The 60,948-nt window shown below is 41.3% G+C and overlaps 6 protein-coding genes across 10 annotated transcripts in view; 1 reads left to right on the plus strand and 5 right to left on the minus strand.

Annotated features, from left to right (window-relative positions):
• LOC129108176 (transmembrane and coiled-coil domain protein 3-like) overlaps nt 1–7,251 on the minus strand; it is a 12,404-nt gene extending 5,153 nt beyond the window's left edge. The window contains exon 1 of one of the 2 annotated variants that reach the window (XM_054619873.1): nt 6,919–7,251. In XM_054619873.1, the coding sequence (XP_054475848.1) occupies nt 6,919–6,984 (66 nt within the window). In that variant the 5' untranslated portion in view covers nt 6,985–7,251. Of the gene's footprint in view, nt 1–6,907 lie in introns of both variants that reach the window. The other variant, XM_054619874.1, reaches the window with a different exon arrangement.
• A 2,300-nt stretch (nt 7,252–9,551) lies between these two features.
• nr2c1 (nuclear receptor subfamily 2, group C, member 1) lies at nt 9,552–17,215 on the minus strand. 3 transcript variants are annotated; one of them, XM_054619676.1, is made up of 14 exons: nt 17,105–17,215; nt 14,384–14,518; nt 14,043–14,276; nt 13,807–13,885; nt 13,529–13,708; nt 13,284–13,434; nt 12,738–12,834; nt 12,266–12,450; nt 11,733–11,886; nt 11,463–11,584; nt 11,155–11,297; nt 10,816–10,953; nt 10,552–10,657; nt 9,552–10,450 (listed from the first exon to the last, which is right to left on the minus strand). In XM_054619676.1, exons 2-14 carry the CDS (start codon nt 14,453–14,455, stop codon nt 10,279–10,281), a joined length of 1,833 nt encoding a protein of 610 aa, XP_054475651.1. In that variant the 5' UTR covers nt 14,456–14,518; nt 17,105–17,215; the 3' UTR covers nt 9,552–10,278. The 3 variants fall into 3 exon arrangements, with proteins under 3 accessions (XP_054475651.1, XP_054475652.1, XP_054475650.1); XM_054619677.1 differs by lacking the exon at nt 17,105–17,215 and adding an exon at nt 16,905–17,098 and having other exon boundaries at nt 12,266–12,447; XM_054619675.1 differs by lacking the exon at nt 17,105–17,215 and adding an exon at nt 16,905–17,098.
• A 1,244-nt stretch (nt 17,216–18,459) lies between these two features.
• On the minus strand, nt 18,460–33,382 carry LOC129108099 (FYVE, RhoGEF and PH domain-containing protein 6-like). 2 transcript variants are annotated; one of them, XM_054619760.1, is made up of 21 exons: nt 33,180–33,382; nt 30,128–32,129; nt 27,927–28,062; nt 27,713–27,780; nt 27,411–27,441; nt 24,700–24,851; nt 23,873–24,029; nt 23,642–23,729; nt 23,073–23,123; nt 22,895–22,953; nt 22,731–22,802; nt 21,900–21,968; nt 21,321–21,404; nt 21,123–21,202; nt 20,882–20,984; nt 20,606–20,746; nt 20,341–20,446; nt 19,756–19,850; nt 19,542–19,670; nt 19,291–19,430; nt 18,460–19,205 (listed from the first exon to the last, which is right to left on the minus strand). In XM_054619760.1, the coding sequence occupies exons 1-21, from the start codon at nt 33,190–33,192 to the stop codon at nt 19,169–19,171; spliced, it is 3,813 nt and encodes a 1,270-aa protein (XP_054475735.1). In that variant the 5' UTR covers nt 33,193–33,382; the 3' UTR covers nt 18,460–19,168. The 2 variants fall into 2 exon arrangements, with proteins under 2 accessions (XP_054475735.1, XP_054475734.1); XM_054619759.1 differs by having other exon boundaries at nt 27,927–28,065.
• Nucleotides 33,383–33,912: 530 nt separating this feature from the next.
• Nucleotides 33,913–42,171, minus strand: LOC129107976 (uncharacterized protein C3orf20-like). The gene is made up of 18 exons (XM_054619592.1): nt 42,115–42,171; nt 41,861–41,926; nt 41,687–41,781; nt 41,089–41,591; nt 40,355–40,411; nt 40,172–40,271; nt 39,345–39,557; nt 39,075–39,224; nt 38,658–38,778; nt 38,046–38,171; nt 37,845–37,949; nt 37,477–37,618; nt 36,958–37,174; nt 36,186–36,552; nt 35,713–35,829; nt 35,218–35,360; nt 34,475–34,591; nt 33,913–34,344 (listed from the first exon to the last, which is right to left on the minus strand). The coding sequence occupies exons 1-18, from the start codon at nt 42,160–42,162 to the stop codon at nt 34,242–34,244; spliced, it is 2,790 nt and encodes a 929-aa protein (XP_054475567.1). The 5' UTR covers nt 42,163–42,171; the 3' UTR covers nt 33,913–34,241.
• A 445-nt stretch (nt 42,172–42,616) lies between these two features.
• Nucleotides 42,617–48,872, plus strand: LOC129108705 (methionine aminopeptidase 2-like). Its single transcript, XM_054620606.1, has 11 exons — nt 42,617–42,791; nt 43,607–43,720; nt 43,947–44,009; nt 44,582–44,684; nt 44,981–45,142; nt 45,416–45,597; nt 45,840–45,934; nt 46,749–46,845; nt 46,930–47,033; nt 48,107–48,222; nt 48,440–48,872. Exons 1-11 carry the CDS (start codon nt 42,617–42,619, stop codon nt 48,690–48,692), a joined length of 1,464 nt encoding a protein of 487 aa, XP_054476581.1. The 3' UTR covers nt 48,693–48,872.
• Nucleotides 48,873–49,260: 388 nt separating this feature from the next.
• LOC129108303 (netrin-4-like) lies at nt 49,261–59,169 on the minus strand. Its single transcript, XM_054620054.1, has 10 exons — nt 58,853–59,169; nt 58,026–58,582; nt 55,273–55,545; nt 54,192–54,318; nt 53,744–53,932; nt 52,716–52,923; nt 52,463–52,575; nt 52,243–52,311; nt 51,388–51,561; nt 49,261–50,982 (listed from the first exon to the last, which is right to left on the minus strand). Exons 1-10 carry the CDS (start codon nt 58,911–58,913, stop codon nt 50,840–50,842), a joined length of 1,914 nt encoding a protein of 637 aa, XP_054476029.1. The 5' UTR covers nt 58,914–59,169; the 3' UTR covers nt 49,261–50,839.
• Between the last annotated feature and the right edge of the window lie 1,779 nt (nt 59,170–60,948).

Consider the following 60,948-nt stretch of genomic DNA (forward strand, 5'->3'; position numbering starts at 1 on the left):
TTAACTATGACACACATAGTGTGCACACATGAAGTAACACATCCACCTCCTCTTTAAAACCAGATAGATTTAATTAGTCTGATTGTAAATTACCATTGACTTGCTGTTGTTACTGTGAGTTACCTTACACTACATCAACTAGTCAAACTTGTTAAGCAAGAATTTGGTGAATCATCTCGTACATAAACATAGAATGTGGTTTCACTATGTTGTGCAAGACAGAAACTGCATTATACTTTTTGTTAGTCATGCGAACAGACACATCTGTCTGTCTGTTTGTTTGTTTGTTTTTCTGTCCGCCCACAACTTCGGTCATTTTACAATGGATTGAAATTTGGCCGAGAAATCACATTCCCCTGAGGATGAATCCTATCAACCTCAATGATCATCTTACTTTTCCTGTAACAACAACATCAGTTGATCAAAATTGAAATTGCTCCAATATTTGCAAAACTAATGTCATTCATTTCATCATCAGATGAATTTACTGTTCGGTTTAAAAGTGTGCTGCAGGAATGAGTCCTAAAATGTGAGTTAGCAGTTTTGCACTTACAGTTCCCTCAACAAAATGTCCCAGGTTTTGTAGTCCCATTTAGCCACTTGTTAGAAACTGACATTTTAATGACACGTACAAGCTTTAAAATGAATAGATCAAATATTTATTGACGTATTTTTTGGCGTAGAACAAGGCGTTAATCTTTTAATCTTACCACAGACCTCATTACAGACATCTCACCAATAACCTATTTTAAAAATATATATATATTTGTGACGAAGGCAATGCTAACTTCCGGGATCTACAAAAATACCTCATCCCTGCACATATTAGCAAATGTTAGCATGTTAACACGCTAAACTAAGATGGCAAACATGTTAAACAATACATGTGCTAAACAGCATGTTACCATGCTAGCATTAACATTTGCTTCAAAGCAAGTTCAGCTTTAACAAACTGCTAGCATGACTGTAAATTCTCTGTTTTTAAATGTATATAAAAATTTTATTATTATTACGGTGCCCATAATTATACTGTATATACATATTACATACTTATTTATGTTTAGTGTGTAACCAGAGAATGCCATGCTTCTTTCTACAAGTATGCCTTGGGTATTTGAGCCTCTGTCCTCATCCCACTCTCTCCCCCTCTCTGGCATCTGTCCTTCTTGAACACAAGACTCTTTGTCTGAGGAGAAAAAAGCACACTTTGTCATGTCCTACCTCTGCTCTGTCCAGGACTCTGATGAGCCAGCTACTGCTTATGGATTCATTGGCCTGACGTATAGCTCGAGGAGACCAATCCCGCTACTTCCAGAGTGCATGCAATATCTCGTGTCAAAACAATTTGTTTCAAACAACAGGCTGTCCTTTTGTCAAACCTGTTTGTCACACAAAAGAAAGCTGAGCCTAATATCCTCCTGCTTGGAGGAAATGTACGGCAAGCTTGTGTGTACGTTGCTCATATTACTCTGTCTTTTTAACAAACACAAAGAGCTGCCTGTTCGACTAGACAGCTTAGACTGTAAAGATTTATGCAGAACTGGAACAGAGCTAGCTCCTCAGGCGTTCTTGCACCAGCAACCTTAACTTTATTTAACATTCAAAACTCTCTCAAGCAATAAAACACAGGGACGGTTATTGCCTCAAGGTGCTGTGATATCATAGATAAAGGATGAGCTTAAACTAGATCACATTGTGACCTGGCAGCATTTGATGGATTACTGCTGAGGCTTGAAGCAAAAGCACATTGAGTAGTAAATGTCAAGCGAAAAACTGTATTACATAGCTGGAATGAGGGGCGTACGCTTTTTCTTATAAAAGCAAGATGGCTTTTGGCAGGATGAAGCCTGATTCATGGGATCAGCTCAGATAACATGCATAACACAACCCAGATGCTTCACATACACTCAAACCGCAAAACAAGTACGACATCCAACTATTTTTTATAAGAAATTTAATAAGCCGATTTCTTCCCTCGCTGCTGCTCCTCAAGATTTCTACCCATTGCTGTCCAACTACTGAATAAATCTGAGGGTGTCTCTGGATGAGTGGCCCGGCTAAATAAATTAGACTCATGCTGATGAAAATGTCCTCCTAAATCTGCTGAGGAGCTGCCCTACTTTTCACACCCAGAAAAGACAGGAGTTCTCCAGGGGTTGTTGAGCGTGACACAAGGTGAGGACTGGAGGTCTTTGGGGATGGCTGGAGACGACGGGAATGTTGAAAGGTAACCAGGAGGAAAATGCTGGTACAACACATAGCAGATGGCAGCTGTTAAGTCTGACAGTTAAGTGGGCAGACCTTCACTGAGAGGTCACATATTTAGTTTGATGAAATGCAGTTTCCATCTCCAGCCTGAGCGACCTGCATGGTCGTCCATGAGCAACACGATTAACTCCTACTGTGATTTTCCTTCCGATATATATATAAGCAGCATTGTGTGAGAGACCCATCTGTCAGATCATATGCTTAAAATCTGGTGTATCACTATCAATCACTGAAAATGTTATCTTTGAAATGAAAAGAGCCAGGAGTACACCCACTGCTGTTTGACTCACACAATAATATTAGTGTGTCAGTAGAGCAGAAGACGAGAGACAGACGGAAAGAGGGAGCCAAAGAGAGAGAGGCCGCAGCATAAACCGAACCATATAAGAGGACAGTGATCGAACAAAGGGGGGATGCTCCCAAACACAGCACAGCAGGACACATCATCCCAACAATCAGCATCATCTCCATCATCATCTCCAGCAACAGGATCTACAGGAGGCCCTGTGTGCCCCCGGGGCTCCTCCCTCACACCACCTCAGCCCTGTTCAAACCCTCTGTGTCCCCCACGCTGCCCTACATAGCACACAGCGTCTGTCCAACACCATGACCCGTTTAATACGATCTGACCTCGCTTGACAGCATACCATAAAGATCTGACTGCATTAGCCTCAATCTTAGGCCAACAAGAGAGAGCTGTGTGTTGTTCTTCTAATCCATCCAAATCTTAGCAGCATTTTGGGGGCTAAAACAAGGGGGGGGTTGGAGGATAGAGTAAAACTGCAGATGCTGCTTATCTTGCACTGCAGTGTGCTCTCTCTCTCTCTCTTGGATCAATGATATATTTAGTGATTCCATTTTTCATGCAAAAACAGACCTAACGCTCATCGGCCCACTGCGGTATCAGTGAAAAAAATATTAGTTCAGATTCGCAGAAAACCGAGCCCGTTTCTTGCTTAACTCGCCATCCCTCCCTGTGAAAGCGAGGCGTTATTAACACCACAAACATTGTCTTATGCAAACAGGAAGACATTGTCCTTGTTACGCGGAAGTAATGTTTGCAAGTGCGATACACGATCGCAGCTGTAATCTGGTAGAACGATCAGTAGTGAAACTACGAACACAAGGTGTTTGCAGTCATCTGAGGAAGTTTCTTAAAAATGATGAGGCTTTGGTGTGTGGTACATAGGGCGGCTCTTATTCTCTCTGCCATTGCCCCTGTGCACACACACACACACACACACCACACACACACACAGAGGCCAATAGAGCTGGCACACTCATTGAGATGGAACAAAACCGTCCCTTCAGCAGAGAACAGAGCCACAGAGGGGAAGAAGCCTGCGGTGCTTATTGGTATTCCCTCCAGCTGATCCTCATGGATACAGACACTCTCCCACTCAGAGCTCACACAGGGAGACAGGAAGAAAATCAGAGAGGGAAAGCGACAGGGAGCACATCTTTGATTGTAGTCCGAAAGCTGACCCAACTCCACCTCCTCCTCCTCCTCCTCCTCCTCCTCCTCCTCTCATCTGCATCCCACAGCTGCCTTTGAAGCCAAACTTTGATTGCAAAACTCCTCTTTAGAGACCAAAGAGTATGCCTCCTCAAAATAACCGAGGAAATAAAATCCGCAGTTTGAAGTCTTGAGTTTCCTGAATGACTAATCCCTTTGTATTCAGTGGAAAGAATTGCTTAAGACGTATTTCACTATTATCTCATCGACACGCTGGTCCAGGACTAAATCAATAGCCCATTAACACGCCCAGCCTCTACTTGCCCCCGTGGACTGGGAAAGTATTGAATGGGATTCAATTAAGATAAATATGCAGCTTTATTCAATGCACTCATTCAAAGTGAGGGAGTGAATAGATCCAATGACGAGGCAGGGTTGGTCCAGAGTCAAGCAACTCATTAGCCATGAAAAACATAACAGACCTTAAAAAATGAGAGAACAAAAAAAAAGGGGGAAATATTTTACCAGATAATCATTCACAACATACGGAACATGGCATATTAAAAGGTTAGTATTTATACTGATGTGATGACTGATTTGTGAGCCTTTTGTGTGGTGACTTTAAGCTTAGAGAACCACTACAGGTCAAGCATAAGGCTGAGGAAAGACTGAGAAACGGCACAAAAATCCTTACAGAGCCACCGTCCAGTGAGGGTTAAAGACTCAAACTCACACTGAGGGGTTGCATCATCTTTGGCCTCTAACCCACTATATCTGCTGCACAATGGCTTTTTTTTTTTTAGGAACAAAACTGGAATGTCATTCGCAGCGAACAAAAGGAGGAAAAGCATAATCACACAGTCGAGTGGTAATAAACAAGCCAAACCGTCGGTTATGTTGTTCCATTATGTTGTTTTGGGGGTTTAAGTAACTGTTTACTTGAATTATTTGTGTGTGAATCTTTCAAGCTCCACTCCAGAGGACAAGCTATTTATTTCCTTCATTTAAAAGTGTTAGCTTTTGATTGTTTTATTATCTCAAGTATCTGCAATCGTCACATGGCAGCAGGAGAGTTTTATTAAAAAGCAAAACAGGAAAAGCTGCCAGAGCTCCCTTTACCTTTGAAGACAGGTAACAGGAGTGGCAGGCCTGATGGCTCATGCATATACCAGGAAGAGAACCAACCTGCTGCTCGATACCCGGCTGACTTTCCGGTTGCACAAGACTCACACCTGACGGAGCATTCCTCTCCTCGGTGTCACTGTGCCTGAAAGCACCTGGCTTTAAATACATATTAGGGGATCTTTTTCTGAACATCATACATTGAGAATGAAAAATGGTTTGATGGTTTCCCCCCAAAACCTGTTGATGTAGCGGTGTAGGTGTTCTGGAGGTTGTTTTGTCAGTCAATGGTTTATGGATAGAGGGATTGTATGCTTTACATATTTAAAATGAATTTCAGGCAATGTTGTGATTAAAAATGTATAGAATTTGTATGCAGCTAAGATAAGATAAGATAAGATAATCCTTTACTAGTCCCGCAGCGGGGAAATTTGCAATCATGGTGTATTAAGTGTACGAATCGTGTAGTAAAGGTTATATGATCACTATAATAAAATCTGTTATCTTTTCAGTTAAAGATTACATTATGTTTTATTTCAGAGAAGATCCCTCTACATCTGCTATGGTACCATGCGAGGATATACACCATGGTTAACATGAGCCACCACTATAATGTGGGGTCAGGCATTAAGTCATCGAATAAACACAAAACAACTGTAATAAGTACCTTGGTTTCTATTTTAATAAACTGTATTGTACCGGAAGTGAAAAGCTTTGTCCACCATATTTGGTTGGAAGACAAATTCATATTAGAAACACCTGCAGTGCAACACAACATCACCATAAAAGGTATTAGTTACCATATGGATGAAATAAAATCCATAAAAATCAACAGTTGTATTCTAAACACAAAAAGTATTAATTACAGGACCGGGTAAGGTCGTGGTTCAACAGTCCAATGGCAGCAAATGAAAATTAGAGCTAAAAGTGAACAGGACTTGATTGCACTGGTCAATATTTATTCTTTTTTCCCTGTTGGTCTACTTGGTATGCCGAGGAACTAAACGGTTCATATCATATATTTTCACATTCATGCGTTTTTATGAGTGTTGTTTTTAAGGGTTCACGGTGTCTGTTTGCTTGTCTTCTCTCTTTCTTTGCACTGGAATTATGCCGTACCATAACAAATACCACCAACACTGTTCTGTGTAAACATTAAGCTGATTAATCAAACACTCAATTGGCAGATAATCATGACAGAATGATAATTACTCTTTTTTTATTTTTATGGCCAAATATTATTAAGCTGATAATTTGTGACGGTTGAACAAAACAAGCAACTTGGCCTTTTGGGACTTGTGTTGGTCATTTTTTTAAAGATTTCATAGAACAATTAATCAAACAATCAATCAATATAATTACATTAATCGATATAGGAAATAATCTTTAGTTTCGATCCATGTATCGCTGTAAGGTTGCACAGAAAGAAGATTGTCTCGTCTGCATATCGACAAATATGTGCATAATCCACATTATGGCCCCGATCAGGGTTTTTTGTTTTTTTTGCACTGCGGGACAGATAATCATGACAGAATGATAATTACTCTTTTTTTTTTTTTATGGCCAAATATTATTAAGCTGATAATTTGTGACTGTCGGTTGAACAAAACAAGCAACTTGGCCTTTTGGGACTTGTGTTGGTCATTTTTTAAAGATTTCATAGAACAATTAATCAAACAATCAATCAATATAATTACATTAATCAATATAGGAAATAATCTTTAGTTTCGATCCATGTATCGCTGTAAGGTTGCACAGAAAGATGATTGTCTCGTCTGCATATCGACAAATATGTGCATAATCCACATTATGGCCCCGATCAGGGGTTTTTTGCACTGCGGGACACCCTTGTCACCTACCACATTAACATCTCCATACATAGATGGTGCTTTTCTACGTCATTGCCCTGAACGAACCACCGGGTTGAACGCTCTTTGTTAGGCTGGAGATGTGCAGCCTTTAACCGGCGCAGCTGTTGGTTTCACAACGCATGACGCGGAGATCCACAGATAACAACGCGTCCGCCGGTACAGTGAGGGAGCCCCGGATAAATACACTCACATGATACTCACCATCCGGCTGCTGAGGTATTTCTCCACTTCGGATAAACTTCGCACGGATACGTTGGCGCTGGGCATAATAATCCCGAGGTGGTGTTTAATTATGAGCTTGGTGGTTCTTCAAATGAACACCGGGGGCTGGTTAACAAGGTGTGATTAATCTTGTTTCCATGTTGAAGCCCCTTCTATCTATCTATCTATCTCTCACACACACTCTCACACACACACACACGCACAAAAACACTGTGACTGGCCTTATTCAACATACAAAAACTATGCGTGAACCCAAACTCCGCCTCTTTCTCTCTGCAGGGTGGCTGCGCGAGGAGGGGTTAACTCTTTCGACGCACGTGCCTCTCACTGGTAGATAAAAAAAGCGTCATAACTAATATTTGGGTGTGTTTATATAGATATTCACACAATGTCCTCAATGGTTTAAAGTGTGTGTTTTTTTTCTTTAAGGCGTCTTATAATAAATTACTTTCAAATAAAAAAAATTGGGAGTGAATATTTCATCAAAGCAAAAAGTCTGTTTCAATACTGTATAAAATGCAGGACATTTTACAAGTTAACTCACAGACTGTTAACTGTTAAACCGACTCTGTTACAAGAAAAATTACTGATGCATTAAATTCAGCAGCATTTTGATGGAGCTGGTCAACTACTGTATATACTGTTAGGTAATTCAGTCTGGAATAATGCACAATATGCTAATTGTTGATTATATGTTCTGCATGTGAACTCTAGCAAAGTTCTTTCAAACACATGTACAATATTTCCATCTTAATTGAGGGGGAGTAGAATTATAGTGTCATTAAATGGAAATGCCCACGTAAAGCACATTTGATATATGTGGGCATATAGACTTGTTGTGATAAGCTTCAGCCTACACCTTTTTAATATGTTTAAAATCCTATATTTTGTTCTATTGTGTGGTATATTCTACAGTGTTATTAAGCTGGAAATAATTGTTTTTTGTTGTTTTGGGGGGTAATTAATCACAATGTCCTTACTATAATGTATGTATGATTATCACATATAACTCTGGACAAAGCTGAGATGTTGTTTGCTGGGGTTTTGAATTCATCTTTAGAATGATATATATATATATATATCTGAAAGACTGAATTAAACATAAGAGACACCATGTTTTGCAGCACTTTCCCCAAAGCCCCAAGAGGCCATGGGAACAGTCCAACTGGCCATCTCACTCACATTCATTCAGCTTAGAATGAGCTAATCCACCTGGCTTTGAACACAAAAGCCCATGTTGCATCACAAATTGCTTAACCCCTTACAGTTACACACATCAAGTGTTTGCTTTTGTAGTTAAAAATTCTCCTGGCTGACCTCTTATGTGTGCACAGAGCATACAGTGAGTTCTCCATGCACTCACATGCACTGACGTCTGTGGTTCAACGATGGGGAGTCAAGTAATGTAGTGATGTTTTAGAGCTGTGGAGAATCACATTAAATAGCTACAGGATACACTGGACAATGAACTTCTAAGAACAGCAGCAGACAAGATCATTCATCAAGTTTTAATGGTCCTATCAGTGCCTTTAATTAGCCAGACACATCCACTGGGTAACTACAGCGTACAGGTGCTGTCCTCCGTTCACCCGTATCCGCAGAGCTCTAATTAACAATTGATGCAACAATAACACACACTGACAGTTTATTACTTCTGCGACATCTTCCACCTTCACGTCAGTTGACACACAAAACTCAACAATAAGTCAGTGGGGTAGGATATAGATTTTGCATTATTAATTCAGAAGGAACATGTAAACAATGTGCTTTCTTTACAGAAACAAGGGCAAGTTCCAAGAAGTTTGGTAACAGAGTTTTCTAACACGTTTCTCTAAACTCAGAGACTCATCAAGTCTGCAAAAAAGAGATATTGCAGGTTTCCTCTACAAAGTTGTCCCAATAACTCAGTAAACAAGCTTCTAGAAAACCCCTACTTGGGCTGATAAACACCTGCGAGCCAAAGTCGAATGGTGGATTAATACATTTTAGGGTACAAGATGTCTAAAATACTCCAGTGCTCTCCCCAAAATCTAGTGTTTGTGTCCATAGGGTCTGATTTCCTGGAACCAGTTTACTTAAAACCTACTAACACTAGCGACTCCCTATTCTCTCTTGGGGGAGACTCTGATTAACAAAGGTCAAAGGTCGATTGGATTGGTATAATTGTCAACCAAAGAATGTTTATTGCTTTTAATAGTTTGAATACTCCATTGATTGTCTGAGTGCTCAGCAAACTGATTACATGGCAACAAAGCCTGTTTTTGTATTTAAAGGATTGCATGACACGCATGACAAAAACACTGCTTCCTTTTTTTAATTAAGAGGCTAAATATGAAAGCCGACGAACGCAGACTGTTGACCTCCAAACTGATCCCAACATGACTAAGGATGGGTTCATATTTTATAGTTCTCAGTTTCTCTCCAAAATACTGAAACAAAAACAAATGTGTTAAAGAGCAGAGAGCCTGAAAAGCTTTTGCAAACCGTACACAAACAGAGAATATAAGTAAAGAATCTGGCGGGACTAATATCAGGAGTCAGCTCTGTCTATTCTATACTTATATCAAATCAAAATGAGAGGTTAAGTGTGTTAATAATAGAGAAACGTGGTTGAAAGGTGTGTTTTTTATTTTCAAATGACATGACCATTTTCCATCCACATTCATTTATCCAAAAGATGGAATTCACGCTTTACCAAGTGCTGCCCATTTTTAGCCTCCTTGGTGCATCCTATATACAAATCTATATACACAATGACTTCAAGCTGTCAAATATTTGACAAGTGATGCTGCCTGATCCTTTGGATGAGCAAACAAATAAGGAATAAAAGGTTATAACCTTTTTGCGATAACAACAACTCACAAATCATTCACATTATGACAAGTTTTTTTTTCCTCATAATTATTCGTAAAAATAAAAATAAAGCATGACCACGTATGAAAGCAGAGAAAAAACAAACCACCCTGATTCCTTTCAAAGTAGAAACAAAATCGGCAGAAAAAGGAAAGGCCTGGAGGCGATGAAGCATAAAATACTATGTACAATAAAAAGCGCAATCTACTATGCAGGTTACAAGGGTTCATTCCTGAATGGGCAGATACTGGCGACATTACTCGCCGCCGGAGTTGATTTGTTTGTCCTCTTCGTGGGTGGTGCTCTACTGACTGTTTACTGAGGAGTCAGAAGGAAGAGCAAGGTACGAGCGAGAATTCCCATCGGATGCTGTGTCATAAATACAGTATGTGGTGACCACTTCGTGTATGCTCTGCGGAGCACTCTGATTGGCTGGCTGTCCATTTTTAACAGTCCCAAAGTTGCAATGACAAATGGCACAACGTGTCAGACCCCAGAGACGGCCTGGCTATTATAATCAGTGGACTCCATTTTGAGGATGTAAGGGATGATGCTGTCGATCTGCACGTTACCAATGAGCCCGGCGAAAAACAGCTCCTCGGTGACAGCTGCACTTATCAGCCGGAGGGCAGGGAGACGCAGCAACAGCTTGGATAACCTGAGAGCAATGAGACGGAAGATTTAAAACATGTGTTCTGTAGCAAGTACATCTGTGGTATGATCACAAATCTGTCCTGTTTAGAGCTAAAGCCCACTGACCTATAGGAGTCTTCTGGGTAGGACGTGGTTACGTAGTCCTGCAGCTCCATGTAGGCCTTCTCCTGAAACCGCTCTATCTGTGGTGTGTTATCGATGCCTGGGTGATCTTTTACAAAAACAACACATGCACACAGTCAGATAAGAGTCCAAGTATATTTGGCCTTATGTACAACTTATGCTCAGGATTTTCCTCTAAGGATTTAGCCTCAACAGGAGGACAAATTAAAAAATGTAATTGTGTAAACTCGCTAGCTGTCCACGCACCAGGACTAAAGAGAACGATGGCTTTGAGGTAGGCATATTCATAAGAGTCTGGGCACAGCTTGGTCATGCTGTTACAGAACTCCTGCATCCTCCAGATGTGCTCCATTACTAGTTTTACTCGATCTGGGGACAGCTTATCTGAAGGAGAAAAAACAAAGAGGAGTCATTGATGTAAGGGTCAGGGCATCGGTTTAGTTTTTTTGCAAATTCAAGAAAGATTGTGCCACAAAAATAAACATGACAGATATCCATGTCTTCTTGGCATAAATGGTTTTCTGCTTCATCACACTGAACAAACATTGTTTGGGCTTCTTGTATTCATCAGCAGAGCACTCCTACCTTCCTGTAAGCTGGTCTGCAGATGGTTGATAATGGCACTTAGGATGGTACCAACATTCATGACGTTGGAGCACTGTGCCAGACCCAGAGCGAACAGCTCATTCCAGCAGGCTTTCATTAAGTTAATGTCGTTGTCTTGACCGCTGTAAAATAAAATAATAGTAATTCAATTTTGCTACAGAGAACTGTGTGGTGGTTTTAGGTAAAGCTCTCTTAGTTCTCATTTTATGAAATACATGTTAAAGTTCAATGCTTTATTTTTAAAAAGTTGTTATGAAACATTGAAAAATCTTGTGACGAAGGCTTACCCAAGGGTCTGAAAGGCAGGGATGGAGCGTGCCCAGTGCATAGAGAGAAAAAGTAGCCGGGATGCTGACTCACAGATGTAGTTGACATTGAGGTACTCTGGCACAGGCAAAGGCATCATAAGCTGTAGGAACAAATTGTAGAGTAAATAAAGAACTCATGACTTCAAGGTTTTTATGAAAAATGTATTCAAATGTGTAACTCAGTAAAACATAAGCAGGAGTTTTGGTCTCTGTTAGATTTTATCATTAGCGTAGAAGTCCATTGCTTACCTTGAAAGGGAAGTGGCTGTCAGAGAGTATGGGTCCCTCCAACTCTACCACCGGACCTGACTGGTCCCCTGACATCAGCTGCATTGTGGCCTCCAAGGAGTCTCCCGCTGGGCCATCACCAGGGTGCAGGACTTTGGCCAGGGTGTCAAAAGCTCTAATTGTACACAAAAATATGAACACTAAAAAGTTAACATTAAAAGAGCCATGTTTTGTGTTAGTCATCTATTATAATGGAGCTTACACAGAAACAGAAAAAATATGATATGACTCAAAGCAGCACTATAGTGCACCCTTGACATATGGTTATTTTTTGATTGACTATGGTTGGATCAAATTAAGTCCTTTAGAGTGGATACCGAAACCACATGGCCCTGCAGGAAATTCTATTAAAGGTTTGTGACGTACAAAAAAACAAAAAAAAAACAGCCTCTGGGTTTCTTTCTAGCGTCAATCCCTAGTATATGTATCAACTTCTTCAGAAACACTCCTGGTTAGTATCAAAGCCTCTTGATTCTTTATGACATCTCCCTCACCGAGTGATATCACTTGCACTTTGCTCATCTCCTTGCATGTCCGTCATCGAGCTGTCCCCGTTGCTAAGCGTTTCATCTCCCATCATGTCATTGCCGTCACTTGCCTCCCTGGCTTTGTTGAGGTGGGCGAGGGACGTCACTACATTAGCCAGCGTGCCGAGGTCGCCTTGAGAGGGGTCAACCTGCTGAACGGGTAGCAGTCATTAAGATGTTTTTTTTTTCTTTTGCAGTGCTCTGTCTAGTGTTGACAAAACATTTGTGCTCATCACTGAACTATTTCAAGGAAGAATAACAAAAACAGAAATGATGGGATACATGCAGCTTTAATGAACAAGCAGTTATTCCTTTCTTATTTATAAGTTACAAAGCTGATGTATTTATAAAAAAAAAAAATATGCTCAGGGGCTTTATTATTTAAGAATGGCTTGGTAGGATTTCAATTAAATGTGTCATTTGGCTGCATCAGTGTTACCTTGTCAGGGGATGCTGGTATCAAGATGGTGTTTTCCATCTTAGAGAAGGGTTGTTGGATGTTGAGCAACATGCTTGACTCAAGCAAACTTGTAGACCTGAAGGTAGAGATTTAACATTGCATTATTTAATATAGAACCATGCAATGTGATTAAGTCACTACTCAAACTCTTCAGTCAGTTTATAAATTACACATGTGCAATCTAAATTTGTTTCAACAAAACCCATCTTTCTTCCATTTTAATCTCATACTGATCAAATAAAGACAAGAATGTGTCAAAGAGGCTGATGTTGTATTGGACTACATTATGTTGAGGTGTTTCTAGTTTCCGTGGAGTACATAACTGGTGAGGAAAACAATATAAGAAACAAGTTTCAATATGATGCAGTCCAATAGAACACAGAAGAGTTTCTATAATTAAACAAAGATATAACACAAAGATATTGTTTACATCAGGGCTATTTATTGTGTAATATTAGACTGTACAGGTGCATCTTATAAACTGGTGAATTTGTGTATTATTTTTATTTTGTAAAGTGGCTGTACCTAGCAGTTTCTTTGTCAGACATAAAAGTGGGTGTGGCAGCCAGAGGACTACACAGGTTTTTGCGGATGTAGATTTTCTCAGTGGAGGCTGCACAGTTGACAGATTTCTCCCTTGTGGTCACTTCGACAGGTTTCCTCTCACACTGCACAGCTAGATAGGACAAAACAAAGGCATCAGTCCTCATGTAAGTGAGTCCTAAATGACACATCTACAACTGTATATATAGAATATCACACTCTCTTACAATCCTGTTTCATGCCCAGAGATATGCAGCGCTGCAGTCGACAGTACTGGCAGCGGTTTCGGTGGAGTTTGTTGATGGCACACTCTCCGGAGCCCCTGCATGTGTACACGAGGTTCTTTCTTATGCTGCGTTTGAAGAAGCCCTTACAGCCCTCACAGCTGACAGCTCCGTAATGACGCCCTGAGAGAGGAAAGAGAAAACAGGATCAGGTTAGCTAATGCTTGCTCAAATCTGTTACTTAAAAATAATGTTAAATCAAATTCAACTTAATTCAATACCTGAGGCCTTGTCCCCACAGACAACGCAGTATTCCACAACCGGCTTCCCAATGGACTGGTCTGACCCTTCAGTCACGAACTGAAAAACAACCCGAGACAATGGAATCACTTAATACAGCAAACACTGCAATAAGTTAAGACTGACACTAAACATGTTCATGCTTCGGTCATAAGACTTTTAAGTAATTTGCTTATAAAAGCGTCTGAAAGAGGGGACTAATATCCTCCGGTCATACCTGAATCTGCTGCCCAGACAGATCGTGGGAGGCAAACAACAGCTGGTTTACCCCAGAGCCGTCTGGACTGGTGAGGATGACCTTGTTGGGTGAACCTTCCTGCTTGGCCAGGATCACCTTCCCACCAGGGGAATAGTCGGCATTTGCTAGGATAAACTGCTGCTTTCCAGGGGAAGATGGCTCAAGTGCTGTGACGATCTGGATCTTCTGGCCAGTCTGCTGATCAGTTACAATCTAGTAGAAAAAAAGAAAAGAAAAAAACACGAGTTAGTGCTGACTGTATTCACACACAATTTAAAAAACAAGAGCATGTTCTAGTGGTGGACAGGATGTCACATCACCTGGATTCTGTGTCCTAATGCCATGTTGCTGTCTGCTGACACAAGTTGAATCCTTTGAGTCTGTCCATCCATTCTGATTTCCTACGCACCTTCTTATACTGGTCTTCACATTAGTGCCCCATGAGGCGTGCACACCTGTAGAGAGAGGATATGTTTTACTTTGAGTCTTATCATAGCAAACTTTAGGTCATGTATGGAAATACCATCAAGGATGAGGCTGACTGTACTCTGTCATTTTCTAACTGCCATCAAGTCTGATGTATAATACTTCTAAATACTTTCCAATCTCAACCAGGTCATTAATCATATCCCATTTTTTAAAGGATGCATAATTTCCTGCAACAGCTTGGCGCTGTAGCTTTTAGCAAATGTTTAACAGAAGTAAAGTGTGCTTTTTTGGGAGGTGATTTTATGCAGATGTGTACACATTAGATATTCTACTAAGTATTTACAGAAGCAGCTTGATGAATGTGAAATTGTCACAAAATAAACTACAGTGCCCCATGTTTAAGGTTAAGCAAAGACATGTCACCCAGTGCAACTGTGGGGCTTATGTATGCAACAGTGGAGGTCTATGATGTGGAGGAATAAGCTCCACACCTAAGTTTGTTTTGGTCTTTCATGGAAACTTGTTGACAATAAGAAAGCTATAGAATATAACCAGCCTAATCCTTTCATAAACGTTTGGGTTCAGTGTGTAATTTAGACCCCATAAAACAAATAATTTAACTTTTACCACGTTTAAATAGCATGATTTATAAACTCATGTATGTTGAGGTACCCGGAGGTCTGATTTTAATTATTTTACATTTGATACACTGTATCATAGCTCAGAGCTGTTATTAAGACATCCACTAAGCCCTTTTTGCTTTCTTGCTTTGCAGGTTTCCATGAATCGTTGTGGTACCTGGACAGTAGTCGTGCCTCCTGCTGTGAGCCGGCTGACACCCACTGCTACTTCGATTATTATTATTAGTCACATTACTATTACATAATTAGAATTCTACTATAATAATTGCTGCTGTTATTATAAGTAGTCTTAATTTTTTTTCCTCTGTTACTCTGCTTACTACTCTTATTATATGAATAATTTATGTCATATACATTGAATGCGTTGTATCCCGGTTATGTTGTTCATTCTGTACACATGACATGTATTGCATTCTGTCCATCCTGGGAGAAGGATCCCTCCTCTGTCGCTCTCCCAGAGGTTCCTTCCTTTTTTCTCCCTGTTAAAGGTTTTTTTTAGGGGAGTTTTTCCTGTGCCGATGTGAGGGTTCTGGGTCAGAGGATGTCGCCTGTGTACAGATTGTAAAGCCCTCTGAGGCAAATTTGTAATTCTGGGCTATACAAAATAAACTGAATTGAATTGAACTAAGAACAAGTTCGTTTTAGAAACACTTAGTTACAACTAACGCTCCTCGTATCCCTCATGTTTACTAATTGAACGGCACCTTTCCCTTTAGCTAAAAGAGATTCCTGGCCAAGACATGCTTGATATTTCTAAACGTGTTAACAGGTAATGTAGAACATCTGCTTCCTGAAAGAAGTGCTACCCCGAGCCTTCCACTTAGCACTTAATGTATTCATATTAGTCTGTTGCACTTATTGTATTCATATTAGTTCGTAGCACTTATTGTATTCATATTAGTTCGTTGCACTTATTGTATTCGTATTAGTTTGTTGCACTTATTGCATTTGTATTAGTTTGTTGCACTTATTGTATTCATATTAGTTTGTTTCTGTACTTTTGCTCTGGTTTATGCTTTTAGATGCTTGTTTAAAAAAGGAGATGTACTTATGACTTCTGGTGACTAGTAGTTCTCTTGAATACACTTATTGTAAGTCTCTTTGGATAAAAGCGTCTTCTAAATGACTGTAATGTACTGTAATGCACTGTAACTAGTTAGTCTGTGGCCTACACTAACCAACCCATCCGGCGCCACCTCGAAACTGTGCCTCTGGTAGCCTTAATATAAAAACACGGCTTAATATCTCTGTCGAGTCTCAACGGACGAGCTGTGAACCCTGCAGCAGCGACACACACGAGTTCCGGACGTCCAGCTGTTTCAAATCGATACGGAAGATAAAGGTATTTCTTTTCCTGTGGGTGAAAGGTCAACATTGAAGGGTTAAAGCACGCGAGGGTTCCGGGCCCACGCTGCCGACTCAAACGGCGGGACTTCGGCTCAGACAACGAGGCTAAAACCGACATTAAATACCGCTCTGAACCCTCCACAACTCAACAACACACACACGGACGAACCCACCCGACGAGCTGTGCTCTCACCCGGACTTCATGCAACGCCGTCGCGGTTTAATTCAGCGGAAGGCTAATTAGCAACGCTAGCTACGCAGCTAACATCGGCTAACGCGGCTAGGCTAGTCTGCTAACTAGCCTAGCTGCGTTAGCCGATTAGCTACATGCTAACATGCAATCTTTATTCTATTTACAATGCCAGCTGTGCCGTCGCATACACACACACACACACGCACGCACACACTTTGATTGCATACTTGCCTAATGTGTCTTCTAAACGCTGAGCTCCGGACGAGCTAGGCTAGCTGTTAGCTCTGTTAGCTCTGTTAGCTAGCGGGTAATGGCTGCTCCTCTGCCGTGGACGCACCGCTACTGAGCGCTCCCTCCCTTCCTGCGCTGCTCGCCACTCGTGTCTCGCTCGTTAGACCTCGTGTGCGTCCCCGTTAGTAAACACATCTTACCTGACAAGGAGCTGTAGAGCCAGCTAGTGTATAGTCTCCAATATATTAATATATTAAGTGTTTGTTTCAGATGGTGGGAGGGTCAGAGTTCGTGACCTTTTTTTTCATCAATAAACGATTTACGCGCATGCGCAGTTCGGCAGCCGTGGCTAGTAGCCTGCACCAGTGTGTGTGTGTGATCACAGAGAGTGTGTTATTGAGTTGTTTTATTGACAATTCTGCATATCACATTAGTCAGAGCAAACACACAATGTTGTGCTGAAGTGCAACTACTGGTACATAGTAATTCAAACTTATTCAGACTAATTAGATGATTTTTTACAAAGGATTTACTTTATTATTGGATTGTAAAGTTATGCATTTAGATTATTATTATTATTATATTCCTTTATTGATCCCCATGGGGGAAATTCGAGTGTTGCAGCAGCTCAACTACACAGACACAGACAATAAATACACATACTATACAAATATAGATGTCTGAGAAGTCATTTTATTGACAATTCTGCTTATAACATTAGTCAGAGCAAACACACAATGTTGTGCTGAAGTGCAACTACTGGTACATAACAGTTTACATAGTAATTCAAACTTATTCAGACTAATTAGATGATTTTTACAAAGGATTTACTTTATTATTGGATTGTAAAGTTATGCATTTAGATGTCTGAGAAGTCATTTTATTGACAATTCTGCATATCACATTAGTCAGAGCAAACACACAATGTTGTGCTGAAGTGCAACTACTGGTACATAACAGTTTACATAGTAATTAAACTTAAGACTAATTATTCAGACTAATTAGATGATTTTGTCTGAAAGGATTTACTTTATTATTGGATTGTAAAGTTATGCATTTAGATGTCTGAGAAGTCATTTTATTGACAATTCTGCATATAACATTAGTCAGAGCAAACACAATGTTGTGCTGAAGTGCAACTACTGGTACATAACAGTTTACAAAGTAATTAAAACTTTACAAAGGATTTACTTTATCATTGGATTGTAAAGTTATGCATTTAGATGTCTTCATTTTTTTAAGATCAACAATATAATAATAATAATAATAATAAAGCCTTTATTGGTCCCACAATGGGGAAATTACAATTCTCTGCATTTAACCCATCCCAGAGGAGCATGGGTTAATGAACATCAGCCTACACTCGAAATGCTTTTTAGTTCCAGTACAATGAGTATTTATGTAAATATGTTCCCGTTTGCGTACAATTGCGTTTCCTCCATTTAATATGCAGCCAATTTCTTTGTTCCCCTCCAGTTGGCCATAACAGAAAGAACAGTAAAACAACAATTTATTACAGTTACACAATTTAAATAATAAAAGAGAGATTCATGGTGATTAGATGACATTTAATTTACAATTTTCTTTATTTACAGAAGACACATGTGTAGGTACATAATATATACAACCGGTTGAGTTACTTAAGTGCAATACCCATAATTGTACGGTTAATGGTCCAAACAGTGGAAATCCCCTGAAAACTCTTAAAATAGACTCGGAGTCACAGAAAGAATAATAATGTCAGGTGAAAGTTTCTTACACAAGCATGATGCCTGAACATTGTTTGCTCTACAACAAGACACAAACTGGTGTGAAATAAAGGAATTCTCTCACAACAACAAACATTAAATATGATTTGTCTAAAAATTACTTGGTAAATGTCGAGCAAAATGTTATGACATTATCCATTATAAATCTATTGACGATAATCTTTTATTAACAAATCTATGCAAGGTGGTTACAAAAAAAAAAGAAAATGTAACTAAAAAAGTCAAATAGGTACAGATCATTGTGGCATATGATTTTAAAATTGCAGCCAAAACTAAGTGTAAATGGAAAAAAATGTGTAACATTCAAAACTAACACAGCTAATACCTGCTGTTTCAACTATCTAACAGGTAACTACACTGATAAAAGCAATACAACAATATATTTGGAATTTATTTCAGTGCAACTATTATTGTGTCTTCAGATGCTTTTTGCAGAATTCAGAGAGAACTGAGGTAAAACAGTATGTTGGAACAGCTACACACTGTAAACCAATATTAAAGCACCGTGGCATCTTTGAATGAGTCGATCCATCTGTTAAAAAAAGAGGAAGTATTATTTGCATTATCATTACTGTCACTATATGCAACAATAAGTAGCACCCTTCTTTGTAACGTACCTCTGTGCTGTTTGGAGATCATCAGCTTTAAAATTGTAGTAAAGTGTGTTTTTGTGGTAAAGCTTAAACTGTAACTTCTGTGATGAATCATCTTTCAACATAAACCCTAAGAGAGGCTGACTCTCTAAGGCTGCAACATCCTGCAGAAAGACACGATACAATACTGATGTTAGACGGACATGAAATCAATCCCGATTGGTTAAATGATATCATGACACTGGGCTTTCACTAATACAAGTAGGAGATCTTACCTCACTTGCAGCGTATGTATACAGGACCTTGTCTTTGATAACGAACCACAACCTCTTCCCCTGCTTCTTACTGCTCTTTGACCTCTGCAGGTACCCACTCATGGAGGAGTTGTCTGTACTTGCTGTGACCTGAAAAATAAAAAATAAACATCTGATGAGATATGAGGTCATTATCACCAGCAGTGCGTCTTGATTGCGGCGAAGCATTCATCACCTCCTTGAGTGCTGCGGGTATCTTCTTCTGCTTCCTGCTGAAAGCAAAGGTAGCTCTGTTTCCAGGGGATATGGCTGCTGTTTGGGCTCGTTCACCTGATGAACGCAAATGTGGAACATGCAGTTGTTTAATGCAGTGTTTCTAAAATGTGGTTCTGGTACCCCTAGTGGTGCTTTTAAGTACTGTACGGTGGTCAAAAAATATCAGTCATGCATGATTCCTTAAACAAATTTACTATTATAATCTCAATTTAAAAAACTGTAAATATACATTTGAGAAACCACATTTTATGTTCAATATTCCCTTTTTTAAATGCAAGTTTTAACTGCAGTAAACTGTTAACTGCCGCAACAAACATAATGACGTTTACAATTTTGTCTGTACAGTCATGGTTTGCCCAAATAACAAAATATCTCTTACGTTATTGAAAAAGGTTTGGGAACCACTGGTTGAATACATAGAAAAAACATACAACACGTGGATTACCTGAGTCAAATCTACATAGATGTTTCCGCCCACAACAGTATGAAATTGGGAGGATTTGGATCATATCAAAAAACAATGTTAGAAGGAAGTATGACTCACTTTTCTGCAGCTGCAGAACAGGGAAACACTGGTCACACACTCGTGCTATCTGGTTCTTTAGGTATTCAAGACAGCATTTGTTGGAGGAACATGACTGGCACACCACCTGATGGGACGATAAAGCATTAAATATGTTATTTTCCTCCTTATTTTACAACATGTGCAGTTTTAAAAAGCCATCTTATTTTGCATCTCTCATTTTTTCATGAAGATTTATTTCAGAAACTACATTTGTTTTTGATGGGAGAGACTGTTTCTTCCTTACCTTTCCACATGCACGGCAGTGATGCCTCCTCCATGTGAGGGTGAACTCACAGGTGCAGATCATACACATGGTGGTACGTGGGTCAGGGATCCATATAGGGGCTTTGGATCCCAAAGGAACACCATCATCTCTCAGCTCCACCTGAATATAAAAAAATAACAAAGGAGTCAACTCTCATCGCTCATATATACACTATAAAATAGACTTTGTATTCATCACTATAAGAGTATACAGTATACAGAGATGTATGAGGTTCACTTGAAATCGTTTTCTCACCTCTTCTGGAGGTTTGCCAGATATAAAGCTGATCTTCTTCTTGGTGTAGTCACTGATCGCCGTGGAGATGGCCTCAAGCCATTCATCTCGCTCTGTAGCTGAGCTGCAGAGAGAGAAAAACACAGTGTGACTACACACCTACGCAGTATTTACAGACCTATGCACTGCAAGGAAAAACACAGGATGACTCAACACATGTTCTTAAATTACCAATAGAATATATTTTGTTCCTGATCATTACCTCGCTGAGAGAATGAAGGAGCGCTCCACGCTCTCGATGTTCAGCTCATTCTGATAGGCCTCCTGGCTTGGTTTGCTAACCTGCAATTATTTCATTGTTAGCAGTGATGGCAGCGAAGAACATAACCTGAGATAATAATATATATATATTTATGTGAAAAGATAAAGAGTGCAAAAGAATAAACAGTGAAGCTCTCACCTTCATCCCAGCCAGAGACAACATGTTGTTGACCTTGTACTGGCCTGACTGGACAGGAGTGGTGTACAGCAGTGTGTCGTTAAACTAAAGGAGACATGACATGGAAACCTCATTTACCTTTTGCCATTTCTTTCTTTTTTTATACACTACAGAGGAGCTCACAGTAAGATTAAGAAAAAAACTGGTAAAACACAAATTGATTTAAGTATTTTTGGCTTTATTAGGCTCCATAATGCTTTGATAAGAACTGTTACAAAAGTTTGAGGTATCATCAAAGGGCTCAATCCTCTTGTGAGACTTAATCTCTGGACAGTCAAATAGTCTCTGATCTAAACTCCCTCAGGATCTTTAAAGCAGCAAAAGAGGACAGCAGTTCTGATAGATTCAAGAATGTATAAATATATATAACGCCTTACTTAGAAAATAAAGCCTTTGCTGAAAAGCTAAATCAGCTTCACAGAACACACTTTTTAACTGAAGATAGGAGAGCGTGCAGTAGATTGTCTCAATGAATCATTATCTTGATAATGTTGAATTCAAATTAAATAAGAGGAGGAAGAGGTGTGTGTTTGACCGTACCAGGAAGAACATTCTGGGCTGCATGCCCTTCCTTGACAGCTTATTCAGGCTGCCCTCTTTCAGGAAGATCTGGAGGATAAAAACGTCACAAGATTACATTAAGTCATGTTGGTTGTTTCATGCTTCATTTAATGGCTCTTTTCTGACTCTTAAAAATGTCTGTGTTAGAATGAAGCACTATATTACTAAAAATAAACCACACAAATAGTGTAGTAGCTTTGCTAATGTTATTTGCAGTTAATTATAGTAATTACTACAATATTGTATTTACTCAGCCCTACAAGCCCTACATTTTATGTCCTAAAATATAATAACTAAAAATATAATATTAGTGAACTTTCAATACACAACTGTCATTCATTCATACATTAATTTGATGAATTAGTGAAATTGATGAGTTTTGAGTAGATTTTAAACTTTTAGGTGAGATTTTGTTGTCAACTGCTACTTTTAAAGTCAAGCCTGAATTCTAGCTCTTAACTTTTAAGAATATATTTATTAAAATGACTTCAATGAGAAGAAAAAAAAATTAAAACATGTTCCGTTTAATTACAACTGGGCAAACTCCATCTGCTGAGGACGATCATTTGATACAGCCGAAAGCTCCAGAGCAACTGATAAATGGACCTTAAAGTGTGTTAACAACTTTATGTTAACTGAATACTTATGGATGAGGGCTTTGGTGATCCATGTAAATGAGTGGACGTTCAAAACACTTTAACCACCTTATTTATGTAACAAAATAATGTAGGTTAATCTACAAATGGTTAATATAGAAGAGAACAATACACCAAACAAAACAACTCCAAGAAAAAATATTTATGGCCTCACCCGTCCAGGTTGGACTATCTCATGGTGGCCGTTCAGTCTGCACTGCACCTGCATCAGCTTCTGGAAGTTATCCTGAGAGAAACAAAGTGGAAATCAGCAACTGGTGTAGAGCATTTTATCAACACAATAATAATAAATATGGCTAATTTCTTGTTGGTTCTCACCCCTTGTTTCATGATGTCGTTGGCATGATTGGCCACCTCCTTCACTATTTCAAGAGCAGCTGTGTGGATAGAAATTGAATTAGGTGTACATCACATACATGATAGCCAATGTTTTCATTCCACTGAAACCATGAGGTTTAGTTAACAGTATTAAGATGTTAAAAGACCATGGGTTTACCTTGTGTGTCTTTGTAATCAAGTGAGTCTTCAGACAGGTTTTTTAGATAGTCTGAAACACAATAAGAAACGTTTAAGAGCCAGGGTCAACAGTAAAAACTACTTTGTACAGTGGTTTACACGTGCTCTGTGTTGTACAGGAAATTCCTGGAACATAATCTGAAATTAAAATCCCGGATAAAAAGGTCTGCAGGTGCTTACATATCACAGTTATACAAGAGCGACGTGAGGAACATTCTTCACATTTAGCTCCCTGATCCATTAGACTCCTGAAACACTAAGCTCACTCATGTTAAAGCTCCTGTTATGTCACCAAATCTGATTTGGGCTGCACTTCAAAAATCTTATTATACAGGGGTTGAAGGAGCAAATTCCAGACATTTTTTGGTTTTTCTGGACACCAGAGGGCAGCAGAATGCCAATAATGAGACATAACAGGTTGGCCTGGCATGCTATGTTGAGGAATCCATGACTACAATGATGAAGTGATTTTGGAATGAAATGAAGCTCCATAATGACCTACATATACTATGAATGAACATGAGTAACGTTATGAAAATGCAGATGTACCTGTGAGCAACAGCCGATACTGAGGAATCCTCTGAACAGGCTTCAGTAGGTAATGCTTCAGAGCCAAGTTAGCACAGCGTGGACTGGCCTGTGACAGAAAAAATAAAAAAAAGACACATATTACAGATTGCACAAGTTCCAGGAACAACAACAAATACACTTGCATAAACAATGGAACCACAGTGACCCCTCCCCCCAGACAGGGAAAACAGGTCAGGCAAGCCTCGTTACCTCAAATTCCCGAACCACTGCGCCGAATGCCGGGTTCTTCTTACTCTGCTCTACCAGTAGAGCCACATTCTTGTCAAACTCGCGGATGTATGTGGAGTACATCTTCAGATAAGGCCCTTTCTTCAGGAAGATGTCTGCAAGCTGAGCATTCTCATCCCTTAAAATAGAATAAAGTAGATGAGATAAAACCAGATGCACTGACACTTCTCGTGAATGTTTCTGTAACTAAGCTGCATTCTTGTTATAATAATAATAATAATAATAATAATAATAGAGATAATATATGTACACATATACAGTATACATACACTAGAGCTAGGCAATATGCAGAAAATCAAATATCACAAATACCTCTGTAATGATATTGAAACGATATTGACAAAAAACTTTTACAAAATATTTACACTAGATTTTTGATAAATAATCAGTATTGTAGAAAGTAAAGTGGGTAAAGACAAATAACAAAACAGCTAAAACAGTCACTTGTAATGCAGGCTTTAAAACCAGGAAAAGACAATAATAATCCCATTTTACAATATCCAAAATCAAAGACGATATGTAGTCTCATATAGTAAAATCGATACATTTCAATATATCGCCCAGCCATATCTTTCTATCGAGTAAAATTAAGATTTCTCTTAAACAAAACTACGTCTACTAGCCCAAAGTATAAAAAACTACCCAAGGCCAAAAGTACACACAAATATGGGACAGGCGTTTCCATATACGTTTAGCCATATCCTGTAGCTGCATATGTTGCTCTTTAAACCAGTAACTGTGACCTATAAATACACACTTAAAAACACTTTTTCAGGATTGTGTTGTACCATTTGGCTACTCTCTGCTTCAGCTCTCTGAGCAGGTCTTGGTTGAGTTCGTAGAGCTGTGGGAGGTAGTACAGAATCTGGTTGAGAAGACGCTCCTCGATCACGGGCTTCCCACTCTGACGAGACGCTGTGGATGCGGCGTCACGGAAGTCCTGTGGATCAGATAGAGTCAGATAGTCAAATACAGGAACTCAGGCACACATGGGAAAACCCAGAGGTGAACTCAATGAAGTACTAAAGAATAGTTGGAACACAGAGGTTTTAAAATGATCTGCTGTACAAATCATGTAACATGCTCCAAAAAACTAATCAGATAATCTCAAGAAACCTTCAGGTTAAAAGATAAAATGCTGTCCCATGACCCACACACACCTGACTCGCATTATGCATTTTTAAATTTCCACCATATCATGAATCAGAACTAAAAAAAAAAGGAGAACAAGAGAGCCTGAGGGTGCTGTTTCTGCTTCCTTTTCTGATGATGTGGAGTTTTTTTGTGGTTTATGAGGACACAAGGCAAATAAAACTGCTTACAGACCGAGCACCCAGTGGAGAGCTCCTGTGGTTAACATGTGGGATCTGACAGCAAAGGAGGTGCGTCACGTGGAAAACGATTTGGCAGGGTATTTAAAAAAAACAGGGTAGAGAAGAAGCTGTGGTTATTCAGTTTGGTTAATTTGCATGTTTTTTTGCTTCATAAAGTTACACACTCCTTTGTGAATTAAAATGATTTGTTGTATTTAATTTATCAGGCACTTTGAAAGCTGATGATTCATCTTCATTGAGCTATAAATCGATGCTTTTCTTATCTTTCTGATGCTGGAGAGATGACACTTTCGACAGAGTGAAAGTACACAAGCATAGCACTTGCATTGCTGAAAATACAGCTCAGCTCATAAACTCAGATAAAAACACACAACAAAAAAGCACGGGGTGTTATCATCGATCAGTTTGTGAAAAGCTGGCTGAGTGCCTGGTGGAGATGGAGAATGAACAAATACTAAGTCACCGCTACATTCTTTTGAACTCGGTATGACTGATCCTCATTACTGGACTCCATTCCTCAGCAGTCTGCAGAGACCCGAGCACTTCCTGTCCGTGCTCTGCAGTGAGGAGTCATTGTTGTGACTCAGTCCCACTACAATCTCGTTTTGAGACCTTTGTCTCTCCAAACATCTGCGCACAATAATAACAATAAAGAGAATGAAAAATATCCAAAAGGCCTTTGAGGTTAACCAACACTGTGAACACAAGTTAAAAGGTGGGTCATATTAACATAAGGGGAAATTTTGACGATGACCTTCTCAGATATATTGAGCTAATTTACATAATTGAATTAATGGTGACTATATTTATATATTCTATTCTGTTCCTAAAGTTAGACAAGAAACAGCACCTTGCCTCAAATTTTAGTAATGATTCAGGTTGGCGGGGTGATATGATGAGGAGGTGATGCATCACGTTGGCTGTCAGTGTTCAGATGAACATTAAAGTGGACCAAGTTATCCTGTAGACACTATCCTCAAGTTCTTGCTTTACTAACTTTAATAAATACAAGTTTATTGTTAATGCAAAGAGTAACCAGCATTTCATGTGGTTGCACAATGGTTAGCAGTATGTTGGCACTCTATGTATTAGAAACTTCTAAACCCGTTGCTCACATAATAAAACTTGTGCTGGTTCCTCATTAGGCCTCTTTGTTTGATTTTTAAAGGTTTAATTGTCCTTCATTCATGGCTTACACGGCCCTCTATTGTGGTTGTTTTCATAGCTGTGATTTAATTGCATATGAGATCCAACATTTTAATAAACTGCCTTTGTTTTTTTTGTCTGAGAGAGTGAACCAGTTTATAAATGACATGTGGGATTGTGCTCCTTTAGATGTTTATATCATGTACATTTTATATCATATGCAAAGCAACTTGGTGGCTGACACAGTAGAGGGTTTCGATTGTGAGATTACAAGAGAGCAATGGTTTAAATGTGGTTAGAGTAACACTGATCTGACAATACAAACTTATATTTCTCAAAAATATTTTGAGGGAAGTACAGCACAGAAACCAGATTATCATATTGTTTTGGTGGCTTGGATCGGTGCAGATTAAATATCTTAAAACATCGCAAGGAAGCAACATGAATCCATTGAAGTGTATAATGTTACCGTCAGATCACACTAGCATCGAACAAACAGGGGGAAACCGGGAGGAATGTGAGCTGTGCGGTCGAGACTGAAGGGAGTCAAAGTCTGATCCTGCATGGGGTACGCCCCTGTGGCTCACATAATCAAACACATATGGAGAATGTGGGCTCACACAGTAGACCAGCACCAGATAAAACATATAGAAAGCCGATGTAAATCTTTGTCAACACAATGCCGTGGGCTCGCGTTTAGATAAAGTAGGTACATTTATTTTAAAAACATCATTGTTTGTTCAATATTAATGTTTTTTTATCTGCCTTTAATGAACATAATTCTGCATGTGGTCTATTTCTGTTCTCATATTAATAATTTTGAATTTAGCTGGCTGTGAAAATATATTTAAAAAATCTCTCACTATGTTTTTATTCACATGTAGGAAGTTTTAAATGTCTTTTGATGTATAATTTCAGTAAAGACAGAATTATCCTCCCACTTCACAGCTCTTTACCACCAGACTCTTGTTTTAGTGCGAAGCAAATAACACTAAAGGGTGATGTGTGGGTGTACTTACAACATGTAGCAGCTTCAGGACATCAACAAACCTAGAAAAACACAGAATGTGAAAGTTAAAGAAGTATGTAATGTTATGATTGATTATAGTTATTGAGGAAGAAAAGAGTCGCTTCTACAAAAGAGCAAAAAAACCCAACTTATCTAGTGGTGGCTGATCATTTGCCAAGTATTAAGTTATCTGTCTTTCCATAATAAAGTGGGGGTGAATGGAATATAATTTGGGGGGCTCATAGCTTTAATACAATTATACCATAGTTTGAGTGAACCTACGCTTAAAGAAAAACAAATTAAGACTCTTACACACTCTCAGAGCTCATGATTTCTGTGGCGATGTGGTGAATCTTGCTCTTCTTCTGTGAACTCTGCGTCTAACAAAAGGTGCAAAAACACAGACTTAGAATTACAATGCACTATAATAAATAATAGTGTAGCATCATAATATTGCATATTATTTTCCAGGAAGTATTTCTGAGTTCCTCCAAGGACTGAGTTTATACATCTGCCTGCTTCTCACCGGACTCTCCTCTGGCTGCTCGGGGTCTCCTTTACTCGAGATGGAGCTGTTATCGTCCTCGTCCTCTGAGGTGTTGGCCAAGATGTCCTCATCCGAGAGGAACTCATTCAGGGGCGTCACCTCCTCATCCACAGAGCTTCTGTCAACAAGGCATTTATTAAAAGCACTGAATGCATCCCATGATGACCACATCATTCACATGCAGCATGATTAGTCTAAAAAAAGTAGAAGACAGAGAGGATCATATATATAGAAGAAGGGGAAAGAGATGAGGTTGTAAGAAACAAACACCTGTTTCAGCACATAATCTGAAGGAGAGTGTCAGTCAAGTCAAACATTTCCTGCTCTGATCAAGTGGGAGTCATAAAACAAAGAGCACACAGGAAATAGGACCACTTGACGCAACCGGAAAAAAAAAACCATTTAATGATAACCATCAACAACACTTGTGTGAAGTTAGACTTGTCCAACAGAAACAGAACAACCGCAAACCACTAATCCTCACACATATAACACACATACAAATACAACATTTGAAAAGCTAACAGGGAGCTGCAGCAAAAAGAAACTACATATCTAAAATGCCACAATTCCCCGGGGAAGAACTGGATGTGAGAAGACGGCCCCTCCCTGAACTAAACTGCAGAGAGAGAAATAGGCCAAGGCTGAGCAGCAAACCCAGTAAGCCGGAGTCTGCGGGTCTTTCACACTGTGGTACGTTTACAATGTCTGCTGCATTGAGCCGGTCTTTGTGAGCCGCTCAACGTATTTTTTGACATGTGATTGTTGCACAGTTTGAGCTAAAGAGAGGCGAAACACTAAGAGTGCACAGTTACACAAACTGTAATCCTATTTTTTCCAACTGACTTCTGCTCACCGGTCATTGAAGACGGAAATATGAGTTCTCTGCATAAAGGGATAATTAGAAACATTACTACCAAGAATGTAAACATGCTAAGTTTAACTGAACTAATTGAGCATAAAGCTGGCTGTTCTAGCAAAACTTTTAAAGATTCGATTCACTCAAAAATATATTTTCTCACCTTCCAGAGAGCTCCTGTATTTCTGCACATGCAGATATTTTACTTTTTTATTTCTGGTTTTGAGCATTTATAAATCTTGTTAGGAAAGGAATAGAAGTGTCTTTATTCATTAATTTCAACGATATATAGTGACCGTTTCTTTGATTAAAAATGACTTTCAATTAAAACGGTTGGCAGTGGGCTCAGTGGATACTGCAAAGTAACATGAACATGGTTTCTAGAAAGACACACTACTTTGTGAATAAACTTTTCCATCGCTTTGAGCATCACAAATGGAATTCAATCACCTCCATTGTAATTGAGTGTAGGCAAAAATCCCAGCAAAAATATCCCTCAAAACCTGAGCAAACTAGAGTCCGTGGCTATGGCCCCTTCCCCACTTCCTACCCCCCCTTGCTGAGACAACACCCATCTTCAAGCTCAGTGTTCATTTTGTTCTCAACTTAACAACACTTAACAACGTTTTGTGGTTGCATCATGCATGGTTAAGACACTATGGCGTTGACAAAATCTGTCCACAGACAGACCTATAAACACATGCTCAAAGTTTCTCCCAGACCACATTTTGCCATGATGACACACACAGACTCACAGACTCACAAGGTGAAAACAATACCGTCACAATCAGTCCAAGCTGTAGATCAGTCACAGCTGATAACAAAAAACTGTCTGCATGGCTAGAAAACACTGAATATGTGCCCTAGGTGTCCTCTTAGCCTTAAATAAAAGAAAAACAACAACACTGCTTTTGAACTAAATACTCACACTCTTGCCCTCTAGGCCAAAAGTTGTGTTCGAGTTGAGCTTCCTCTATCTAATAATAATAAATGGCATGAAGTCTATATTAAAAAAGGTATGTGCAATCTTAATCATCAGTCTACCCAAAGTCCATCAACAGCTGACAGGCTGAGAACACGTGCCACTATACTCGTCCAACTCCCTTGACAGGAATCTGCAACAAAGGACACAATGTGTTGTGCTTCTCTGAGTCCTTCCTTTTTTACAAACTACACACAATCACTCACTGTAATTAACTAGATCTTGAACAGATGAATGTTGTTTTGAAGCCTACAGGTTTACCTGCATTCCTTTGAGAAGACGAGTAAAATCACAGACGTTAGGACAAGGAGACATGAAAGGAAAGCCATCGTAATCTACCTGTCACAGTCTGTAGGCGTCTGACACTGTTGCTGTCCAGTGTGTTTCTCAAAGGACATATACGGCTCCTGCTCCTCATAAATGCCTTCATCATTATACTGCCAGTCTGCAAGCTTTGAGACGGAGGTCCGAGGAGATGTAACCGCCCTTTCTACATGCACGTTCATGTAGTCTGATATCTCTTCATAGTGAGGCACGTTCTCATAGTAAACTTCTTGTTCTGGTCCAGGGGAAAGATCATCTCCGTCCACGCTTTGTTCTACTCCAATCAGCGGGAGGGAGAATTTACGTTGAGCCCCGGCGTCCCCGTGGAGGTTTTGACGCCCGTCTTGGTCCCTGTCCACATTTTGTTCATTGCCATTCGCCGTGCAGTCTGAGCTCTGGCCTCCTTTCGCTTTCAGCTTCGGAAGCATCTTCACAGTGAGCTTCAAGTCCAGCAGTCTCCGGAAAGAGTTCCTCTTCTGTCCGTCGGAGCGAAGTAGGTCGGCGCTAGAGAACGACTTGGCTCTCTGCTTGCCCAGGCTGGACCGAGAGGGCTTCATGATTCCAGCTGTTAAGATCTTTCTGCTCGTCTTCTCGACCGGAGGCAAAGGAAGCTCCTTCATCACTCTGTCCTTCAAAACATGATCCTGTAAAGGGGGTCCCTGTCTTTTCTCATCCTCTCCTAGTTTACACTCTTCTTTCTCCTCAGAAGATTCCTTCCTCTGCATCTGTGCCATCGGGCTGCTGTTTCTCTGGGGCTTGTTAGGAGGCACCTTGACCACCTGGTCCTCCGTTGCCACACTGACGGCAGGAGGCTGGTTCAGCTCCGGCTGATTGAGCGGACTGCTAGAAGGAGGACTATGTGTGAAGTCATTGTAGACTGCCTCCTCATCATGCGTTCCTTCCTTCTCCACCTCTTCATCCTCCTTGTCAACCGATACCTCCATCTCCTGGATGCTGGTGTCCCAACCCAGGTCTTCTTCCTCCACATCCGTTGGGGGAGTCGGTGGAGTCGGTGGAGCAGGGGTTTCTGCTTTCTCAGGTGCAGACAGTAAAGGCTTTTTCCTGGGCGGAGGAGCTGGCTGAGGGCAGGCTTTCCTGGCGGACAGAAACATAGGCAGCTTTTTCCCGACAGGTACACTGACAGACAGTGATGAGCCGCCTTTCCCCTCCGATGACACCGTCACCTCTTTGACGTTCGTTTCCCTCCCTTCCTGGCTTACAATCTCTCCACCCTCCTCCTTCACCTTTTCCTGACGGGCCAGCCCAGCCATCCTGGGTTTCCGTGGCACAGGGAGAGGGCTGGGCTTCCTAGAGGCTGCTGGGACTGGTTTGGGCTGGGGGACACAAGGTATCTGCTCTGAGCCAAGAGCATCTTCCTCTGGTCCACGCCCAGGTGGACTCTGAGGTATTACGTTACCGTTTGCCTCATCGCTCCATGTTCTGTGAGGAAGGGACGGCCTTACAGTCACCTCAGGACTGCAGCTGTTGATGTCAGCGTTGAGAGGTTTATCTAAAGTACATGATTCTTGATGAGGTTTATGGTTTGTGAGGCGAGTCTTAGTGGTTGTGTTCACCCCGTTGCATTTAGCATTGTCTGTTTTCTCTACGCTGTTGTCCACAGTTCCTCGAGATGATGTAGCAGGAAGCCTTCTGGTTGCTGATGTGTTCCTGATGCACATGCAGTGTTCCTGGCTACACAAACAAATAGGAATAATATAATCCCAATCCGGCTTTTTGTTCTCTTGCTGTATTCCATTTTGGGAGTTAAGAAGACCGTCGATGCGTGGGCTTTCTGTTACAGATGTTTGGAGCGGGCTCTTTGAAGCGAGTGGTTTGGATGCAGAGGCAGCGGTGAGTTTGGAGAGGCAGGGTTTGGGGGCCAGAACTGGTTTGACCCTCCTCGGAGTGCCGGGAGATGGGAGTGCGAGGCAGTCTCTTCTGGGGGTTGAGGGAGACGGGCTTGGCCTCTGGGTCTGAGCCAGCTTTGGTTTTGGGGCCAACGGTGGCTTTTGTATGCCTGAGGACAGAAAAACAAGAGATATGCACTTAGGATATTATCTAAAGTTTCCTTCTTTGAATGAAAGCCTCTTGTGTTTCAAATCTGAAACACATCAAAAAGATTATGGATTTAATCTGACACAATAAAAAAGCCCATTCTGAATATCCAGATGGTCTATTTGGTGCATTTTCAGTAGTCTGACAGATGTTGCCCTAATTACGGTCCACTCTTTAACTCTTCTGCTCCGTAACACTGAGCCTAACCTAGTGACAGCTTAGCATAAAACTGCTGTAAAGTACTAAAACACCTCTCCAGGGGGTTCAAATACCACATGGCTTATGTTTGCCACTCAAAACACACAACAGCACAGTAATCCGGCTAATGGTGCATGTCAACGGACAGAGAAGGAGGACGAGGAGGAGCAGATGGGAGAGGAAGAGTGGGAGAGAAATGGAGGAGGGGACGGACAACGAGTCATGCAACCTGGTACATCTGGCTCAACTTGTGTCCTTAAAACTTTCTGTGGTGGACAAAACAATAACACACTCAACTGTTGACATATTTCCTCATTCAACAAGCCACAGGTTAGACACAAAACACAAGTCCACGAAAAAAAACACTCAGGAATTTAGATTTGGGGATTTTGGGTCAAATCAACCAATGATTGACAGACAAATACTGTTAATATATTTCTAAAAATCACATGATTGCCAGTCACTAACCTGTCCAATACATATATACACATGCACACAGTCTGTCTTGTTGTTGTTTTTTACCATGAATACTTTATAACATTTGATTGCCTGTATCAAACTACATTAAACGAATAACAGGGGACACAGGTTTGAGATAGACGCCCTACAGTAAATAAAAAGCATTACTTCTGTTGTATCACTTTGCCCTGTCTAACAATTGATCTGTATTGCACCCTTATAAATAAATAAATAAACTAACATAAATAAATACATGGTTCTGTCCTCACTAAACGTCCTGATTGTTGATAGGTTTGGTCTGTAGTGATCGCGCAGTGTTTTGACCAGAGTAATAATCGAGTTTCGAGTCACTTACCTGAGTTTATCATCGCTTCTGTTTTTTTAATCAACTCTCATCAATCAGTTACCGTCGCTGGTGTCCCGATCCATCTCAATCCGTCGATGCCAAAAAAAAGTCATCCGTCAAAAATCAACATTTTCACCCATTTTCGCTAGAGCAACACATGTCGGTCCTGCTGCCTCACACAGTTCATTCTCACCGCAGCCGCACCGACTGGCTGCCAGCGACGTGAAACCAAAAGAGCTTCCTCTTTGTTTCCTTAAACGATCCACTAGGGGTCCTCGGGGGGCCACGGGCTGCCAGATCGATCCAAACACAAGGGTAGAGCTGTGAAGGAAGGTTGTTGTTCTGTACACTTCAATTTCTTCCATCCGATCAGCATTTCTACAAAATTGCATTAAGATTAGCTCATTATTACATCGGAATTTTTCCTCCCACACATCTTTCCACATACATCATCATCATTTCTAATATTATCCCCACTAGTATGCTTAATGGGCTAGAAATATGAGTGGGGGCCAGCTGATGCTTGGTGAGCTATATTGTATGTACAGTTGAGGAAGTAAAACTAAGAAAATGTTTTTTTTTTATGGTTGGTGCTTTCATCATGCTGTTCTTTTGTCACCAGGTTCATTAATCAGTCATTCTTAGAGGAAACAGCTCTGGGAGGGACATGCATGGTAGCTGGTCAAGATCCTGACACACAAGATAATGAAAAGAAAACACAGTTCTGGATAGTTTGGTGTTTTTATTAAATCTGCTCTTAAAATATTACAATAAATACAGATGTTTCCCATTGATGAAAAGCAAACTGAAACATCAGCTTTCACTGATTATCTTTGATTACAGATCTTTAGCCCCAATGCCTCCAAGAGTTGTAAAAGTTGAAAAACATTTTGCCTGTCAGGAGCAAATGAGACTAATCATTGACTCCAAGTTAGATTGTAAGCAAAAGAGGTATTTGGAGTTTGATTGCACATTAACTTAAAAGCATGAATCCACAGTTGATGCAGTTTGGAGACTTTTTAATCACTATAAGTGGACCGATATGGTCATAACCCCGTCCCTGGAGCATATTCAGTGCGTGATAACAGCAGATGTGAGTGCTGGAGTCTTGTGTGGTTTGATACAAAAGTCTCTTCGTCGTTGTCGTGATACACCAGGAAGTTGATAGTTATTTCTGTTCAGGAAAAACATATCAGGCAGGTGATTCATCTTTAACAATGTGTTGCAAACAAATCACATGAATAAAAGAAAATGTTCATGTGACATACCAGGAATTTCTAGAAAATATTAATTCAGTTACAAACCTTTCATTGGTCTTTTCTTTTTCCACTGAAGCAGTCCGTGTTGTGTCATCTCCTTTTTTTAGTGTTGCATCCTGTGAGTTGTTTGCATCTGTTGCTGCAGGTTTATTAACTGTATCACTGCAAGGAAATGACAGAAAACACTTGTGGTGGAACGTAAAACATACAATTTTGAGATACTTTGTACTTTACATAAGTTTTGAATATTTTAGGGTATTTTATACTTTACTAACAGAACTTGTGGACTTTGTCGGACAAGCTTACTTTAGATTACACTACCCAACCGTATATAAAGCAGATAAAATTAGCTCCCCCTCAACAAACTACAAAATTGAAGTACTGCTTGCTTATATTTATACATATTAATGACTGATCCAATAATAAAACACTGTCAAGGGCCATTCTGCCAAATGAGTCCTTTTACGTTTGATACTTTAAGAACATTTTCTTCCTAATACCTTCATATTTTTTATTCAGTAAAAATTTGAATGCTTTTACTTCTAATGGAGTAAATAACAGTGTGGTACCGCTGCTTCTTTCACCACGGATGAACACATCAGAAGAAGTAAACTCTTTATGACTGAAATGTATTTTAGTTAAATAATTCACCTTGAATGTGCTTTCAATTTCACAATGATCACTGACAACTGTTTTAAGTTTACTCCCCTTACATTCACCCTACATTACAGCGATGATTGAGGTACTTACAGTGCATCAGATTTACACTGGGTATGGTGTATAAGTACCTGTACTTGTAGTCTGAAGAGAGGCTTAGACCTAATCTGTAGTCTCCCCTGGTTCTGGAGATTTGCTTTTGAAGGTCCCTGACAGAGCAGCTGTGACCACTGAATATGTGGCCCACAAACAGCAGCTTCCCTCTGATGTACATCTATCACAAGAGAATTTACTTTAGATGTTTGGAAATGGGTATTTTTAGATTTCACAACAGAGGATCCTCCAGTGTGTGTATACAATTTGAGTAAGACTGGGTCATCAGCAAAAATCCCTTTTGTGATTAAGAATCCATGACTGCTTGTAAGCCTCCAGTGCTTTTATAATAAATGGCTGGGTTTCTTGAAAAAGAAAGCACCTTACTACCGTCTTCCTCCACCCCATCCCTTTCATGCTATCACCTCCTCTGCTTAAGGCGAGCACTGCTGCTGCCACCAAGTGGGAACCATGAAAACCTGCACTGAGCGGAGCCTGCAGCCTTCAGTCAAGCCTGCAGAGGGTTTACTGACCAGGACCATTCCAGGAGCAGCGTTGTGCCGCTGCTGCAGCAGCATGTTCTCCCCTCCACAGCTGGGCTCTCCGGTTGACATCTCATACCTCACCAGGCGAAATGAATCCATCTGGCACTAGATTTAAAAAAAAAAAAAAAAAAAAAAAAAAACCTGTTACTAAATTTATAGAAATACATTCTATGCAATATCCTGCTGACTGTAGTTTGTCTTTAACTGACCCTTTGTTTTGTAGTCTGTGCAAAGCTGTATATATCTAAGTACACATTTAGCGTTCTTGCTGATTATGTAATCTGGATGCTATTTTACCTACAGTGATACAACAAACAAATGATGCACACTTTAAATCAGAGACTGTAATGATGCCTAGCTGAGTATTCATACAGTATTTAACAGGTGATCCAAATAAAAATTGCCACATATTGTGTTTTCCTTATTTTGTCTACCTCCTGTATGTGAGACAGAATTCACACCTGAGTACAGGGCATGCTCCTGTGCTTGTTCCTCCTCCTGTAAAGCTGCTCCAGCACGTCCTGGTCGGATACCGTTCGTGTGTTGACGGGTCGGAGGGGCGGAGTCACGCACACCACCAGGATCTGTTGACTGTGTGGAGGCTGGCCCATAATGAAGGCATCGTACTCCAGGTCCGTGATCACTGGCATCAGTTTAGCGCTGCAGCAGCACCGCCTGCGCCCTCCCTCCCCCAGCAGGGCAGCTCTCAGCAGAGCAGGGCACGCTGTGAGGGGGGTGGAGGGGGTGGTGGGCGTGACCGACGGCGGGGCTGCACAGCGGGTGACAGCAGAGGGCTGCAAATCTGCGCTGTTTTGAAGAATCACTGACCTGGCAGGGTGGAGGTGACAGTGAAGCTATCATCGTAAATATACTCTTACTCTTATAAACTGCAGTAAATGTCATTTTCTACCAAATAAAACTTGAATGTGTTGCAGTGCCTGTCAGTAATACAAGTGGGTCTTACTCAAGTTTGATGTTGCCATAAATTTGAAGGGGTCCTATCCGTGTGACACGGAGCTCCTCTTTTGTTTGCTTTTTTGATGTCCTGGCAACATAAAAGGTAAAGACAGTGAAATGTTATATATTGCATAATACAGTATACATCTGTGCAAAGTCTAGCAGAGCTCAAGCACCTGAAACTGATCAATAAATAATATGTTTCTTTCACTACTATAAATCAATCACTGGGTTCTGTTTAAGGACAGATAGGTAGGGAGGCAGGTAAAGCGGCACCTTGGCAGCTTGACGTAGGAGTCCCGAGGTCCTTCCACTGTTGACGGATGTCTGTGTAGCTCACGTAACTCATTTCTTCCCCTCTCAGGCCGGACTGGCTCAGCATCTGCCCGCTCAGGTGGGTGCAGGGAGGGCAGAGCGGTTGACAGTACCTCTCTCCTCAGCCTGGTCCTCAGTGGGGCAACTGACATCCGCTCCGTGTCAGGACACTTGATACCTGAAGGAGAAGAGGAGGTCACTCAGAAATGCACACAGACACCGAGTGACACGAGTGACCGTGAACAAGATCCTGATGGAACTATTCAATAATGTCGAGTTTGCAGGATGAAGCGATACTGTAACTTTTTGCTTCGCAGAATCACTCTGAAACAACCTTACTTGGTCCGATTGGCTCAAAGTTATTCTTTTTTTTTTCGCAAGGTACCCTTAAATAACTCAAAATGCTCAGTACATCCCAGCTGGGAAGCACATTTCAGAAAAGCTGTAAGTCTCAGAAAGGCCATGTGCACAGGTACGTACCGATGGCCACTTGGTAATAATCCAGCCAGCCGTCCAGGATGCTTCTGACTCTCTGCTGAAGCATCTTCAGCTCCCTGCCAACATGCCCTCTTCTCCTCCACTGTGCTGACGGCTCCTCCAGCCCCTCCACCTCTCTGACCATCTGGAGGACCTCCCGGGAACACACAGACACCTGCAATTAATCATTACTTGGATGGTATGATATAGAACGAAAAAATGCTGTTTTTATACAAAGAGACCTATTGAAGCATCTTCAAAGGTATTGTTGTAACAGATTGTATTAGCCTTGGCTGTTCTTTTGAGATTTGGGTGTTTTGAGTCCATAAATGTATATAATGTCTTCGTATGGTGATAAAAACGTCTCTTACGGGTGTCAGGAACAGGTTCCTCTTGCTCTCTAGTACCACAGCAGAGGATTTTGACTTCCTCAACAGCAAGTCTTGAGCAGAATCAGAGGTAAACTTTGCTTCAGTCTGCAAACAAGTCTGTCAATTCAGAATAGAAATTATAGATTTGAATTGTTATCATAAATGTACTTTTTGTCCCCTCATTTTAATTGTTGATCTCACCGTTTCCTGTGATTGGTTAATGTTGGTCAGAGCCGAAAAAGGAAGTTGAACGCTTTCGTTGTTACACCTGAAGCTGAGCATGGCAGACGTTCCACTGAGCAGCCTCACAGAGATTACATCTGACAACTATAGGAGACAAAAACACATTTACGGGTTTCTATAAAACAAAGACAATAAATAATAGCTATCAGTATAGTAAGCACTCAGAAATTGTGATGGATTCACACATGGTTATCTAATCTGCACACTATACCCTGTTATAAAACCTGTCTTGTTCCTGCCAGAGGCAGTAAGTGTTTGTTCATCAGTAAGTCATGCATCATACCTCACATGCCCTGCTTTGTTCCCCCTAAATGTGACATTTCCCACATGCACATCTCACAATTATCTCACATGGCAGGTTCTCTCCAGATTATTAGCCCCTTCGACTACCCTTGTCACTGAATATCTTTCTTGTCTGGTGAATACATCTGGCCTGGTCTCTGTATAGAACCTGTTGCTGACTCTGTTTGCATATTGCACAAAGAACATGGACATCATTTTTTATATAACAGTAAATATGTCATTGGTGGAAAAGGTTATGGTAGTCTCGCTCTAGCACTGTGGCTTCACCTGTATAACAATATTCTCCCTCAGTGTGCGGTCTGTCTGCCAGCTCCATTCCTTAGTTATGTTCCCATGATGGTCACATAGGAATCCACCGGCCTGGTCCCACACTGCTGTAATGGTAGAGCTGGAGGAACATTTTACACATTATTAAAGCTTTAATCAGGGTTCTAATTACAACCTCAAAACAATTATATATCCTTCATACCTGTAATCGTAGTGAACTATTACAATATAGTTCCATTTTAATGCCTAGAAGAATTTTGTTATCCGATTTTAGATGTACCCGCTGTAATGGATTGCCTCTAACTTTGCAAACGTAGCTCGCTTGAGAAAAAATGTACCTCCACGGGGCAGACCTGAGTGGCTATGGCAACACTGCTCTGTGTTAAACATGTTAATATGTATCAAGACTAAACTCACCTGAGAGGATGTGTCACGGCCCCGTGCCCAGACGCCGTGATAGTCGCCAGAATAACGGGACACTCGCCGTCACTGAACACGTTGGTGTAGAGGCCTCCGCAGGGCAGACCTGAGTGGCTCGCGCATACTGCGATACAGCCAGACGGGTAGCTGAGAGAGCAGATCCAAAGGTCAAAAGGTCAGCTGCAGTGAAACAGTAGCAGTATGTAATACATGTCTGCGACATCTTCTAGAATTTTATATATTTACGAATAAACATGATGAGAATACTATATGAACGAGGAGCCGTCTTTCATCCTGTAGTGTAGTTTCTGCCGTTCTGGATCCTGCTGCTCCACTTCAGGTATCCGGGGCATCCCATTCACTAAAGTGGCAGGTTGGGCCCTTCTCCTCGCTCTCCTGTCTTTCAGTTTGGCCTTTGCATCACCATAGTGACGGAGCAATAGGGGCTTGCTCAGGTCCTGTACAGTTGTTTGCAGTTTTCTATACGGAGATGAAGTAAACGTGTATACTTCAATAACAGATATCTAATTTTGTATTTATGAGGGGTTACATTGCAAAATGAAGCATCTACAAGTTTCAATAACGGTTGACCAAATGTACATTTCAGTAGGGATATGTTTCTTGTCATGTATACTAAAGAAACATCACTCTCCAAAACTTAAAGATTAATTTAAATTAGTCATAAAAAATAAAAAAAAGACATAGCTAGAACTATTCTTTGATCTAAATGCTAACATCAGCATGCCATATGCCCACAATGACAGTGCTAACATGCTGATGTTTAGCCAAAGTTATTACAATTCAACTTGAGTGTGAATGTGTGGTGGTTGTTAAAACATTTCAATCAAAACCACAAATAGAAAGTTCATGGTGGTGCCATGGGAGAAGTCAGAGGATCACCACAGCCCTGACTATCTGCATCAAATTCAATGCTGATCAATCCAATTATATTTGGGATATTTCAATTTGGACCGACCAGTCGACCAACATTGTCATCCCTAAAAAATCTGATTCCTTTCTTCTTTGATAAGACATTTTGCAGTGTAACCCCTCATTTGAAATGAATTTGCCATAGGCCTAATGCAGCAACACACTCTGGACTTCTTGCCGCCTGGAGTCGCTTCACCACCCACTGACACAAACTGATCTGCTGAGGCTCATCACAGGAGGGCTGCTTTGGCTGGATGATCCAACCTGAACACAAATCACATCCAGCTGAGGCAGCAGTGTCACACAGTCAACCACCATTAACACAATGCGTCAGCTCCTTGTCTTACCGGGATTACTGCAGCTGTTGGATGACATGGAGAAACTGCCGGTGGTGGAGTTTTGAGCTGTCGGGGAGTGAGAGTATGAAACTCAGTCAGTTTGTCATCTGAAGTCTTTAATTCACCTTCTATTGAATTTTTATAGACAATACGAGCCATATATCAGTCACTAACGGTGGCATCAGGGAACTGAATAACGTAACTCAATAGCTCTGTAACTGATTAACAGACAGCAGTACATCGGTGCCCAGCTACCAGCTACATTGTCCTCTCTGGTAAACTAATCCTCTCACTTCCACAAGCTTGCAACTAAAGCCCTCCTCACGTTCAGTCACAAGAAATAACTCACTTTCGTTATTTCTCTTACCCACATTAACTATGGCACATAGTAAAAAATATATAGTTGTCTGTCCTGTCTTATTCTCAATTTTACATAATTTGTATCCAACTTAATAATGCATTTTTTTTAAAGGGTTTGGGTTGTAACTAAATGCTTAATTAATTGTTAATAAATAAATTATTTGTACTTTTTAAGCCAGTTGTAAAACATATTGTATAATTTTAAAAAATATATTAAAAGTTTGGCTTCCCTTTTTGTAGTATATCTCACAAATTTGACTTACAGTCTTCTTTTGATCTAGGCCCATGAGTATTTTGGGAATTTTAACTTTACATCTAGTTTTTTTTTTCTTTTCCTTGGGGAAGTGGGTGATCAAAAAGATGTGTCACAGAGATTCATTCACCTCTATTTGAAGAGTGTTTTCGCTTTTTCACGCGTGGGTTTGAGCTGACTTGTGGTTTTCTCACAGAGGGACCAGCATTTCCCACAACACACGAGTTTCTCTCTTCTGCCTCCCTTTTGTCTTTGGGGGACACCTGACGGGATGAACCTTCATCCAAATTCACTGAACCTCTGGGCGTCTTTCGTCGTGTGCCAGCCTCTTCTTGGCTCTTTAAGTGCACCGACCCCGCAGCCAGATCTCTCCAGGAGTAATTCAGAATATTAACAATCCCATGAGGAATACGCCCCTCCTCAGTCCACTTATGTTGAGAAAGTAGTCGAGCCACTTCGTTTAATAACTGAGGTGCAGCTCTCTTGTATGCCTCCACTGGATCGTGGTCCTTTATGTTGAGTGCAGCACCGACAGCAGAGGAGGTATCAGGTTTAACATCTCCACATGTTTCACCTGGCAGCCTCGGAGTGAGCTCATCACGTGTACCTTCTGGGTTGTCATTCTCTCCAATACTATGTAAAAAATTTAAAAAAAAAAGAGCAAATGTATTAGTCTCACTAGGAAGAAAATGTTAAAATGATTTGTAGCAATAAGGGATTTGAATTACCTTTGAGTTGTGTCTTCTGACTGCGCTCCTTCATTTGGCAAATTAAAATGCAAAATGCTGCTTCGTGTTCCTTTAATCCGATTTCGTTTTGTTGGCTGCAGAGAGATCAGTTACACGATTAACAATTTGCTGATGCTTTTGAACTAAAGTCAGTCAAATGAATCATCAGCCCACCTGGTCAAAGAAATACAAAGGGCCAATTCTGAATCCCGTCAGCGCGACTGCAGAAGTCATTTTTTCCTAAAGAATTAAAACTTGAACCTCATAAAAACGCAGATAACACGCTGTGAAACGTGAGACGTCCACGCAACAACATATGAACAACCCCGACCTGTGCTGATTTAACATCCACCCTTTCACTCCTGTAAACGAGCCTCTCTCCACTCACAGTGCCCAGATCGTTGCTTGGAGACACTCCAAATACTCACGTTACGCACCAGGAGTGACCGTCTCTGGGCATCAAACACGCGATGCATGCAACAAAAGATGATTTAATACAACAGATAAGGTGTTTGTCAATGTTGGCAAACGAGATAAGTGACGCACAAGTCTCACTGAGGAGCTGCAGTCACATGTACGTGCACAGAAACCTGAAACTAAGCGTCTGGAGGTTTAGACAAAGTGATGATTCCACTTTTCTTTTTTTTACAGGCCATTCATCAGGACAAACCTAAGATTTAATTTCAGACCCCAAAGAACACACTGTTTTTTTTCTGTCCTATGTGTTTGTGCCAAAATGTAATTTCCCCTACAGGACAAAAAAATAAAAAAATCTGATGATAAATGAAAGTTTTTTGCTCCTCAGGACAGAGGAGGATCGTCTTCCTCGAGGCTTCCAGGGTCAAGTTGTTGCCCCCTAATAGCTCATTATTGGCTCAGGTTCCTCCTGCACACTTTTCCGCTTTGACCACTGGAGGCTCTCAGCAGCTTATGCGTCACTTCATCCCTCGGTCGCTGATCATGGCGGAGCTACAGCTTCAGTGTGAAGTGGAGCCGCAACTTCTCAATGGGGACGACTTGAACGAGGAGAGGGATGACCCGGACGCCCCGGAATCAGTAAAGAAAAGGAGAAGAAAGAAGAAGAGGAATAAGACCACCGCAGCAGGTAAGAGGCATCACTTTTTTTTCCGGCCAGAGAATAGGTTGAAGAAAAAAAGAAATAGCGCAAAATTGTCTCCTCCAGTGCCACTCGATATATAGAGAGCACGAGCATCACATATGCGGGACAGGAGACTTTCCAACCTGTCAGATGGCATTCCTGTCCAGATGTCCCAACTCTGAGCGGCTGCCTCAGGAGCTGAGCTCATTTGGAAACGTGACAACCTCTGGAAATAAGGAATGTATCATCAAAACTGATTGAAAGCTGTCATTTCAAGATATGAGTGGGAAAAAAATCAAATTTTTACTCCAGATTAAAAATGTTTCATAATCCCCCACCCCCCACCCCCCTAAGCCGTGTGAAATTATGTAATAGAAGTATCCACAGTTTTAGTGCAATAAGATGACAACCAGTGTGTAATATTAACATAAAGAAACAACCAGTCAAATACTACCTCATACTATGGAAGAATAAAATCCCAGGAAAGCTTGACTTTTTGAACCTGCCTTAGGTAAAGTGTTGTATAGCTCTGTCTTTGAAGGGCTAAATGTCATAATGCTGCAAGGTACATATGCCCTTGAGGTTATTGACCCACAAGGTATAGAAATAAATGAATGCACAGACATTGCCAAGTGGAGATCGTAGTGGATGCACTTTCCTGGAATTACTCTGAACCACAAATAATTTACTCACTCTATACGTGTGTTTGTGTGTGTGTGTGTGTGTTGTGTCTTGGGTGTATGTCCGTGCATGCATGCTGTCGGTGCACACGTGCGTGTTCACCTGCACATGCATGCACGGGTGTGTTTGTGACTTTGCAGCAGGGGCAAATGAAGCTGAGGGGGATGGAGAAGCCGGAGGTGTTGGTGATGTGACAAAACAGTTGGAGCAGCAAACACTAGAGGACAAAGAGAGGGAGGAGGATGGAGAAGAAGGTAACTCCTCACCACCACCACCGTCGTCATCATCATCTTCATCATCATCATCTGCAGTGGTGATTGTGTTGAACTTTAAGCTCCTGGAAGCGCACGGTGAAATTCAGCTGGTCATATCTGCAATGTGATATCTGATTTTCAGTAGCGCGCTGGGAATTGTGCCCAAGCTCCTGTCGATATGACCTCACTTCACTAACTGTATTGAAACTAATGATGCTTTCAACAGATGGGGATGAAGGAGAGAACTCAGCTGGAAAAAAGAAGAAGAAGAAGAAAAAGAAGAAAGGATGTAAGCAGTTTTTGCACCAGATGACTTGAATCGAATTAACATTTACTCAATTTAGGATTTAAAGTTAAACTGAAATTCACATCCCAGTGACAGAATATTTATTGTCTCAGAGTCACTTCAGATTTTACTGATAGATTGACAGCACTCTAAGAACCTTAGAGTTTGAATTGACTGCATCAGATGTACCTTTAAATCACAGGTAAATACAACAGGTGCACAAAAGCAGGTTGACTTGTTTAATAAGTGTCATGACAGTTACATAATGTAGTACATAATGCTGCAGGACCTTACATGTCGGACAGACAGGACAAAATATATGACATTATACTCAGTACGTCCTAAATATCATTAAAACCCACTATATATAAGTGCTTTTTTTATTGCCTCCAATTTTTCTCTCATCATAATTCAATTCTTTTACTCTTGCTTAATTAGATCTGTAAGTCAGGAGCTGTACTGTATTCTCTAGCTAGGTTTGAAATGCTAATGTGTTTGACATGAGGGGGATAACATGTGTTTTCTTTCCTCTCTCCGGCTGCTTTCATCTCCTTCTCACTATATCTGGGCCACAGTGAAGGGACAGACTGACCCTCCCTCAATCCCTATTTGTGAGCTTTATCCCAACGGAGACTTTCCAAAGGGAGAGGAGTGTGAATATCCACCATCGAAAGACGGGTGTGTGACCTCCACATCGTCCCTCACACTCACAGCAGTAGTCTTCTGCTGTGTGACATGCCTAGTTTTTATGTAGGTCTCTTTGCTTTTGAACTTGGACAACGTGAGGAGGTGCATTGTTTAGTGTGTGGCTTAATTTCCCCATCAGCAGCAAATTCATTTCGTCAGGTTTGACAACACGACTTTCACCTGTGCAGGGTTCCTACAAGTGTGTCATATTCTCGTTACAAGTATTTGTATAATGAGAAAATAATGAGTTCCTCCTCTCGGCGGTGTGCCTGTCTACCTCCCACCAGGCGCAGTGCAGCGTGGCGGACCACCAGTGAAGAGAAGCGGGCGATGGACAGGGCCAACGAGGAGATGTGGACCGATTTCAGGGAAGCGGCCGAGGCACATCGTCAGGTCCGCTCGTATGTCAGGAGCTGGATCAAACCAGGGATGTTAATGATTGACATCTGGTGAGAAACGCAGAGAGATATTGACCTTGAGCATCTTTTAATGGTCTTAAATCTGGGCTGCTCATTCCTGCCTGGGCTCATTTTGTAACTGATATTGATATGGTTTCAGCACCTTTGTTCTAGCCTGAAATAGACTGTTTTAAAACCATCAAAGAGAGCAGAACATCTTTTGTGCGGCTCCAACCACTTCTGGATGCATTATCTGCCCCTGACAACAGTCTCATTGTTCCCGTCATCCATTGTCCTCTTTGTGCCGCTTTCTGTTTCTGGCAGTGAGAAGCTGGAGGACTGCTCCAGGAGGCTCATCAAAGAAAACGGGCTAAAGGCAGGCCTGGCCTTCCCCACCGGCTGCTCCATCAACCACTGTGCTGCCCACTACACCCCAAACGCAGGAGACCCCACAGTGCTGCGCTACGACGACGTCTGCAAAATTGACTTTGGAACGCACATCAACGGTTAGAGATCCCTAATAACTTTTTAAGTGCTTTTTCAGTTCTGCGGTGCCATTTCACACTTGGCATTTATTATGAAATGGTAAAATGATGATTACATTATAATTCTTACCGGCTGGAATAAACTGTTTTCGCAAGTTAATTAAATTTCACTTTTTTTTTTAGATGATTACATTCAGAATATTTCCACAAAATTAGAACCTCATAGAAACTGTTGTGAGTAACCAAACTTTTTGGTCTTTCAGGTCGAATAATAGACTGTGCCTTCACCGTCACTTTCAATCCAAAGTATGACAGGCTGCTGGAGGCTGTAAGAGACGCAACTGACACCGGCATTAAGGTAATACAGATCTTCCCCTGCATGGTGCTTGTTTGTACTGCTGGTTACACAAAGAATCCTGACTACCTACCAAGGAATGAGAATCATCAAATTCAGATCACATTTACATTCATATTTATGTCTACATTGCAAAGTATTACAATTAAACCTCTAAAATAATGCAGCTATTGATAATTTAGTTTTATCTGGCTCTAATGGTTGATTCCTAGGAAGAAAATTACAAGTTAAGGTCATTATAATGAAGTTATGGATTCCTACTAACTTTACAGAGGGGGACATACAAATGGTATGGACAAAATGAGGAAGTAATGATAAGATAAAGAAAATTGAAAGAAGTGTCACAACAATAAAGAAACAAACGTGAATTTAATGTTACAAATGTGCACAAATACAGTCACTCAATGGCATGAAGAACAAAGAACATATAATTCATGCTCTAAAAATCAGTGGCTCCCTTAGTATAAATCACTTACCTTAAAAAAAAAGTAAAATACTTGTACACATCTTCAGCAAGCACAGTATACAATATGGAAAATGAAAAAACAAGTATACACCTTATTTTATCAGTAACTTCAAAGTGTATCGAGACTCAAATAATCAGGAGATAAGGATGTTTCAATAAATTATGAAATACAAAATTTGCACTTCCCTTTTAGTACCTGGTTCAGATTTCAGGAACGATTCATTGAAGTTGTCAGTGTACGGATTCATATTTACGGAACTAATATTTAGATACAAGTATTACATAGACTAACATAGGAGCTACTTTTCAGGTAGTTATCATACGATGCATGTGTACAACTCTCTGCCTCAGTTTGCAGGAATTGATGTGCGCCTTTGTGATGTCGGTGAGACCATTCAGGAAGTCATGGAGTCTTATGAAGTGGAGATAGATGGGAAAACATATCAAGGTCATTTATCATCTCTTCTCTTTCATGCACCGGTTCAGCGCTACTTCCTAGTTATTCAACCTCTGTGTGGTGTTTTCTTTATAGTGAAGCCAATCAGGAATCTCAATGGCCACTCCATTGGACAGTACAGGATACACTCAGGGAAGACAGTCCCTATTGTTAAAGGAGGAGAAGCCACAAGGATGGAGGTTTGTACATCAGCGATTATAGCTTCGTCAAAATGTTGTTTCATATGATTCAAATGTGGATGTGACGAGATTCTTTTCACTGGAGTGCCTGAAATTAAAACCTTTATTAGCTGCTTGACCTTGCATATAAATAAACCTGTTTTAATTCTTAAGTGTAATTGGAAGAACATGTGGCTGGTTAGGGTTACGATGGGGTGTGGAGAAGTGTTCCCATTCACTGCTCTAACAGCTTTTTAGTCACCCTCGTCAGCACTTCAATTACACCTTTTAATGGAATTACCAGCCGCATCGAGCAGCAACACGTGTTAAAACTCCGGCTCCTCATGTCATCATAAAAAGAACTGAATTGTGGGCACCCAGAGTTCATTAACAGGCTGGTCCTTCACCAAGGAGAAACATGGCTTTGCACTGAGTTACATTTTGCAGAGGACTACGCTGAGATCCACGCCTGCCTCACACCTGCACAGCTGCAGCACACATCTGTAGTTGGACAGAACTTAGCATTTTAATTGGCAAGTAGCTGAGTCAAGCGTTTTACCTGATGGGTCCAGGAGGGTAAGGGGGAGGGGTTGATGGGAGGGGGGCTGCTGCTGAGGTGGCAGATTTGCGTGTTATATTTTTAGCTGAAGTGTGTTGGTGTAACAGGGCCATTACCCTCTTTGTGAACGGAGAGTGGCAGCTGGGCGTACCACGGGGGTGCTAGCACTTTGACTGATTATCGGTGCAGTGAGAGAGGGTGTCGCAGTGTTATCAGCTAATACCACAGGGACTCTAACAACAGCCAAGCGCTGATAGAGACACAAAACGCCAATCGAAACCAGCCAATCAACTCGCACGAGGCGCTGCTCCGCAAAGGACACTTCTGTCCTTAATAGACTACACATGAATATGTCACCTGCTGGCATCCTGAGGTTTTTATTAAATTTACTCTCAGTCCCCCTGGAGGGGTTGTGTCCTTTCAGTAATTTCACACCTGCTCAGCAGAAAGATGCATAAGCTTTCACAGTTATTCAACATTTAACATAAACAATCAAACAAAAAAATTTTGTCCCTCTGTTTTTGTTGCCTCTCAGGAAGGTGAAGCGTACGCCATTGAGACATTTGGCAGCACAGGAAGAGGTGCAGTCCACGATGACATGGAGTGCTCACATTACATGAAAAACTTCAATGTTGGACACGTACCATTAAGGTTGGCTCTGCTGTTTTCATCTCATCCCCGTATTTAAATCTAAAATATTGATTCAGAAAAGTTATTTGTAGGTTGATTTTCTCCTCATATTTTGTCTGCAAATCCATAATTTTAACAAAAGAGATAATGAATAAAGCGTCATATCTGAACGATTACATCTATAGAGTCAATATCCAGTTTGTCTCACTGTGGACTCTGTGTTGTTACTGTGCTGCAGACTTCCAAGGGCTAAACATCTGCTGAACGTGATCAATGAGAACTTTTGCACTTTGGCGTTCTGCCGCCGCTGGCTGGACCGCCTGGGCGAGAGCAAGTACCTGATGGCGTTGAAGAATCTGTGTGACCTTGGCATCATAGACCCGTACCCACCTCTCTGCGACATCAAGGGCAGCTACACCGCCCAGTACGAGCACACCATCCTACTCAGGCCCACCTACAAGGAGGTTGTGAGCCGGGGAGACGACTACTAATCAGGCGCCAAAACTCAAGGCGAGCCAGGAGGAGCATGACGGCTCAAAGACAACAAACCTCTGCAGACTGATAACAATTATGCAATATTTCTCTGACCTTAAATTACCACTGCTTTATTCTAGCAAAGTCAAAAGACTTGTGTCATTGCAGTAGCTTACTAGTATTTCTTTTCCAAAGGATCGAGCCAATAGACAAAGGGCATATCTGTAACAAAGGTAGTGTTGCCATTTTAGTCACATTTTTATGTGCTGCTTTTAGGAAATATGCAAAACAAATATATGCAAAAGAAACATGCAAAAAAGTTTTTGGGTGAACAGCTCGTCTAAGAATGCTTAGCTTCATTTGTTGTTAAGACCTCGTGAGCAAACTGCAATGAAATATTTATATTTCTATAGCTCTTTGCTCTATTTTAAGTTAAGGCAGTTTTTTAAGAAATAAATTGTTATAAATCTTGCATCAATTACTGTGTGCATATTTTTAAGTGCATAAGAGCTCCCAATACGTATTTACATTACAAATATATGATGATATAAAGGTGTATTTCTCTCCTTAACCAAAGGAGGGCGGTACTAAAACATGGGTCAAACATCAGTCAGCCACCTGCACTAGTGAGGATATGACAGTAAGACACATCAGGCTATTCATAGTCTTGTGCTCTAACATAATGCCACCATGGAAACAAACACACTTTTCCCTGAAGCGTTAAGAATGAGCACACCGACTGGTCGTTTATGCAGTCTAGATGGAAAGAAAACAATATAGGACACACAGAAATAGCAATAGAAATATCACATTGATGGCAGAGTACATTCAAGCCCCTTAAATCACCACTTTGTCCTTTACAAAAAAATTCAGCCCATTTCTCTTATTTTGTTAAAGTCTTTGGGACAAGGACATGAGCGTTGATGTCACGTTTGAGGAATGCACCATGTCTCCTCACAGAGTTTGTCCTTCTCCTTGGAGACAGCGGATCAGACCTATTCTTAACTGGGCCCGGCTCAAAAATGTGCCTGTGGACTCTGGATCTGATACACTGTGATGTCAATGGGCTTTTAATACATGTTTATTTTGGGGCGGCCGGAGTCACAGGGCAAAAAGGGGAGCATATGTTAAGAGTGTGTGCTCTTTCTCACACACACAAACAAACAAACAAACACACTGGCTCCCACAGGGTCGCGTTTGGAGATGCCTTCTTAAGTGAAACCTCCTCACAAGGAAGCAGGTCGATCGAGGACAGCAAAAAAATCCTCACAGAATCTGAGGAGCAACCCGACAATGACACACTCTTGTAGCTGAAACAGCTGTGAGAGCAAAAAAAAGTGTTTTACCCGGTTGTATGTACACCAGTGCCTGAGATGGTGGGAGTAGAGTGTGTTTTGCTCTCGTCAGACAGCAGGCTGGCGAGTTTTTCCGGCGCTGAGCAGAGCTGTTCAGATTAAGCCTTCTGATTCCTTTAATGTATTTTTTCCATCCTTTCCTCTCATCCAGGAGTTGCTTGTTCTGACCTGCACAGTCCCCGACTCTCTGCCAAGGACATCAGGCAAACACACACATCCACACTCACACACATTCAGCTGTTGACTTCATTCATGATTTATCGGCAATATCTGTGAGACGACTAAGGATAATTCACTCCGCGCCTTTGCAAGATATCAAAGTAAACAGCTCTCAATGAAATTGATGCATTAGGACGTGACTGGCTCATAAACTCGGACAGGAAGTTTGGCCAGGAAATAAAGTGTGATACATGCTTTGCTTATTGTTTATAAATAACCAGGAAAATATACAGTAACACAGGAATGAAATTCCACCATCAGCTTTGTCTTTGTTCAGATGAATGTCTTTATGGCTTGCTTTGTTCCGTTTTGACTCTTAAGTGACTGCAGTCATGTGAGGTTTTGTGCCTATTTCTACCTCAGGCTAACAACCACAGCACTGTGGCATTGTAGCAGTTTCCTGAGGATGTGCACTCCGCTTGAGGCACAGAACAATCAGTCAAATCCCTGTAGTAGGCATTAGATTTTGCTTTCATTTTAGTGTCAAAGCAATGCCTATTTCAAACAGATGCTCTGTTCATTCTGCACACTCCGGTATGTCACAGATCATCCTCCACCTCTGCATTCCCTCTGTGATTTTTGCCGATGCTCTACCGGCGGCCACAGTCTGTTCTGAGGATGTGGAGAATTTTACTTCCCAGGGTTGACCTCCACGCTTTAATCAGGCTCTTGGTGTTGATCATCAGTCGGCCAGTCTGCCAGTCTTCATGACCAGCCACGACATATTCAGATCCTGGAGAAGAGAGAGCAGAGTATAAACCCAACTGAATCTCAAGTCTGCTGAGAATGCCACTAAAAATGACCTTTTGTAAAATAAAAAAGTTGCATATAATTATATAACTATGATCAATCAGTTAAATACTGTGGCGCTATGGCCGGCTTGGAAGAGTGTTGCTAGAAATGATTATTGTAAAATTGTTCAGTCTCATAACAGAGGTTTCTCTAATCTTTAAGCTGTAAATGTCCAATCTATATGAGTGATGCAAGGACGTTGGCACCCTCTCTAAGCCTGCATGAGCAGCGACAAAGATCCTCTATTTAGCACAAAGATGGCCGATTGTTCCCTCAAGTGTTGACTCATTAGTAAACTTTTGCATTGATGGCCATAAAGTTTCCCCTGGAAGTGGCTGTAGCTGACCTGGGTTGAGGATGGGACAGGTACAGCCTTGGATGGTCCAGGATTCTGGGTAAAGGGTGACGCTTCCCCTCTGGAGCTTCATCCGGGGGTTCTGGTACAAGACTTTCTTGACCTTGACCTCCACCTCTGCATGGGAGCCTTTATCGTGAGCTGACATTACCTTCACCACCAGCACTGCAAAGGCAACACAAACGGTTGTTCAACAAATTAGCAGTTTGCAAACTACGAAACAGTTGTGTAAAAAAAAGTTGTGTAAAGTCTTCTTTGGTCCTGGAGGAGCTTTTCAAGTCTAGGAAAATAACCAGAGTTTGACATCAGGATTTTTTCTCATCTTGGGTTTAGGAGAGTGCACATTTTATAAAAGACAACCTGCATTTTATACTGGGGGCATTGCATTTGAAAGAGGTGGCCCCATGGGTTCAGGGAAAGTCTAATGAAAAGATACTATTTAGTTGCAACATGGCAATTGTAGGATCCTCCATTTACAGATCCAGGCTCAGAATAAAAGTCAGATATCTTGGCTTCTACTGCATACATTTTGACCTCAATACAACATTTCTCTAAAGGTGCCCTGGGGAGTTTCTGGCCATGGTAGCGCAATGGAGCAATGTTTTTGTGATTGGGTCCTGGTGATGTTGTTGTGGTGCATTTGCCAAAGGTTTCTCAATGATTTTCCAAAAATATGTGCCAAAAACCACATCAATGAACCAGCAAAGGCAGGGAAGAGATTTGTTTTGTTATTAGAAAACTTGACAAGATATCAAGTATTATCCAACATTTGGAGTTTTATAATAGACATTGCCATGGCAGGCTCACACAATACTGAATTAATTAATTCTGTCTAATAGCACTTACCATAGTCATACTCCGCAGCACAGAAGAGTTTCGTGTTGCCAAGTGTAACTTCTACACACTCACATTTCTCTGGAAAAAAAATTAAACATGATTTATAAGATTCATATACATCACTTCTTTGTGATGTATAGATTTCAACATCAAGACAGCTGCATTTAATCTGTGTGCATCTTTGTGATGAGTGTGCGGTGTAATTCGTGTGATATGACCTGTGACTCACCGGAGTGGTGCAGTGCAGAGAAAAGCTCCTCTAGCCTAAAGAGTGCCGTCTCACTATTATTGCTGCTGTGTCCCATGTGGCCGGTGGCTGTATAGAAGACCTCCACATCTGAGCTGTGCCGCAGAGGTAAAACCAGTCAGAGGCAGGGCTCTACTTAACGTTAATCATCCAGAATGCACTCCACCTCTACGCCATACACCACTTAATCCAGGTACAAATACATATGGATATGTTAGTAAGTCTTGGCTCTCACCCAGAAATGCAGTCACCGGTGTAGGGGTCACAGTCCCCTGTGCAGTCACACGGACGGCAGCCGTATTCGTGAAGCCCCCAGTATCCCAGCATGCAGCTGTCACAGCGGGGGCCTCCAACACCGGGCTTACAAGTGCACTCCCCGCTGCTGGGGTTACAGAGAGTGCTACCTCCTGAGAGGACAGAGCCCACAGGGTGGCAGGAACAGGCTGAGAGGGGAGAAAAGGGGGACAGAGCAAGAGGGCTGCATGTTAACATCTCTGTTTGTAGGTCAAGAGACATGTCTGCTTTTCTGGCACAGAGCTGTAAGCACTCAGTATACATTACGAGCCCGCATGTATGCGAAGGACAAACACACTTGTAGAAGCACAAACAAGCTCATTTAGAGTGTACACAGAGAACTCCCGTGGCAATATGAAAAGTTTATTGTATTTTATCATCGTCCTGTAACAAGAAACAAGCTGGGAGTATGAACGCAACATGCTCTAAGCAGCTGCAGCAAAAACAAACAGTAAATCACTCCCTCTCTACGCTGTCAGACCTGCCGCCTGATGGTCCCACCGTGATGACAGATTGATTTTCGTTACGGGCTTGCTTCATCTGTTTCCAAAAACGGCATGTTTGGTCTTAAAAAAATGCTTCGGCATGCCTGGCGGGGCGAAAGGGCAAGAATGGGAAAAATGTGCTCTCATGGTCCATGGGAAATTCCTCCATTGTTTGCAATTACAGTCACATTCCAAAACAGTGCGGTCGCCGTCATTCCTGCTAAAGGAGCGGACCAGAGTCATCTTACTATCTCATCACTGGGGAGGCACTGACACAGAAAGGTGCTGAGGGAAAATTAAGAGATCAATCTGCTTTAGTCTGGAGGGTCAAGAGAAAAATCTAATCTCCACTACTGCCCTCAAAATATCAAAGACTCCCACTCTTAATTGGAATTCCCTGCTGGCATTCATCCATACAGAGTTATGGTTTAAGAAAAAAAAAAAAAAAAAAAAAAAAAAAAAAAAGAGCAACACTCAGGTTTACCTTTGCAGGAGTCGGTGGCAGTTTTTGGTCGGCTGGGGTCTCTGAAGAAGCCCCTCCTACAGTTCTGGCAGTGACGGCCCTCTGTGTTGTGGTCGCAGTCGTCACACACGCCTCCACTCCGCCGTCCTGCCGCTAGCCACAATCCACGACTGAAGTGACAGCTCTTGGCGTGACCATTACACTTGCACTCTAGGTTTAGATGGACACGCACAATCAAACACACTGAGACATTTGGTTCTTTGCTCGGATGAACTCTAAAAGCTCTGGAGATAGCGGTGATAACTCTTACAGTATAGCTGACATAAAAAAAGAGGAACTGCTCTGCTATTCATCTTGCATGAGCATCTAAAAGGTCACATGTGATTTATGAGACTAAATTCATTTTTCAAGAAACCTCTACATGCTGTGTGTCCTACTCTGCATTTGACTCTCTTGCCCCATCACTCACTCTGGCACTCGTGTGGCGTCCCTGTGATGCCGTTGGCAGCCTGCCAGGGTTGGTCATTGTAGAGGGGGGCACAGCGCTCGCAGTGGTCTCCGGCTGTGTTGTGTCTGCAAACACAATTGCCGTGGACCTGCCAGGCAAAGAAACGTATTTAACTCATTGTATCTGCATGCATCTTTTCAATGACTGTATGTGTCTTCAAGTGCCTCAGGGACAATGCTTGGAGAAAAGTGAGCATGTAGTACTGCCACACACTGTGGTGTGCTACAACTCTTTAAGATTAATGTATGCTTGAGGAGTTTTTATTGTGTTCTTCTTAAACTGTTAATTGTTTTTGAAATGTTCATCAGCCAGTTGATGTTATATGGTTTTGGAAACCAAACGATGATCCGACTGAGATCGAAACTTTACCCATTTAAATAAATATGTGGTCTGTAGTCAGTCTGCAGGCGTCACAGTAAATCGAGCCTGATTTCCAGCAGACTTGCACCTACATGTGACGTGAGTAATACATCTTAAGCATTGCAACATACCTACATCTATATGTACAATCACAGCAGTTACACACTGTGCAGCTTATAACTGCCAGTCCAGCATGTCTACACCTCTTTATACGATGTTGGAATCAAACAAGCTCTTTCTACAGTTTCAAGTCTCCATTTACAGTAAAGAAAATAACACGACAGAGACTATGTATTCTTAAAGCATTAGGCTGAATACAATAATTAAGGTTTCCACATCTTTAAATCCCTGTAAATGGTAGGTAAAGCTGTGGCCAAATACCCACTCTCCACTGCAGCCTTCAGCTTCACCGGCACCTAGACCTGAGTAACAAAGGAGTGGTGGGAACAAAACCACGAACCCTCCATTCCCAATCTCACCACATAAACAAATAGAGATGGAGAGAAGCCATCGGCAAACTTCAGCATGACACAGCATCTCAGTAAGTTTTCACAACAGAAGAACAAAAGCTTTGTCTTGGTGGAGTATTGTAGCACCTGGAACCTGTAAAATCCCAAAATCCAGCTGCAAATTTCCCGGCTGCGGGATTTATAAAGGATTATCGTATCTAAAAATCGCTCACCATGTTGTTGGTCTTCTGTTGGTTGGGTCTGTAGCCCCCGGCTGGTACACAGTGATCAGCATGTCCATTGCAAAGGCAGCTGCCTTTCACAATAAAATCATAGATGGCATAGTGGTCTGTGGGGAGGTCAGCAGCACCGGGATGTTTGGCCTGGCAGGGACACTGCTGGCGCTGCAGCAGACGGACTCTGAGGTTGGTGATCATGAGCTGGTCCTGGGCGGCTGGTCCATACGGATCCACTGAGTGCCATGGCGACAGAGCTCGATAGATCACCTGAAGAATTAAAGTAGAAGAGAAAATGTCTCAAAATCGGTATTATTCCACTTGTAAAAGCCTCTATAACAAGCGAAAGAAAACTGACCTTAGAGGCACTGACAGACCAGACCATGACGTAAACATAAATTATTTCAGTTTCTCTCTTTCTTGGTTTGCCAAATGAAAAACAGGCAGTGATCTGGTTCGCCTTTCATGCTCCTCAAATAGCTGCTGTTCTAGGAAAGTCAGACTAGCTCCAATGTTAACATGGACGTTAAGTTTAGTTTAATGTTAATCTTTCAGATAAATCCTCTCTGCGTGTATATGAGAAACATCAGGAAACATCAGGAATAAAAACTGTCACAAAAAGAAAATAAAGCAACAAAACAAAATAAGAATTGTGTTGACAAAAATATATCAATTTGGCAAAACTATCATTACATTCTTTTTTAATTTTCATCAAAGTCTCATAGCAGGTCTGTCTGTCAGTAAAGAGTGCCAAACTGTGATTTATTTTAATTACAATCCAGACTTAGTACATCTTGCATCGTCCGTTTGTTATGTAAGAAAGACATAATGCTGTAAAAATAAATATACTGTATTTTGTATTATGACATCATATGGTGTGTGATATGTCAACAAGTTTTACTGTATAATCCTTGACAAAGCGCAAGCTAGTTCTGATTTTCAATCTCATTACAGCAAGCCGACAATTTAAACTAAGTACATGATGCCTGTAGGGTTACTTTATCACTGAAACTCTACATTTTTGTAATGTCTTTGCATGTTGAGCAACAGATACACTAATTATAAAGGGTGACAGGCTTATACAAGAGAGCTGACACACTGTAGCAAGACACATACTTGTTCCAAAGACACTGCAATTATGAGATCAGTCAAAGCCATATATTCATTTAGACGCCCAACCAGAACCTCCCAATGTGGTCCGAGGCTCCAGTGAGAGTCTCTCTCTCTCACCCATCTGTGTGAACGGACGGCCTGCTCATGAATTAACCATAGCTGGTTATCTGGCTAAGACCTCCCTGTCATGATGCAGCAGTTCCCTAAAAAATTGCTTTGAGGGAACATCAGAGGTAAAAGTGAACATTGATATTCTAGCCGTGCATGTCAAAGCAGTTTGCAGTTTAGAAGGCTGGCCTAACAAAAAAAAAGGTCTCACACAGCCCATCAGAGGAGGTCAGTTTACAAAGCAGCTGTTTGTTCAGTAGGCTGTGTGATATCAGCTTATAGTGCATCCCGGTGCCAATAAACAAACTTTGCTGTGAAGTGCTGGCAGTGTGTTTTGAAGTCATCACTCTCAGATCTGAGAAATGAAATCACAATCCAGTATTGAAGCCTTTTTTTATCAACGACAGCAACCTCAAAGATAACTGATCATTGGCTCTTGACCCAAGTGTATTTATAACAGAGTTTAAATGAAGTGAAAAGGGGGTAATTATATATTAATGTCCACAAACTTCCTGTGGAATCATATTCATTTCAATTCAATTTATCTGTATGGTCCAATATCACAAATTAAAAATTTGCCTAAAAATGCTTTACATTCTGTACAGCATAAAACAGTCTCTGTCCTAGGGACTTTGCATCCGAAAAGGGAAAACTCCCCCGAAAAAAACCTTAAATGGTAAAAAAAAAAATGAAGAACCCTAAGGGAGAGCAACAGACGAGGGATCCCTCTCCCAGCATGGCCAGAAGTGCAATAGATGTCATGTGTATAGAATGAACAACATAATAGCAATATAAAAGCATAATATAATTACAACATAGCCAATCCATATGACATAAATGATACATGTGAAAGTTATGAGCACCAATAGCATGTAATAAAATATGACAATATGATCATAAGGTGTTATTGGTTTTCCAAAATGTTGTTGTTTGAATTAAGGACTTATCAAATTTCAATTGAAACCAATCAATATGAATACCAGCTGTCCTGTCAGTGTTCTTGTTTTATAGATTTGCAAAGAGCTTTGTCTGATGTATTGCATAACAGTGGAACACGGTTCCTTGAGAAGAACGTCACTTTGATCATTTTATTGGTTGTATTGTCTGCATTTTCCATACCAATATATTTAGATTTTTTTTTACATGATTATATATGTATTTCTTTTTTCTTAGAATGTGAGTCGTATAACGGATATTCAAGGTTAAGACACTTTAACCCTTGTCAGTGTAAGTGTACTCCACAACCTAAAAAATGATTTGCCAGTGATACAACTTTGCATTTGAGTTTCTTAAGACAGGGTCATGTTAATCTGAAAGTGTGTTATATCATAATGATTTTGGGGGTTGAATTAACACCTGCTGTGTATTTGTACAATGATAAACTAAGGGTGGGTCTACAGGGGGTATAAGCTGTTTAAAGTAAAAACATGTGCTTAGTTGATTGCTTTCTTCTGTTTGTTATTTACCTGCAGAAATAGTACCCTTGGTATTTGCATGTGGCCCCCCCAAACACAAGCCACTGGACTCACCTCTCCTCTGGTACAAGGGGAAGCTCCTGAATACTTGGAGGTGCAAGTCGCTCCGCTCTCCCCGACGGGCGACCCCTCTGCCAGGCCGAACGCCTCCTCACAGTCTCTGGCAAAATACCTGAGGGCCTTCCACCTGAGCCCCCGGTCCTGGGAGCGCTCCAGCACCATGGCAGCCGGGCGGGGTGAGCGAAACACCAGGATGAGATGGGTGAGGAGGAACTCCGTCTCCAGGTCGAGCTGGAGCGTTTCCTCCTTCACCCCCTCGGCCGACTGCCACCAGGTGTTCGGGTAGCGGAAAGAGGAGTCGCTCATGGCCGAGGGAGGGTGCGCCTGGACGGGGTTGGCAGAGTTGCACTTGCTGCATTTTGCCGCAGAGCAGGACTCCCTGCTCCGGGGAGAAGCAGGCTCTCTGAAGACGCAGTAGGGCTCCGAGAAGTTGGAGCCGCAGACCGAGTGGGTGCTCAGCGTTCTGCCCCGGGCCAGGTTGCCCATGCGGGGGTTGCAGGCTCGGCCGGAGCAGCGGCTCTCCACAGCTGGAGCTTTGGATTTAGACGTTTCTGTTGAGGGAAAAAAATAAATAAGGTGCGTTAATATAAGTATAAAGTGAGTGAAGGCGAGAAAAGATGGAAAGGCAGATCATTAGGCTACTACAGAAGGTGGTGAGTTCGGTTCCCGCTTTCCTCAACTTGCTTTCTTACAATGTGCGCACTTGGCACGTGGATACAATGTTTTTCCAGAATCGCTCGCGCAATGCTTGTTTCATTCATTCAGATCTTCTTGAAGTGCGTGCGTGCGTAAAAGTCTCAGACACACAAGTTGAAACTCACCGGCTGGCAGAGGAGATGATGCGCACACCGGGATGATGACAAGTAAAGTCCACAGTCTCATCCTGAACGAGTCGTTATCTTCAGCATAAAGCCACCTGTTGTATAATAAAGTTTGGGCGCGACCTCAACAGTTTGATCCAAGGATATCCAGTCGTTAATAATCCATCATGTTTCTTTCCGATACAAAATAATTACTTGAAAATAATATTATTATTATAAAGAAAGTCAAGAGACTCGCACGTGAGCTTAATCCCGTCTGTCACGGTGTAGAAATAGATTTAAGTCGTATTATCTGAGCGCTCATCATCCTTAAATTATTCCAGCCCACGCACTTCAGGGTTCAATCTGCTGTGAGTTCATTGACATTTGGGAATATGAAGAGGTTAGCACCGCCCCCCTTCCTCCCAGTCCCCGCCCACGCTGGTTTCGAAAATCAGACTTTTCAAAAGGAGCAATATCAAAATCCCTGGATGACTTGTTTAATGCAAGGGGATGTGAAGATTATGATGAAGATAATGATTGTGAAATAATTTACCATTTTATCAGCCTCAAACAAATAGTTGCATATTTATTTTTTTAAGAGAAGCATTCACTTTTTTTTCTTTGCATTCCTCAAAAAGCCCCCACAATGAGAGCAGTTGGCTGTCATCAGATGTAGAGAACAAAAGCACTGGTAGAAAACAATAAATTAGACTTTTAGATTGCCTCCACAAACCACCCAGGCACTCCAGAGCTGACCGTCAAACATGTCATTGTGTTGCATTCCTGCCACATATCGCCACTTATTACTAACTGCCACTCACTAACCACACTTTTCACCTGCCCTGCAGACAGAGAACAGCCCTGGACCTGAGGGGTCACACGACCCTTGACCCCAATTATCATCCTGTTGCGTGCCATTGTTAAAAACTTTTAAAAGTGATGTCACCTCATTGGGTCGAAAGACACATTCCAAGAAAAAAAGAATAGTCATAACTTTGCCATCGGATAACTGAGTAGATCTTTTGATACCATGTAAAAACCTAACGTCATAGAGCCAAAGGCTGATGAAGATGAAAAGGGAACAGTATCATTCAGAATCTGCATCATACCTGTGAATACATGAGGTCAGGAGTCATCTTTTCTCACTGTTAATATGGCCGTATCGTATGAATCATCCTCTCATATGAGTGTATATGTTAAAGGCGCATAATGGGGGTCATGAGCGTTCTCAGTCTCTTCCCTTAAGGCATCCCAGATCAGGACATTCCTTGAATACTGCTACTCTCCCGTCACAGTGACAGGCCTCTTCTTCTGTTTAAAGGGGACAGGGTTTTTTTTTTAGATTTGCACGGGTTATTTCGGTTGTCTCACGATTAATCCGCCAGGGCAAAGGTTGATGCACCTTGAGCTGTTCTCTTTGTACATCACTTGCAATTTTTGTTCCATCTTAAATCCAAGGAGTCACTGTGAAAAATTGCTGCAAAGGAAGGATATCTAATCTGGTCTGTGGTGTGTTCCTCTGGCAGGATGAAAGCAGCGCACGTGACAAACAAATTCCTTTACTCTCTTTATCTCCAGTTGTTTGTTATTTTTTCTCTGTTACACCTTTTTAATTCTACGCAGCCAAATCACCCCTAGTTTTATGATTAAACAGCCACTATCTCATGTTTCTATGTGGGAATACTGCAGAAAAATCCAGTTATGAATAATGTTAGGCAGGACTTAGTTCAGTAACACATGAAATATTGGGATGAAATACTCCTCCTATGTTAAATTACCTCCCTGCCTGCAACAGTCTGGTGCAGGACCTCCATAGCCAGCAGTGCTGCTATGACATCGTCATCTAAATGCCCAATAAGATGATAGACGTGGGGCTGTTCCACTGCCGCTGCTCTGCTTTATTTCCAGACTGTAAAAGGATATGTGAGCCCCCCCTCCTTCATGCTGCCATGTCACCTAGTACCTTCAGCTCACTGAACCATCTCAACCCTTGCAAGTAATCTGTCTACTCTCCTGTAAAATCCAGACAAAAAGCCAGACATGCTCCAGGCCAGGAGGGTAGGTGCTGTGCCCACAGGCTCCAAACACCTTCTGTCACTGCTTCTCTTGCTCTT

Source organism: Anoplopoma fimbria, chromosome 19 (genome assembly GCF_027596085.1).
Source record: "Anoplopoma fimbria isolate UVic2021 breed Golden Eagle Sablefish chromosome 19, Afim_UVic_2022, whole genome shotgun sequence".
NCBI classification, from domain to species: Eukaryota; Metazoa; Chordata; class Actinopteri; order Perciformes; family Anoplopomatidae; genus Anoplopoma; species Anoplopoma fimbria.

Bases quoted from the DNA above. Each gene is read 5' to 3' on its own strand.
- nr2c1 (XM_054619676.1), bottom strand. From the start codon at position 14,455: ATGGATGGACAGACTCAAAGGATTCAACTTGTGTCAGCAGACAGCAAC. The intron at 12,451-12,737 runs GTAACACTGATG...CTACCCGTTCAG, and splicing joins TACCAGCATCCCCTGACAAG to CAGGTTGACCCCTCTCAAGG. The intron at 10,658-10,815 runs GTGCGTGGACAG...TTTTTGTAAAAG, and splicing joins CATCGTTCTCTTTAGTCCTG to ATCACCCAGGCATCGATAAC.
- LOC129108099 (XM_054619759.1), bottom strand. The intron at 28,066-30,127 runs GTAGATTACGAT...CCTTGTTGACAG, and splicing joins ACGCCTACAGACTGTGACAG to AAGCTCTGTGGATGAGGAGG. The intron at 21,203-21,320 runs GTGAGAGCTTCA...AAATAATTGCAG, and splicing joins TGTCTCTGGCTGGGATGAAG to GTTAGCAAACCAAGCCAGGA.
- LOC129107976 (XM_054619592.1), bottom strand. From the start codon at position 42,162: ATGCATCGCGTGTTTGATGCCCAGAGACGGTCACTCCTGGTGCGTAAC. The intron at 37,950-38,045 runs GTGAGATCAACA...ACTTGTTTGCAG, and splicing joins TTAACCAATCACAGGAAACG to ACTGAAGCAAAGTTTACCTC. The intron at 35,361-35,712 runs GTCAGTAAACCC...CTCTTGTGATAG, and splicing joins CTGCTCCTGGAATGGTCCTG to ATGTACATCAGAGGGAAGCT.
- LOC129108705 (XM_054620606.1), top strand. From the start codon at position 42,617: ATGCGTCACTTCATCCCTCGGTCGCTGATCATGGCGGAGCTACAGCTT. The intron at 44,685-44,980 runs GTGTGTGACCTC...ACCTCCCACCAG, and splicing joins TATCCACCATCGAAAGACGG to GCGCAGTGCAGCGTGGCGGA. The intron at 45,598-45,839 runs GTTAGAGATCCC...TTGGTCTTTCAG, and splicing joins CTTTGGAACGCACATCAACG to GTCGAATAATAGACTGTGCC.
- LOC129108303 (XM_054620054.1), bottom strand. From the start codon at position 58,913: ATGAGACTGTGGACTTTACTTGTCATCATCCCGGTGTGCGCATCATCT. The intron at 55,546-58,025 runs GTGAGTCCAGTG...TTAATTCTTCAG, and splicing joins CCCCTTGTACCAGAGGAGAG to GTGATCTATCGAGCTCTGTC. The intron at 51,562-52,242 runs GTAAGTGCTATT...TTGCCTTTGCAG, and splicing joins TGCTGCGGAGTATGACTATG to TGCTGGTGGTGAAGGTAATG.